The sequence below is a fragment of the Arachis hypogaea genome, chromosome 5 (genome assembly GCF_003086295.3).
Source record: "Arachis hypogaea cultivar Tifrunner chromosome 5, arahy.Tifrunner.gnm2.J5K5, whole genome shotgun sequence".
Classification (NCBI taxonomy): Eukaryota; Viridiplantae; Streptophyta; class Magnoliopsida; order Fabales; family Fabaceae; genus Arachis; species Arachis hypogaea.
The window spans coordinates 34515728-34587816 of record NC_092040.1 but is presented as its reverse complement, the minus strand read 5'-3'; the positions used below and the strand labels follow the sequence as shown (position 1 = coordinate 34587816).

Genomic DNA, 72089 nt, shown 5'->3' with positions numbered 1-72089 from the left:
ACTCCACGCCTAAGTCACGTGACTTTTTATAAAAATCATTTTCGAGCATCGGCGCGTACGCACAAGGTACGCGTGCGCGCCATGGATGCGGTTCTGGAGTGTGCGCGGAGGCGGGACGTACGCGTATGCGTCCATGAGGATCCAGGCTTAGCCGCTACTCAAGCCGGCTCGTGGCTTGGCTCTCAGTCTCGGCTTCGCGTTGCTCTCATCCGCGCGGGCGCGTCAGGTGCGCGCACGCGCCCATGTGGAAATCTCCAAAGCTTCAATTCTCATGCTTCCTTTCCTTGCACCCATCTTCCTTCTCTTTTCCTGTCCATTCCTACTCTATATCCTGAAACCACTTAGCACACGAGTCACGGCATCGAATGGCATCAAAGGAAAAATAGAAATGTATCTATTTTGGTGCAGAATAAGCATGTTTTCATTCATGAAGCAAAACTAGGAAAGGAATGCAAGTTCTTGTATTTTCATGCAGAAAATGTGTGAAATCATTGATAAACCCTTTGAAATTAGCACAAGATAAACCCTCAAAATGGGGTTTGTCAACCTCCCCACACTTAGATTCTAGCATGTCCTCATGCTTAGGAAAATGCAAAGAAACACAGAAGACCGAGGGGTCACAAACGCATAGGACTCACGAAATGCAACCTACTTATATGCATGCAATTATAATTAGTGCTATTATCTACTTGGTTGGGAACAAATCAGCTTTCTTATGACACATGCTAGCTCATGGGACACGATGGTGGTCAATGCATAGGATTTGCCAATTTCTATGTATTGAATGCAATGTGTACAACCTTGCATGAGGAATGCTCGCAAGAGCCGGGAATCAAAGGATTGAGCATCGAACCCTCACCGGAAGTATTTGCGCTCTGATCGCTCAAGTGTTTGGGGTCGATTCTCTCAATTCTCCCCTAATCATGCTTTCTAAGATTTGTTCTTCTTCTAACAATCAACATGTATTTCATGCATGCATACATCTATCATGAGGTCTTCTCCTTAGGTTGTAATGGGGCTAGGGTCAAGGTAGGATCATATATGGCTAGTGGACTTTAGGATTTGCATCTTTGATCAGCTTAAACTTTTCCACTTAACCTATATAATGACCTATTCAATTAAGTACTAATCTAACTACCCATTTCTCACTTTTCCACATACTCATGTATTTCCCATCCATTTCATGATACTTATGCATTGATCTTATTTGAACTTTACTTTGGGGCATTTTGTCCCCCTTTTTTTTTTGCTTTTCTTTTTTTTTTCTCTTTTCTATATATTTCCTTTTTCTCTTTTTTTTTTCTTTTTTTTTCAACCTTCACGCAAGAACATCAATGCATAAGGTCTATTCATTTAATCAAGACATGAGTATGTACCCAATTCCTCAATATTTCCAATAACAATGCAAAACTACCCTTTTATTCACCCAATGTCCCAAGGTTCCCACACTCGAATGATACTCACATACACTAGCCTAAGCCGATCAAAGATCCAAATTGAGGACTTTCATTGTTTTCCGCTTTAAGGCTTGTAATGTGCTAAATTAAAGAACAAGTGGGTCAATCGTAGGCTCAAATTGGTTGACAATGGGAGATAAGAGGTAAGGCTATTTGGGTAAGTGAGCTAATAAAATGATGGCCTCAATCATGTAAATGCATGAATACACAAAATAATGGACATAAAGAATGAAACAAAGCAAAGATTACAATCATAGAAGGAGAATAATGCACACAAGAAGGAAAGTAAGTGGTTATAAGATGTAACCACACCATTAGGCTCAAAACTCACTTGCTTGTGTTCTTAGCTCAAAACTATGTTCCAAAATATAATTCTTCATGCAATTTTGGTATCAAAGCATTTAAAATTTGCAATGCCCCATGGTTGTCCCCAGAGTATTGGTTTTCTAAGAAATAATTTCATTGTTCCAACCAAGTAAACTTATCATGCAAATGATGCTAACTAAAACCTAATCATGCAACCTATCCTAATTTATTCAGATTTTACCTACGGAGATCGGTCGGTCGACCTCCCCATACTTAAAACTTAGCACGGTCCTCCGTGCTGTAGGTAAGGCGCAGTGGTTGATCGAGTTCTGAGTGTCCCATATCTCCAATGTTATCGCTCTCTCCGCTTGAAGTTGCGGTGGATGTTGAGATATCGGGTTCCTCCATAGGTGGGGTGACTATGCTGAGAAGTCTCTTCACATGAGCATAACGGCGTTGGTTACGCCGTTCATAACGGTCCAATTTCTTGTGAAGGTCTTCAAGGCGTTGGGTGGCCGATTTTTGTGATGTGGATGAAGTAGTAGTGTTGCAAGTTGGTGTGGTAAGTCCGCTGTCCTTGGTGGTTTCCGGAGGCCTGAGGCATCTCTTGGTCGGAATTATATCACCATCGACCGGAATTGAGGCTCTCCTATCTTTAGCCTCTCGGTTGACGCCGGCTTTTGCAACCAATTCTGTCACCAAACAGGGGAACGGTAGATTTCCTTTGGCATGAATGCGCCCCATGGATTGGCGGATGGCGTGCGAGACGTTGACCGGTTTCTCGGTTAAGATGCACCATATCAATAAGGCCAACTCGGCGGTGATGGATGACCCATGTGTACTTGGGAGCACATAGTGAGCTAGAATTTGGGCCCATGCCGTGGCTTCTTGAGTTAGGTGGCGGACATCTAAACCCTTGGGTCTTTGCTTGATAGTTCCCCGAATCCAATATGCGTCGGGTAAAGCGATGACGCGGAGGATCGCGCCCCAATCGAATGCACGGGCATCGCATGTAGCCAAGACTTCTTCATAGGCGTCATATTCATCCGTTGATGGTTCAATTCCAAGGACTTCTTGGATGGTTTCCACTGTAACCGACACTTGCTTTCGGCGCACAAAGATTGATGTGAGAAGGGGAGAGTGGAAGTTGGAGTAGAATTCCACTACCCATGAGAGGTTGGCCTCCTTTGGTTTCCTCAAGAGGAACTTCCATTGCCTCTGCTCAATGTGTGGCATCACAACCGGACGGAGGTGAGCTGGTAGGACTAGGAGGGGTTCCGGATGATAATTCCTTTCGATCATCCTCGAGTAAACAAGTTCGCAATAGCGGTTGGGAAACTTGTTCGAATCCTTAGGAGGGTTGTCCTTCTCTAGAACATCAATGGGGCCCTTAGTCTTCCTTAAGAGTGGCTTGGCCGTTGGCTCTTGGTGCGCTTTATTGGAAGTTGGCTTCTTGGGAGCTTTCCCTTTGTTCTTTTTGATGACCATCCTGTGAGAGTGAAGAAAGGGAAAACAACAAACCCAAATAGGTGGAAGTAAATGCGATTATGCAATGAAAAGTTATGCCATAGAATATGGTTATCTTGGTCACATGACAGCTGCAACATGTAACTAAGATAAAATGAGAAGAGTAAGGCAAATCATTTTCATATGGCGAAAGGGTAATTTAAGCATGCAAGTAGGTAGCATGAGAGGCATATACCCTTAAGGACTACAAATGGAAAGCAAGTTAAGAAAATGTGAGTGCATGGATTGGATAAAATGGGGATGCGCCCTAAGTGATAAGTTGAGAGGCAATTTAGTCAAAGTGGGCTCAAACGTCAAGTAGGCCTTTCATCGAACACTTGGTGTGCATCCTGTTGAAGTGTGTGAGTAGAAGGTGGTGAAAGCAATGGGGTCATTCACAATCCAATATTAATGATTACGGTCCACAGTGATTATAAGAAAAACAAGCAACACAACTCATCTAGTAATGCAAGTGAAGTGGGCACCCAAATGCTCATGGAGAGTGAATTTGAGGGAGGAAGAAGGAGAAGAAAACAAAAACAAAAACCTCCAAAGAAGTAACTAAAATAAAAGAAGAAAGAAACTAACTAAAAGAATGTGAAAATAAATGAATAAGAACACAAGAGATGGTAGCTTAGTATGGTACCTTGTGAGATGAAGAAAATGGGAGAGGAGGTTGTGGTGTGGGTTGATGGGGAGTGGTGGAGAAGATAGTAGGTGGTAGAAAGTAGTGTAGAAGAGGGAATGGAGGGATGAGGGTGGAAGGGGGAGTGTGCCCCTTTTTCAAGTTGGATGTGTAGTAGAAGGTATGAGAGGGTGGAAAAATGTGAAGTGAAAGTGAAGGGGTTAGTGTGCCCCTTTTGCATTGGCGCCGATCATCCGCGCATGCGCGCGCAGTGCGCGCTCGCGCAGAGAGGCGAGGTGGAAGGGGACGCGCGCGCGCACATTGCGCGTGCGCGTCCATGTGCTTGGGCTGGGGGCACAAGGGAGGCACAGGGGTGGCACAACTCTCTGGACGCAGTACCAGAGATTGCTGCAGGACCCTTGGCGCGCGCGCGCACGGTGCGCGTACGCGTCAACGCGGTTGTGCCCCAAGCATGAGAAGGGCCTGGAGGGGGCTCAACTCTCTGTGAAATGGCTCAGAGAGGGGTGCAGGATCAAAGGGCGCGTGCGCGGCTATGGCGCGCGCACGCATCTTGTGCTCGTAGTGTATGGACGCGTGCGCGTCCAGTGCGCGCACGCGGCAAAGGTTTTGGGCTTGTGGCTTGGTAGAGGCCTGAGAGCGGCCTAACTCTCTGGAGTATGTACCAGGAGTGCAGCAGGGGAATCGGCGCGGACGCGCACAGTATGCTTGCGCGCCAATTTTCAGATTTTGCCCAGGGGCGCGGACACGCCATGTGCGCGTGCGCGCGAGTTTCTTGTGCTTCAGGCATGGTTTTGGCATGGTGTGGGCGCAACTCTCGGGTAAATGTATGGAGGGCTGTTATTCGTAATTCACGCGTCCGCGCACAGTGCGCGTCCGCGTAGGTGACCTTCGAGTGCCTTATGGACGCGTACGCGCCGGGCGCGCGCACGCGCAGAGGGGGTTGCCTTTCCTACTTGTGCATATATTTATCTTACTTTTGACATTTCAACTTCCCCCTTCCACACAGCTGCCTAAGCACTATAGCAGGGCATTTTACTTGGCAAGCCAGCAATGAATTTAACAATTGACGGAGAATTGACATTAAAATCTATCTAACAAACATGAAGTCAAGTGTCTATGTACAAAGTTCAAAGGAAGATCTTACCATGGTGGGGTGTCTCCCACCTAGCACTTTTGTTTAACGTCCTTAAGTTGGACTTTCAGTAGCTCATTGTGCTTGTTCAAGAGTTGCATCCCTCAAGAGGAACACTTCAAATTCCTTGGAGTTCTTTCTTTGCTCACCATGATACAATTTGAGACGATGCCCGTTTACCTTGAAGATGTCCGGGCTTGTTGGGTGGCGCAAGTGGTAGACCCCAAAAGGTTCTACTTTCTCCACCTGGTAGGGTCCATCCCACCTTGATCTGAGCTTTCCGGGTAGTAGTCTCAACCTTGAATTGTAGAGAAGAACTAGGTCACCGGGTCGAAACTCTCTTCTCCTAATGTTCTTGTCATGGATGGCTTTCAACTTCTCCTTATAGAGCCTAGCGTTGTCGTAAGCTTCTAGTCTCAAACATTCCAATTCCGCCAATTGAAGCTTCCTCTCTATTCCGGCTCCACCCAAGTTCATATTACACTCCTTTACGGCCCAATAGGCTTTGTGTTCAATCTCCACCGGTAAGTGACATGCTTTACCATATACAAGCCGGAAGGGGCTCATGCCGATCGGTGTCTTGTAAGCCGTTCGATAGGCCCACAGTGCATCGGAGAGTTTATTGCTCCAATCTTTCCTATTCGGCTTCACAACCCTTTCTAAGACATGCTTGATTTCTCGGTTCAAGACTTCGGCTTGGCCGTTTGTCTGAGGGTGGTAGGCCGTGGCGACTTTGTGGATGATGCCATATCTCCTCATGAGGCCGTCTATTTTTTTGTTGCAAAAGTGTGATCCTTGGTCACTTATGATTGCTCTTGGGGCACCAAAACGGCAAATGATATTATTCCTCACAAAAGAGTACACAACATTAGCGTCATCCGTTCGGGTGGGGATTGCCTCCACCCATTTTGACACATAATCGACGGCTAACAAGATGTAGAGAAAGCCATTGGAGTTTGGAAATGGTCCCATGAAGTCGATTCCCCATACATCAAAGATTTCACAAAAAAGCATATTTTGTTGGGGGATTTCGTCCTTCTTGGAAATATCTCCAAACCTACTACATTGGGGACAAGATTTGCAATAGAGAGAAGCATCTTTGAGAAGAGTTGGCCACCAAAATCCGCAATCAAGGACCTTTCTTGCTGTTCTTTGGGGCCCATAGTGACCACCTCCTTCGGACGCATGGCAAGCGTCCAAGATTGCTTGGAATTCGGTTTGGGGTATGCACCGTCGCACTATTTGGTCCGCTCCACACCTCCACAAATAGGGATCATCCCAAATATAGTATTTGGATTCGGTTTTCAGCTTATCCTTTTTGTTTTTGTCAAGATTAGGAGGGAAAGTGCGTGAAACCAAATAGTTTGCGATTGGGGCATACCAAGGAACCACTTCCGAGATTGCGTGCAAAGTATCTAAAGGAAAGGAGTCATTGATGGGAGTGGTGTCGCCTTTTGTGTGTTCGAGGCGACTTAAATGGTCCGCCACTAGGTTTTGGGAACCACTCCTATCTTTGATCTCCAAGTCAAATTCTTGTAACAAAAGCACCCAACGAATTAATCTCGGTTTTGATTCCTTTTTAGCCAACAAGTACTTAAGTGCCGCGTGATCCGAGTACACTACAACCTTGGAACCAAAAAGATAGGCCCGAAACTTGTCCAAAGCAAAAACAATAGCTAGTAGTTCCTTTTCGGTAGTAGTGTAGTTGGATTGGGCTCCATCTAATGTTTTGGAAGCATAAGCAATGACATAGGGAATCTTACCCTCGCGTTGTGCTAACGCGGCCCCTACCGCATAGTTTGAAGCGTCACACATGATTTCAAAAGGTTGAGTCCAATTGGGGCCTCGCACTATAGGAGCTTGTGTCAATGCTACTTTGAGTTTGTCATATGCTTCCATACATTCCTTGCTCAGCTCAAATTCGATGTCTTTTTGTAGTAATCGAGAGAGAGGTAAGGCCACCTTGCTAAAGTCTTTGATGAATCTCCGGTAAAATCCTGCATGTCCAAGAAAAGAACGGACTTCCCTCTCGGAGGAGGGGTAGGGTAAACTAGATATGACATTTATCTTTGCCGGATCTACGGAGATGCCTTCTTTTGATACTATATGTCCCAAAACAATGCCTTGTTTGACCATGAAATGACATTTTTCAAAATTTAGAACAAGGTTTGTTTTGGTGCATCTCTCTAAGACTTTTTCAAGGTTATCTAAACAATGCTCAAATGAATCACCATACACACTAAAGTCATCCATGAAAACTTCCATTGATTGCTCTAGAAAGTCCGCAAATAGGCTCATCATGCATCTTTGGAACGTTGCCGGTGCATTGCATAGGCCGAAAGGCATACGCTTGTAAGCATACGTCCCAAAGGGGCAAGTAAATGTGGTTTTTTCTTGGTCTTCTAGAGCAATATGAATTTGGAAGTATCCGGAGTAGCCATCAAGAAAACAATAATATGATTTACCGGCTAATCGATCAAGCATTTGATCAATAAATGGTAGTGGAAAATGATCTTTTCTTGTGGCCGCATTCAATCTCCGGTAGTCTATGCATACTCTCCAAGAATTTTGCACTCTTGTTGCTATAAGTTCACCACTTTCATTTTTGATTGTTGTCACTCCGGACTTTTTGGGCACTACTTGGACCGGGCTTACCCATTCGCTATCCGAGATAGGATAGATGATGTCCGCTTCAAGTAGCTTGGTGACTTCTTTCTTTACTACCTCAAGAATGGTTGGATTAAGTCTCCTTTGAGGTTGTCGGACCGGTCTTGTTCCTTCTTCAAGGAATATGCGGTGCTCGCATACTTTGGGGCTTATTCCCACTAGATCCGCCAAACTCCACCCGATTGCCCTTTTGTTTTTCCTCAATACATTCAGCAATTTCTCTTCTTGTCGAGGGGTTAGCTCTTGTGCAATTATCACGGGTAGCTCTTGGGCTTCATCAAGGTATGAATACCTCAAGTGAGGTGGTAGTGGCTTCAATTCCATCTTTTTGTCATTCTTTGAGGTTTGAATTTCCGGATGAGTTGCATGATGTGTGGTATTTAGTTCGCTTGACTTTTCATTTGCTTCTTCAACTCTATACTTCTCATCTAACTTTGCTAGATGCACTTCGGCCACTATGTTATCAATTGGGTCACACCGAAATAAAGAGTGGTTCTCCGGTGGATGCTTCATTGCTTCCTCTAGGCTAAAGCTTACAATTCTCCCATCTATTTCAAATGAGTAGTTCCCCGAGTAGGCATCAAGTTTAAATCTAGAAGTTCTCAAGAATGGCCTTCCAAGTAAGATGGACGATGCTCTCTCGGTTTCGCTTGATGGCATTTCGAGGACATAGAAGTCAATCGGAAACACCAACCCTTTTATATTCACCAATACATCTTCCGCAACACCCGTCACGGTTATTATGCTTTTATCCGCTAGGACAAATCTTGCCGTCGACCTTTTTAGTGGTGGTAAGTTCAATACCCGGTAGACGGATAGTGGCATGATGCTAACGCATGCTCCAAGGTCACACATACAATCTCTAAATTGAACTCCATTGACTGTGCAAGTGACCATACAAGGGCCCGGATCATCACACTTCTCGGGCAATGTCCCCATTAAAGCGGAAATAGAACTCCCCAATAGAATGGTTTCCAATTCAAGAATTCTGTCCTTATGTATGCATAAGTCTTTGAGAAATTTAGCATATCTAGGAACTTGATGGATAGCATCAAAGAGGGGGATGGTTACCTCAACTTTCTTGAACACTTCCACCATTTTGGGGTCGAGTTCTATGCGCTTTTTAGCTTTCTTCGCAAGTGTTGGGAATGGAAGTGGTTGAGCAACTTCTTCTTCCAAGGTTCTTTTGGCCTTGGTTGTCTCCCTTGTTGGTTGGACTTCATCCTCAACTGTGGCTTGTGGTGTCTCCTCTTCCACTACTTCTTCTATGTCTATTCTCTCCTCTTCTTGGACGGTTGTGATAGGGCTTGAATCCTTCACTTCCTTCCCTTTTAGTTGCGTACCGGATCTAAGGGTGATGGCATTGATGCCCCCCTTTGGATTTGGTTGAGGTTGAGAGGGAATGACACTTTGGATTGGGGGTTGAGGAGTAGAAGTTGATGGTGTATCCATGCGTGCAAGAAGAGCTTGTAGTGTAGAGGTGAGGCCGGTGAGGCCGGAAGCAAGTGTGTTTTGTAGTTCCTTTTGACCTTGGATAATGGTTCGGAGTGTTTCATCTTGATTGGAGGGGTGGTTGCATATGTGAGTTGAGGAGCTTGTGTTGGGTTGGGTGGTGGTCTTTGATGTGGTGGTTGATATGTTTGGTAGTTTCGTTGTGGGTTTTGTTGATTGTATGGTTGATTTTGTGAGTTGTATGGTCGGTTTTGTGAGAAGTTTTGTGAATTGTTACCCCATCTTTGACCTCCTCCATTGTTGTTGTTGTCCCTATTCCCTTGTTGATGGTTGTCTCTCCAACTTTGATTATTGTGTCCACTTCCTTGGTTGTGGCTTCCTCCTCCTTGATAAGAGTACCCTTGGTTAGGATTACCGCCTTGGTAGTATCCTTGATTGGGGCGATCATAGAAATTGTGGGTAGCCGCCAAGGTATTATCTTCTTGAAGGCTTGGGCACTCATCCGTGTAGTGAGAGTAGCAAGAGCAAATACCACATACTCTTTGAGGGACCAATTGTTGGTTGTGTTGTTGAGGTGGTGGAGGGTGTTGTTGTTGGTATGATTGAGGTTGTGGTTGTTGTTGGTTTAATTGGAGTTGTTTCAAGATGGATGTCATCTCATTCAAGGATTGGGTTAGAGCGGTGGTTTCACTACTAGTTGATACCTCATTCACGGTCCTTGGACGGTTGACTCTTCGCCTCATATGTTGATTGGATTCGGCCAAGTCAATAATAAGTTGCCATGCCTCCTCCGCGGTTTTATATTTGGACAAAGAACCATTGCTAGAAGTGTCCAAGAGGGTTCTATCTTGCTCTCGCATCCCTTGACATATGTATCCAAGCAATACTTGAGTGTCAAGCATGTGATTGGGGCATGCATCTAGTAGCTTACGGAACCGTTCCCAATACTCGTAGAGTGGTTCCATCTCACCTTGCACAATACAAGACATTTCCTTCCTTAGCCTATCCATCTTTTCCGGAGGTAGGAATTTATCCAAGAATCCCCTTCTATGTAAGTCCCAATCAGAGGTAACTTCACTAGAGAGGGTGTAGAACCATTCTTTAGCCTTGTCCTCAAGAGAGAAAGGGAAAGCAAACAGCCATATAGCAACTTCATCGGACCCTTCCCGTCTAGTAGTTGAACATATGCGATGGAAGTCCTTGAGATGTCGAATAGGATCTTGTGCGGGAAGCCCATGAAACTTAGGTAGGAGGTTGATCAAGGCGGTCTTCAATTCAAAGTTAGCATTCAAGTTGGGGTGAGTTACGTGAAGGGGTTGAAGGACATAATCCGGTGCACCCGCTTCCTTGATGGTAACTCTCCTCGGAGCATCCATGGTATTAGTACCTAGAACAAAAGAAGATTTGTTAGTGAGATTGATGGAAGTAGGATTAATGCCTTCGTTGAGTGACGGTTCAATGTTCACTTTTAATAAGGTGGTTGAGGTGGTGAAAACCTCTTCCCCTTTTCCAAACTTAAGCCGCCTCTGAGCTTGTCTAATGTGAAACAAGGTTCGTTCTATTTCCGGATCAAAAGGGACTAAGCTCGGATTCGATGAACGCGTCATGCAATGAAGGTGAAATGAAATTCATTGTAACGAATGAGGGGTTAGTCACTTGAATTATTTTCAATGAAATGCAACTATGTACATATATACATGCTTAATCCAAACAATAACATGGCACACTAAGCAAAACTCCCCGGCAACGGCGCCATTTTGACAAATGAATTTTTGTTGGTATAGAATTTATCAAGTGATCAATCGTAGTATAGTCTAAACCAACGCGAAATCCATCATCAAACAAATCTACAATCTATATCCGAGAGTATTAATCTCCCGAGTCGTTCTCCCTTGGAATTGCCAAAGTATGCATCTTATTGATTTAGTAAGCCTTGTTTGAGTTCTTTGAAGGTCTTAGCAAGTAATGAGAAACAAACAATCAATTATCAAAAGGACTTGACTTAGGGTTGGCATTAGAAATCTTTATCATTATAGTTCACTCAATGTTGACAACAATTAGGCCTTGCTCCATTTAGTCATCCCCTAAGTATAGAGGAAAATCAAATGAGAACAATCAACTTGAGTCACAAGTCCTAGCTTCACCTTATGGGAATCTAGCTTTAGTGCACTCCAAGTCAATTAGCAATCCCTAACTCTCAATCAACTATTGAGATAGCTATTCAATTTCTTCCAATGACCAAACCCTATGCCAAGTGCAAAAATTCTACTCCATAGCTAGTATTGACATTTTATCAAACATGTAGTGAGCAAGAAGGAAGGTCATAGTAAAATGAAGAGAAAAGTAGAATTGAAGATATTGCAATACAAGGAGTTAGCAACAAGTATCAAGGAGCAACAATGAGGATCAAAATCTCAAAATATCAATGAAATCCAAAATTCATAGAGTTGAATCCTAGATCCAAGGAACTTTAGCAATTACAACTACAACTTGAAATTGGAAGAGAAAACCTATTACATGAACAAAGTGAAATGAAAGTTGCAATGGATCTCACCAAGGAATGAGTAAAAATCCAGAATTTTGATGAAGAGGAACCCTAGTAAGAACTTGAGAGAAGTTGATGAATCCTAGAGAGAAGTTGGAGTTTCTCTCTCTAACAATGTAACTAACTAAAAATATCTAAAACCAGAAAAATGAACTAAGTCTCCTCAGCCCTTGCCCCCTTGGTCCTCTTAAGCCTTTTCCCGCCAAAGCACCCCTCAAAAGTTAGGATCTCCAACCAACTCCATGCCTAAGTCACGTGACTTTTTATAAAAATCATTTTCGAGCATCGGCGCGTACGCGCAAGGTACGCGTGCGCGCCATGGATGCGGTTCTGGAGTGTGCGCAGAGGCGGGACGTACGCGTATGCGTTCATGAGGATCCTGGCTTAGCCGCTACTCAAGCCGGCTCGTGGCTTGGCTCTCAGTCTCGGCTTCGCGTTGCTCTCATCCGCGCGGGCGCGTCAGGTACACTTCTATACACATTACAAGACATAAATCTGTTTTGAAAACAAGACAAATACACACAATAAATACATAATTTTTCAGTCAACACCATCACAGTGTTCTTATGTTTTCTATCCTATCAAAATCATAAATTTCAATAATCAAAATTTCTAATCAGAAATTTCAATAACAGGAAGAATAATAAATACTTAATCAAAATACTAACAGGGAGAACAAAATCAAAACACAACACTAACAGGAAGAACAAAACACTAACACAACACTGACAGGAACTCAGGAAGAACAAAACAGCAATTCTAAATTTCCAATAATCAAAACCCTAATCATAAATTTCAATAACCAAAATTTTTAATTAGAAATTCCAATAATCAAAACCCTAAATCCCTAATCATAACTTACAATACTCAAATCCCTAATAAAAAATTCTAATAACCAAATCCCTAATCAGACATTCAAAACAAAAATTATTTACCTGAACTGAAATTGAGCAGGGGCTAGAGAAAAGAAGAAGAATACTAGCAGCAGAAGTAGTTGTTGTTATCATCGTCGTTCAGGCCTTCAGGGTCAAAGAAGCTCCGTTGCCATTTGCAGTTGTCGTCGTCGTCGAGAGACGTCATCACTGGAGATTGAGAAGAGAAGCACCACCGTCGTGACTCCAAGGATGGGGATCGTTGATTGGCGCTGTCATGGTGGTTGTTGAGAGACATTGAGAGGGCTGAGAGGGAAAGAGTTCGATGGCTGGTGAGAGGCACAGAGAGGGCTACGACAGAAAGGCTGGCGGCGGCGCCATCAGGGCCTGAGAGGAAGGGCTAAGAGGGGACTGAGATCTGAGGGTGGCACTGTGGTAGGCTCAGAGTGTATGGAAGAGGGCTTGTGAGGCACAGAGGCAGTGAACTGAGTGAAGCTTGCGTGAAGTGAATGCGTGCCCCCTAGCTCAAGTAGAGAAAATTAGAAACTATGATCCCCTACCAGACCGGACCGGGTGACCTGAGCTATGGCCCGGTCCTGATTTCATCCTTCCCTTTGGTTTCATTTTTTTCGGGTCAGCCCAGGGCCACTTCAGGTCCGGGCCAACATGTTCCAAAAATCTTCGAACTCAAGCTGGATCTTCGGGTCGGACCGGACCTTGTACATCCCTAGTTACCAAGAAATATCAATTTTGTACAACATAGTAGTCGCTCGGGTTGGAAATTGTATGTAGTATTGTTGATTTATTAGAATTTTGTGGTTTGTTTCTAAATTATTCTAACTTTTTTTGCTTTTTCTTTTTTGTTAATACCCTTTTTTTAGTAATAAGATAGGGAATCCTATGGTTATAGACCCGGGTCATATAGCCATAATAAATAAGAGATTTGGTGGGTCATTAAGTAAAGGAGTCTCCCAACATCGTTTAAACTCTACATAGTATTTTTTTACTTTGTCTTTCAATCTCTATTCTTATTATTTTGGGTTTTGTTATTAGTAATGATAATATACTTAATTTTATATTGTTCATTCAACATACACATATTGTTATTATTGGATTTGATGTGATTGGGATCAGATATAATATCCCATTAAAAATAGTAATTAAGATATGAATCAAACCATTTTTTTTATTCTAATATGATGTGTGGTTATGAGTCTTATTTTAATGGCTTACATCACGACCATGTGAAAAACTCTGAAACCTAAATAGTTGTAGTCACGAGTTATCCATTTTTATTTATATTGACTTTTTTTCTATTTATTCTTTTAGCATAGAGCTAATGCATTCTGTCTTATCATTTTTTATTGTTTTTTAAAATTTTTGGATGCAATATCTAGTTTAAAGAACGAGTTTGTAAAACATCTTCTAAACATGAGTGCTTCATGCTTTAGTATGGCTCCTGTTAAGGGAGCGTAATGTTAATAATGTCCATATACTGAATAATTATTATTTAGTTTTAGCAAGGTAGTTGTTTCTTTATGTGTAGTGCTCTGGAATTTTTTCTGGTTAAAAGAAAGAACAAAGGACCCTCGTGGCTACAGGTTTCGAACTTTTTAAAGTAAGAGCAAAGACCAACTTCAAAGCTAGAAGAACCGTGTTATTGGTATCAAAGCGAAAAATATTGCCAAGCTATCAATTCCTTGAAGAGTAGCCAAAGGTTTATAGTTTTTTATTCTTTGGTATATTCACTATTCATGATTTTTCTTTCTCGTTTACTTTGCAATTGGTAAAAACAAAAGCTAGGCTACTTTTAAAGGTACATATCATTGCTAATACTTGTATTGCTATCATTGGTATAACATAGTTATAGGCTTGTAGTATTTTTTGTTGTTTAGATTTGTAACCTGATTTATTACTTTTCAAGAGAAATTTGTGCATCAATATTTTGAGTTTAATGAAAGATCTCATTTTATAGTAATTAATTTCAGTATATTTATAGTTTGCATAATAATAATAATTGTTGACAAAAATAATTGAGATTCTAGAAAAAAGATAGTTTGTTGCTTTTAAGAAAATGAGTATAATATAACTAAAAAAAGTATTAATGTTTTAGTAGTAATAGCAATGACAACTAAAAGTGAATAACATTATAAATTTAGAGTTACTTTTAATGCTCATATAAATTTTCGGTAAAATGGGTTTTAATGGCAATAGTAATGGAAACTAAAAATGAATAACATTACCATATTAGAATTACTTTTAGTTGCTATAAAAATTACCAAGAAAATGGCTGCTAAAAGTTAAAATTTTTAGCTGCTATTAAAAATGTCTTTACCAACAATTGTATAATTACTGTCAAAATCTTTTAGTGGCAAAGCATAAGACAGCTAATGTCTAATTGCCAGTAAATGTATTAGCGGCTCTTTTTATTGCTGCTAAAAGCAAAATAAATGGCAACTAAAAGTGATTTTTCTAGTAGTGATTGGCACTGTTACCATACTGAGAACCTCTGGTTTTCATTCTATACGTATTTGTTGTTTTTCAGATACAGGAAGTACCCGCCCCGCTAAAAATCCACCCCAAGCGAGTAGGAGTGGGGTAGGTACCCGCGGGTTCGGATGGTATTGCTATCTCTAGACATGAGGCACCATGTTGAGCGTGCTCTGTGTGTGTGAGGGGGTGTGGGGGGAGGGCTTATACGGAGAATCAGGATTAGATTATTTATCTTTGGTTTATTTTTAGGCTATATATATATATATATATATATATATATATATATATATATATATATATATATATATATATATATTCTCTAGCTAGCCTTTGTTTCGCAGGTCGGAACTCTTTATCTATGTGTATATATATATTGTCCTTTCTGCTTTCTATTATCTATGCTTTCTTTTCTCAACGTTTCGAGTGCGACGAGATTTATGCTTTATTTTGCTTACCTTTTTGTTCAAGACTCCTAATTAAACTATCTTTCATATATAAATCTACGTACATATTTTGTTTTTAGAAGTTGTGGCGCCTACCACCTTTGTTTTACGACCTAGGCGTAAAACTCTGTGTGGTAGGGTGTTACATCAATTATCTCAGTTGTAGGTTGTAGTAATGGAGCATGTCAATATTCGAGAGCTATTCACATATTTTTCATCAGACACATAACATCCAACTTCTTAAGGAGGTTCAAGATGCCGCATATGCAAAAGCTGGTTGTCAACATAGATTATTTTAGAACAATGTGTGTATTCAATATGTGTTACCAGGAAACATTTCTAAAATAAATTAAAAAAATAATTATTTCCTAAAACAATTTTTTCATCTTTATTTTTTGAAATCCATTTTTTTAATTGGAGCAAGTTTGCTTACTGCATCGACAAACTTGCAGATTTTATTGAATTCGCCCACTGTTTCGCCGAACTTCATAGAAACTAACAAGTTTGTTTATTGGTGCGATGAACTCACTCCTATTTCCGTATAATTTGGATCGTATACTTATATAATTAATTATATTTATCCAGTTTAAGAAAAATTAAATGTTTAAAATCAATAATTTTAAATTAAAAATAAATGTACTCGTATTATTTTTTAAAAAAGGAATCTCAGCGGTCATATATAGCTTTAAATTATCTCAACAAAAGAGATACATATATATAATTCTTTAAATATGGCCTTTATCAATAGATATATGATGATGGACATCGTTGGGGCCATATGACCGCTGACCTAGTGGAGTGCATTAACGGAATATTGAAACGGGCACGCGATCTTTCCGTCACAGTCCTTGTTAAGGCAATCTTTTGTAGGCTCAATGTATTGTACACAAGGAAGAGGGCTGAGGTTGAGGCTTGTATAACTGCAGCTCATCTATTCTCTGAATATGCATGCGAGAAAATTCAGTCAAATCAGCGTGCAGTGGGAACATTCAAGTTAACTTATTTAATAGGAGAACAATGTCTTTGAAATGTGCGAGATGCCCATTGGTTTGGAGTTTTCAGTAAATTTGCGTTTTCAACATTGTGATTGTGGTAAGTTTTAGGTGAATTAAATTTCTTGTCGCCATGTCTTTGCATGTTGTGAAAACTAGCGCCTGAATTGAAAGCAGTATATGCATGAGGTATATACAATGGGAGAGATCTGAAAGGTGTACAAAACCCATTTAGGCCACTAGAAAACCAATAACATGGCATGTGAATCAAGGACCAAGACTGCTACCCAATTTCTGCCTAAAGCGAGTGACCAAATGTCGTCCTAAGAAAACTCACTTACTAAATGAGATAGATATACATGATCTACGTGATCCTAGGCATTATTGACTTTGTGGACGTGAGGGTCATAATCGAAGTAGATGTTTGTTGGTGGAGCTAGTGCTAGTGGATTGGCTCCAAATTTGTAGTTCTTATATTAGGGGAGTTTGTGTGTTTAGTAATATTCAGCACTGTATTTAGTCTTATATTCAGTTGTAGTTTGTCTATATTAGATGTATCGAGCCATGTTATGGTTATTTTACAAAAATTAATTTGCATGTTCACTAATTTTGATGTTCACATTACGCATGGAGTAAAGACTAATACACGGTCATTTATAAAACAATACAATGAGTAGAAAATTGCAATGCACATGTTCTTTCTTCATGATTTGCACCACCTTAGAGCATCATTTTTTGACCTTCTTCTTGATTAATGATGGACTCCATCTAGATCGACTCCTATGAGTCGGGTCAACACTAAAGTCATAACCCTTATCGTGAGCACCTACATGGTAACAAAAATAACAAAACATAGTAATAATCAATTCACATCAATATAAATACGAATCCTGATCAATCATAAATTTAATCCTAGTCAACAGACAATAAATACAATCAAATTACCTGAACCAGACTCATCAACCACATTATCACCTGTACTAGACTCATCAACCATATTCTTATCTAAATCAGGCCGATCAACCTCATCCTCACCTGTACGAGTCTCATCAACAACATCTTCACATGCATGAGTCTCATCAACCGCATCGTCATTCTCCTCGTTGTCACCCTCAGGCATAGGAATTCGTGTTGGGATTTGGCGACATCCAATCTTTCAATGGACATTCCTAATAGAATCAACAGAAGTTCTCGACCTATAGTGTTTAGAATACAACTGTGGTGGATGCCTCATATCCAAAGATAATCGTCCGTGAACAACTTGAGGCATTGACACCGGTAGAGATTTTTGGGTAGAGAATAAATTATTCATCCACAAAGATGACTCTGGACCTTAAACATAATCAATAATGTGTCTATATTACAAACTGTTTTTCTTTATACTATTTTAAGGCTTCTAGTTAAAAAAATAGTAATAAATATCAAATAAAACACTTTTTACCTATATGCACTTGGTTTTGTTGAGTATGCAATCTATCATTTTGCTTGTTTTGGTGGGTTAAGAAGTTGAAAATGATGGAAGAAAGTTATGGAGCCTGGGAACGAAAAGAAGAAGAAATGAGGAAGAGAAGATTGTCTCTGGCTAGGGTTAAGACTCTCACAGTGGAAAGAGAGAGACTCGTGCCACCTGTCGAGCATGCACACAAAACGCCACTAACGTTTTGTGAAAAATGGCAGCAATGTTTTGTGAAAACGATAGGGACATGTTGTGCTTAACGGCGTCGACGTTTTTCTCCATCAGTAGTCGCCTCCCATAACGGCGTTAAACATGCCTCTTTGGGCATTTTAGTGAGATATGTAAGGCCCCAGATTTTTGGAAATTAAATAATAAATTATTTATGATATTTTATTTATTTGAGAATATATTTTTAGAAATTTTTATATTAATTGAATACTTTCTTATTATTGATTTAAGGTTTTAATAATTGAAAAATAACTAGAATTTTATATACTTTAATCTGAATATTTAGATTTTTGAGCTTTATTTTATAAATAAAAGAAAATTAGTTTAATTATTTCTAATTATTAAATTAGAGTATTTATTTGAAAATAAATTTTATGGTGATAATGAAATAGTATTTTTATAGATATTATTATTGGATTAAAATTGGTTTTCAATTACTCTATTACTCCTAATTTTATTAAAATTACCTAAACTACCTAAATCTTAACACACAATACTCACTCGCACTCTAACCCTAACTCAGTGCCGCTTCCCTTTCCCTTTCTTCCTCAAAATGCAAACACCAACACCACAACACATGCACAGAGATGAAGAGAAGAGAAAGAAAGGGAAGCCGTCGTCGCACCCAGCTACTGTCCAGTCCACCTCCGCCGTCATTGCATCACCGTCGTTGTCCAAGGATGGAGGAGGCATCGAAAGAGAGCACCACACAACGAGAGAGATCTGCGGCAGAAGACGCGAGCTGGAGAAGTTAGCCGTCGCTGCTGTTCTGCGGTTGAGCCATGCCTCGTCGTCACCCTGGAGCCATCACTGTCGCCGAGATGCACGTCATCACCGCCGTGAATCGCGAACAAAGGAGAGGGAGAGAGACGAGTTCGCGAGGGGGAAGAGGAAGCAGCGCTACCACCTCACCGCTGTGCCTCCTTGCCATTGTCGAGCTGTCCGCTACTGTTGCCGCCGTTTTGAGTGCCAGAAACTGCCGCTGGAACCCCTGTCTACTTGGGTCGAGCTCCGGTTCTTGCATGCTGAGATTCATGGTGGTTGCATGCGACATCAAGTCAATGCGTCATCACCGGAGCTGCCGCTGCTCCATTTTCTCAGTTATTCGTAAGTCCAAGTCTAGTTACTGTGACTGCATGTGGTGTTTGATGGATGTTGCTGCCGTAGGAACAGTTGAAAGTGTTGCCGCCGCTATGAACTAAAAGAAAAAGGGGCTTTGATGCATTTGGTTTTGAGAGTTTCGACGAGCTAAGGTAAGGGAGTTTTTTTAAACTTATTTTACTTTTTTAAAAGTTGTTATAAGTCAATAATAGTATGAAAATTATATTTTTATGATTACGTAAGTCTTATAAATTGAATTGAACTGCTTGGATGGATGTGATTATTTATCTTATTGATTTATTGAATTATTGAGGAAGCTGATTATTCTAATTTATTGTTTTAGTTTGTTGAGTTGGTTATTGTTGGACTGGTTTCTTGAATATGATTTTTGGATTATGATAGGATGATTTGAGAATATTAGAATTGGTTTGTTTGATTTATCGAAAATAATTCTGAGATTTGGATATGATTTGAGATATGAAAATGGTTTTATTTTGGAAACAGTTTGATTTTTAATTGATTTGATTTTATAAATGTTTTGATATTAGAAATGGTTCTGATTTATTGGAGACGATTTGAAAAGATTTTGAGAAATGGTTTGGATGGGACCCGAGAAGGGTGGCAAAGTCCGAATTTTAGGGGAGGTGCTGCCAAAATTTTTATGAAAATTTTGAGAAGTTTTATTTTAGTTAATTTAGATTGAAGAATTGTTTTATTTGATTTTGATTTATTTAAGAAAAGAATGAATTATGTTTGAGTTTAAATGATTTGGTTTTGAAATGGATTCGGAACTTTTGAATTACATAATTTGGGTTTGGTTTAAATAATTGGGTTTTGGTTTAAATTTCATTTTGATTGATCTAAATTGAGAAGCTATGATTTTAAAAATTTTTAATGAATTTAAGGAAATGAGATTTGTTGTCTTTCCCCTAAAGTCTAGAGGCCTTGCCGAGTAGTTTAACTAATAAATGGTTTTTCTTTGTCTTTTGAAAGAAGAATTGGTTTTAAGTGAAATTATTTTGAAGGTTTTGGAGAATGACACAAAGAGGTGGTATTGATTTTAAAAGAAAAAGGAATTTGGGATTTGAAATATCTAGGCAGTATGCAAGGGTTGTGGCTTAATCCCACTTGCTCCAAGTCAAGATTTTAAAAAATTGTGGTTATAAATATGAGTTTTGACCTGGCGAGGATTGTGGTGGTGTACAGCTTATCCAGTGTTGCGATGGACATGGGGATCATGGTTATTTACCGCCCACGAGTTGTAAAGTGTTTGTGGGGATCGTGGTTATTTACTGTCTACGGGTATGTATTTTCCAATTGAAAATTTTGCAAGAATCATGATGGTGTACGCTTATGATGGTGGGATCATGGTGGTATATCGCTCACCAGGTAGGGATTGTGGTGGTGTACCGCCTACCGATCTTCAAGAAGACGATAATCGGGTTAGCTACCAGATATGTCGGGTTCTGGCAAAGTCACCGACACGTGAGCTCACAGCCAGTAGGACAGGCATGCATCACATTGCATTTGTTTGCTTTGTTTGGGTGTGCTTAAGTATTTTGGTTTGTCTAACTGCTTAATTGTCATTAACTGCTATCTGAGCTACTTGTTGTAATTGCTATATATACCTGTGATTTTCTTGTCTGTTTTGTTTGTATTTTTTCTGGTGGTACTTTTGAGGTTGAGTATCGGTGCTGAATTGAAGACAGTATTAATTGATTGCAAGATTGGTTTCTGATTAAGGTTTAGTTAAGTATGAAAAATCAAGCTGGTTCAGCATAGACTTAATGAACCTATGTTTGGAACAGGTTGGTCATTCATACAGTTTATGAAACTTTTAAGATTTTTATTATAAGAAAAGAAAATTTTTTTTATTTTAGATAATTAATTGTTTTCTTTTAAAAAAGTTTTGGATTTTCGAATGTTAAACCGTTAGTTTTCAAAAGATTTATAAGACAATGATGATTACTTTGTTTGAAAAAATAGTTTTCTTTTTAAATATCCTCTTATGATAATTCTGAAAATCCGTGGTGAGACTATATGATTAGGTTCTCACCCCCTATAGCTTTATCTTTTCAGGGCAGACGAAGAAGCTTGCGGAATTTTTGTTAAGTACTTAGATATATTGTTTCTGTTTGTATACACGTTATGAATTTCCCTCGCCTTTATAGTTATATTCTTGTACGAAGGATAGGAATCGTGACTGTAATGACATGTATGTATATAATATTTGTAAGTTGCTTGAGTAAAAAGTTTTGTATATATGTATAAACTTGTTTGTTTTCTTTAAAAAGTATTTCCATGTTTTTTTTAGAAAACAGCGATATAATTTCAAGTCAAAGGCTCTTATTTTATTATTAAGTATATGAAGTCGTCGTAATACTTCGTCCTACTATTAGAGTGGTGCAGTCGAAAGCGTGACATTTTGGTAGTAAAGGTGTTAGATTATTAAGCGTGACATTCGTAATACTTCTAGCTTTTGCATTCATTTCTTTTTCATTAGATTATTAATCAAAAAAATTATTTGATATTTACCAATTTTATGCTTCATTGTTCATCATATATTAAATGTTATTATTTTTTTTATAATTTTTCTCTACTACTCTCTTATGCATGTTATTATCTTTTATGGAGTTCTTATTATTTATTGTTTATATGAGTTTTCTTTTTTTATCACTCTTGTTAATTTTTTATATGGAGCTTTTCTTTTTTGTTTTGTATTGTAATTTTATGGTTTAATTACTCTGTTGATTCTTATAGTTTTGCAAAATTTGTACTTAGGTCTGTATACTTTTTTTTCTTTTAATTGAGTCTTTGCACCAATTTTTTTTTAATTGGGTCCCTACATTTTTTTCCTTTTATTTGGGTCCCTGCGCTAACTTTTTTTTTTAGTTGGGTCCCTATAAAATTAAGTCAATTACTACCAAGAGGGATTTAATTGAAAAACAAATTTGGTGCAGAGACCAACTAAAAGAAAAAAAGTATAGGAACTCAATTAAAAATTGAGCAAAATTATAGGGACCAACAGAATAATTAAATCAATTTTCTTAATCTCATTAGAGAGACCAAACTAAATAATTTTTTTTAAAAGTAATATTAGAATCATAAGTAATGAAAAATTATAAATGAAAGAGTACTAAAAAGTAATGAGTATTAAAATTTATTTAAATATCTAAAATAAATAAGATAATATAAAATCATTATTTAAATTTATGTCAGTTTTAGTAATTTTTTATCTAAAAATAATTTTAAATAATATAATCCAACTAACATTTAATTTATTACAATCTATTTTGTATAAAAATTGTCAAATATAAACACTAACTCACTTTTAATCGAAATCAATTTTATGTAAACTCTCATTTACAAATTTCGATCTAAACACACACTTAATCCTCTAAAATCTTTTAGATTCATCATTTTCAAGTTTTAAAAAATTTGAGATGTTATAAGATTCAAATTTAAATTACTTTTTTATTATAATAATTTACTATATTAGTATTTATTATTTATTTACTTTTATACATAATCTTTAAGGGTTTAAAGGGTTTTTGTTAACCCTCTAAATCCCTCATTTCTATTTATCTTCACTGTAAATTTATCGGATGTTTCAATAATTGTGCAAACATCTAAGGTATACAACTATTATTAATTTTTCTTTTTATTCTCATTAATCTTTTTATTATTAGTAGTAATATTATTTTTTAATGGGCCTATATCGAGGGAAAATTTTGATTTTTGTAAATGAAATTAACACGTGAACTGAAAACAAATTAAACATGTGGTATATGTAAAGTGGTAGTTGGAATTAGGAATGCTTTTATGCTTCTTGATTATCCTCCACAATATGATTCACTTTTGTATCTTTATAACCTCCCCACTTCTTTATCCTATTTTCTGCAAGAGAAGCCTGTCGTTTGAGCAAAAAGAAAATTAGTCAGTCTATCATAAACATCCAAAAAGATATTCTATGATGCTTAAGATATTGGTGTCTAATTTGCCTAAAAAATGAGAAAAATAATAGATTTTACCTTTTATTTTTACATCAAATTAAATAGTTAAAAAATTACGTACCACAGAAGATACCTAAACAAAAACATTGTTACCACATTTATAACCACTTTTCACAAATCACATCATCTCATTAAATAAATTTCCTTGTACTAGCTTCCACATACGATTATATGTATAATATTACTTTCATAGAATTGTTACCTCTTTATTCCAATTCGTTTTGTAGATCATGAAGAATAGCACACAAGTTTGTAGGACTATCCCAGACAACATTCCAGACCAAATTCCCTGAAAAAAGGGCCATCAAACATTAAAAAATATGTATAAGAATAGTATTATTTTTCAATACAATTATAATTAAATTCTATACTGTATACCATGCGTGTTAATTGGAGGACCGTAATCACCCCAAAGAAATTTGGTGGTCTGGATGTTAAAAATTCTGCGTGTGTTAATATATCTTTACTTGATAAATTGCTTTAGCAACTTTTTCATTGTCAAGACAAGTCTTGGGTTGCTCTATTGAGGGCGAAGTATCTGAGAAATGAGGGAGTTTTAGATGGTCCCGTCCCTTACAACGCTTTTCATGTTTGGAAGAGTATTTTAAAGGCTTTTGGTGCTCTTAAAGGATGCCTTCTCTTGATACGTTGGGTCACTTGATCAATTTTTTTGGTTTGACAATTGGAGTATTGAGAGTCCAATTGCTCAAGATGTCCCTTGTATACATGTATCTGACTCTGATTTAACTATTAGAAACGTTTAGAAAGATGGTCAATGGAATCTCCATGATGTTTTCTCTAACATTCCAGAAGATGTCAAACAACGTTTGAATGCTTATAATCCGGATTTGAATGCTGGAGAGAGTTCAGATTGGTCGTGGGGTGTGGCATCTTCTAGACTCTACTCAGCTAGGAGTGAGTACAGTTAGCTAGCCAAAAGAAAGTTTGACTAGAATGAGCATGAAAATTGATTGTGGGTATGACAGACTGCATATTCCTGAGAAGTACAAGTTCTTGATTTGGCTCAGTCTTCATAATGTTATTCCTACGGTAGAGTTTCGTTTGGGTTGTGGCTTAACTTTATCTAGTACCTGTCATCGGTGTCAGAATGGTTCTGAATCTATTTTTCATTGTCTTTGGGAGTGCCCTAGTGCTAAGGAGGTCTGGAATCTTTTAGGCCTTTATTCAGATAACTCGGATTTACGTGATTGGCTCTACAGAGGTGCAAGGAGTGGAGATATTTTTCTTTTCTTTTCGACCATCTGGTGGATTTGGAGAAACAGGAATCATGACTTATTTAATATTAGATGACTCTTGGAGTGCTAGTAAAGTGGTGAGTTTGATTCGTAGTTCAGTAAGGGAGTTTCACACTATTTTTGCTATGCATCAATCTTTGTCTCCTCCTTCGCTTTGTTTGCATTGGGTTCCACCTCCAGTTCATTCTGTTAAATTGAACTGTGATGCTAGTTGTTTTGCTCCTTTTTGCTATGCTGGTTTTGGTTGTATCATTCGCAATTCTGATGGATGTTGGTTGAAAGGTTGCACTGGGAAAGTTGAAGTGTGCAATGTTCTTTTTGCTAAATTGTATGCAATTCGGAAAGGTTTACTTCTTATTTGGGATAGTGGATTTCGTGAAGTTATTTGTAAAATAGACTGTTTAGAAGCTCTTTTCTTGGTAAACCAAAGAATGCTTGGTAAAGATATTCCGAAATGGGATTTGGCAAAGCATATACAGGAGGTTATGAATTGAAATTGGAGTCTCTATTCTTTTAATTCAGAGGAATGCAAATAGTGTTGCAGATTGTATAGTTAAAGCAGCTACTTCTGGCACGGACATTCACTCGAATTGGAGTCAACCATGGAGTGAGTTTCAACATCTAATAAATTTAAATATGAACCTAGTCAATTAATTTAATTTTGTCTCTATTTTTTTTCTTTCTTTTCTGTTTAATCACACAAAAAAAAAAATACTGTATACCCATGCATTTATCCACCACCAACATTATTTTGAGATCTGGTAGCTAGCAAGGTTCTACTTGTCAAGATTCTAGCTCAAGGCAAGCATCTGATTCACACAGCAGAGCAAAGTGCGGAACAATGAACTGAAAGAGAACTGGGAGAGAATTGAAAACAGAGAATGAAAGAAAACTAAAGACTTGCAGAACACGTAATTGCATAAGAATGAAATTGTGCCTTAATCTGTTCACTGTCACCCAAACTATACTTCCTATGTAACAGAATTAACTGTCAAACTGACTAACTTAACTTCCTTTACAATACTAAACTTATATTACACTAAATATAATTACGTTGATGTGCACTATCATCAGATTATGTGATATGTCAAATGAGTAAGATAAAAATTATGTTTAAAAAATATTTCTATTTACTAATCTTGTTTTTAGACACTAATAAATTTGTCTTTTGACAATAACTACTGAATAATGTTATTATAAAATATAATATAAAGAGTGATATATTTATCACTGCTGAATTTGCTAAATGCCACTTCTATATGTGAATTTTTAAAGTTATCTTTCATTCTTTTTTTTTTTTTCGTTGTGGTCATAAATAGCCATAGAATTGAAGGTAATTTGAAAATAATATATCATAGGAAATGAAATTATCGAATTTAGGAATGAGAAAATTCACTCTTAAAATGTATTGTCCAAATTTTATCAAGGTAATATGTTTAAATTTTAAGTCAACTACATTGTTATTGACCTATTTTATAAACATGATTTTCATGAATAAAATATTATTTATTATATCTAGGTTTAGTTCAGTAACGTTATTGTTTAAAAAGGATAAATTAAATTACCAAATGGTAAATGAAATATCATATTTTTTTGACAAAAATAAATCTGAAAAGTAAAACAACAAATAAGTCTTTAAAAACTTAAAAACATAATAAAAATAATCAAATTAAATTTGGATGTGGTATTTTACGAGTATGATTAAAAAAAGAGGCATTTTTATTTTAAAAATTTTGTGATTTTATACTTAGATGATTTTTTTTAAAATAACCAATTTTTTTTAAAGAAATGAAAAAAGAAATTTAGAGATGGAATTTATTCTAATTTTTTACATACACATTCTAAATAATTATTCAAATATTCTCACAAAAATTTAGATCAAATACATAAATTATTTCGTAAATACAAATTCCTTTGCCACTTATAGAAAAACGTGTATATATATATTGTTATTTTTTTTTACTAATATAAATTTTTAAGTACTATTTTAATGGTTTAATTTTTTGAAATTATAAATAAGAGAAAACCAAGAAAAAGTGTTATCCAAGATATATTAAACGACATTTTAAAAAGAAAAAATATTAGGACCTAATATTGCACAACTAATATTGTAGCTAACTATAAGAAAAAAAAAATTAAAGTTATTAAAAATAAAAACATCTGTATCTCAATTAAAAGAAATTTATAAAATCCAAATTTAAAAAAAATAGTGAAGCTTTATATCATACTTGTTTGACAATCTATTATAATATTAACTAAAAATTGAGATTACTCTTCTAAAAATCATCAGAGATATCATATATATATTAATAATTAATTAATAATTAATTAATAATTATAGTAGCTGATTTTAATATAGTAGTAGTATATATGATTGGAAAAATTAGGAGAAAAAGGAAGAGAATGCTCACAAGGACACCCAAGTCAAGCATGAAGCCCAAAAGAAGTCCAAGAGGAATACCAAAAATGTAGTAGCAAGCAATGTTGACATAAGCAAGAATAGCTTGCCAGCCTGCCCCAACAGCCACACCTGAAAGAACTGGTTGCACGTTGTTGATTATAATGCATAACGCCAACATGGGTGTCAGCTCTATCACAAGCTCTTTCACATCTTCGTCCGTTGAAAACAGTGAAGGGTATTGCTTCCTGAATATGACGAGAATCATGGAGAGCACTAAAGCAATCGCAAATGAACTAATCACAGCCACAGTTACAGCGAATTTCGCTGTTCTTGGATGACCTGCCCCCAATTCATTTGACACTCTCACACTGCACGCATATATTAATTAATTAACTTTATTAAATCTTGTCATTTTTATTTATGTTATTAATTAATTAATTAATTGTTGTTTAATTTGCATATATATATATAACCTTACTGCTGCATTCATTCCGAATGCTAACATCACTGTCCATCCCAATATGTTCATGCTGCAAATTAAATTCATCGAATAAGTGAGATAGTAAACAAATCTTTGTAAATGTATATTTTCCTTTAATGCACAATTTCTACATCATCTAAAATAATCAACAGAAAATTCTTAATAAATAATGCCTCGCCGAATGATCGAAATGATATGAGGGTCTTCATCACAACTTACCAAATGGACATTGCATCCACCGCAACTTCTGCGTTCTTGAGATAACCAGCCAGAATTAGGGCCATAAAGTACCAAACTTCCAGGCTACACAAGATTGTAAAGAAAAATAAAAGGATATATAACTGAAATAATTAAAATACATTTTTATAGATTATTTACATAATAAATAAAAATAATCTTCAAAACTAATAACTAAAATGAATATATGTTGTATTTACATCAAATTTTTAATTAAATATGTAAAATCATTTAATTATATTATATGTTTTAAATAGGGATAAGTATTGTTTTGGTCCTTCACGTTGAGGGTCGGAATCGAACCCGTCCCTAGTGTATATTTTGATTTAAAATCATCATTAATATATTTTTTGTATTAAAATCGTCCTTTCTTAAAAAAAATTAATTTTATTCCTAAAATACCCCTACTTTAATAAAAAAATTATAATTTTTTTTTTTAAAAAAGAAAAGAACACGTTCTGGGGGTTTTGGAGGGGGGAGAAAATGCGTTTTTGGGGGGTGGGGGCCGAAAGGAAATAAGAAGGGGGGAGGGGAGGGAGAAGGGACGGCGCCGGCGAAGCTTGAAGCTGCCGTCGCCATCGCCAGAAGAAAGAAGACAGGAGAGGGCTGCGACGGGGGAGAAGAGAAGAGGGGAAAGAGAGGAAGCGCCGGTGGAAGGGAGGACCGTCGCCGGAAAGAGGAGAACGACGCGAGGAGGGCGGCGCGCGAAGAAGAGAGAGAGGGATCCGAGGCTGAGCTGGTCCGCGCATGCTCTGTCGCCGGTCCGCGGGTGATGAGTGGCCGAGGAGAGAGAGGGATCCGACGGTGGAGTGCGTCGCCGGTCTCTGGACGCTCCGTCGCCGCCGCTGGGGATGGGTGGCCAAGCGCCGGTGGTTTTGCATCTGCTTTTTCTGCTTCTTCTTCTGCTACATCTGCTTCTGCAACTTCGGCTTCTGCATCAGCATCTTCCTCTTCTGCATCTGCTTCTGCTTGAGTTTCTATTTCTGATTCTATGACTGCCTCTGTTTCTGCATTTGTGACTATCTCTGCTTCTGATTTTGATTTGGTTGTTGGATTTGTTGAATTTAGGTTAATTTGTTGAATTTTTTATTTCTTAATTTGTTGAATTTGTGTTGATTTGTTGAATTTCTGATTTGTGGATTTGTTGAATTTGTGTTGATTTTATTGATGTTGTTTTTCTTGGTGGTGGAGGTAAAGGTGCTGATGCTGGTGCTGGTGGTGGTGATGGTGGGAGTAAAGGTGTTAGTGGTGGTGGTGGTGGGAGTAAAGGTGCTGGTGGTGATGGAGGGTATTTTTGTCCAAAAAAATTAAAAGGACAATTTTAATACAAAAAATACGTTAAGGATGATTTTAAATCAAAATATACACTAGGGACCGGTTCGATTCCGACCCTCAACGTGAGGGACCAAAATAATACTTATCCCTTTTAAATAATATATTTATATAAAAATTATTATATTTTAAATATTTTTGTGTGAGTAATCCACCAAATTTTTTAACTCTTCTCTTCAATTTTTTAAGGTTAAACTAACAAAAATACATCCAAATTATTTTTATACCGACTAAAATTCTTCAAAAATCTGTTATCGACCAAAAATTTTTAAAATTACTTAAAAATGCAAAAAAAATGCATAATTTTTTATATAAATGATAAATGACTTTTTTATTTGATAAATCGCATATGTATCTTATTCAAAATTTTATAAGAATATTTAGATAAATATTTATAAAATATACACACAAAAAATTGAATAAAAATTTGATTTCTATTTTTTTAATATTAGTGGTTGTTGACAAAAAAATATAAAAAAAATTATATACTTAGTAAAAAATACTAAATTTTAAAAATAAAAATATTTTATTTTTTAATCATACTTATAAAAAATCGTATCCAAAATTTAATTTCTAAATTTTTTGAGCACATTCTTATCCCTAATAATAAAATTTGGAAGATTTTTGTGAGCTCCAAAATAATTTGGATATCTTTTTTCAAGTTTACTTTTTTTTAAGAATCCATAATTATTGTGAAACGAAAGAACCCACCAAAGCATGACAGCAGAGGCAAATGAGAGAGGAACAAAACCCCAAAGATTATGAAATGCTTGCAAGGAGAAGGCACTCCACGCTTCACCGCAACTACCACCAAATATATATGCCAACTGAGCCACAACTATGAACCACCACGTCACATTCAAAACCACGGCCGCACCAACAAGGCCCCACCCCACTTTAAGCATCAAGGCCCAGCTTAGCGCCGCGTGCTCTACGAGCGCCGCGGCGGAAATCCAAGCCATGACCATAATCTTGCTTTGTGCTTGCAAGAACTTCTGAATTGGGAAATTCATGGAGTAGGCGAACAGCTGCGGGACGGCGAAAACGCCGGCCGCCTCGGCGATTGCGGTTGTTTCTCCGAGGCTTTTAGGAGTTGGCGCGCAAAGATGTATAAAAGGCAAAGGAGGAGGGCAGTTGTGTTGAGGATGACCCATGATCTTTGCATGTACACACCCAACATGTCTAGTTTACCCGCTCCAACGGCTTGCCCACACAATGTCTCCAACGCACTTCCCATCCCAAGCTGCGTTCACAAATAAACACTTGTTATCACTCGTGGTAAGTAAGATTTGTCTCGATAGGTTACTCTAATTTCTTATTATTAGACTAATTTTAATGGTTTATAAATACTTTTATTTTCAGTGAATTGTTCTATTTAGAATATTTATGTGGAGTCTTGTTTCTAATTAAAAAAAAAAAACAGATTAACGCTCCATTACTCCATCATGAGAAATACATATAATATTTTTATACTATTAGAATTTAACATTTAGATTATTTTTAGAATTTATTTCAATAAAATTTTACTAGTTTAATTTTTTTAAAAGAGTGTCAGATAATTTTTTTAAAAAAAATTTAATTGATAAAATTATATATATAAATTATTATATCTCTAATATAATTTTTTAAATAAGAAATTTTTTTGAATATTTACATGATTTTTTTATTTATTTTATTTGTCTTATATTATTATTTGTTTTTTTAGGATAATTAGGATTGAATTTTAGAAAATAATATGTCAAGATATTACTACTGGACCTTTTTGAATCACGTGTTCTACACGGATAAAACTAAAAATAAAAGAGAAGATGGAAATAAAAATATTACTAAAAACGTTTAATTTAATAATTGTTACGTTGGGTAACCGGAGGTAGGGCCGTCAAAATGGGCTAAATCCATCGGGCCAGCCCGTTTACCCGTTTAAATGGGCGGGCTTTGTCCCTAAAATTAAGCCCGTTTAAATTTCGGGCTAAACGGGCTGAGCCCGATTAACCCGAAAAAAATGACGGGTTAAACGGGCTAGCCCGTGGGCTAAACGGGTGGCCCGTTTAATTTTTTTTCATTTTTTTATAAAAAAAGTAACACTTTTAGCTAATATTTTTCTCGACTCGACCCGAAAATCCGACCCATCAACTAAAAAAAAATTTTTTTAAATGGTTTTTGACCTAAAAGTAGTATTTTTTGTCAAAATATTTTTCAAAAAATAAAATAAAATGATAAACGGGCTGGCCCGTTTAACCCATCGGGCTGACTATAAATGGTCCGGGCTAAAAAATTTTGGCCCGCGAATAAAGCGGGCTTAAATGGGCCAGCTCGTTTAACCCATGGGCTTAATGGGCTGGGTCTAAATGGGCCGGGCTAGCCCGTTTGACAGCCCTAACCGGAGGTTAATGGGCTGGACTCGTTAGGTAGGCACAATCGTACGAGGAAGGAAGTCTTTGAGCGGGTTTGCGCCTTTGGAGACTCCTTCCGACTTGTGAGCGTGAGTGAATGGGGGGTGATACCTGCAAAGACACTCCGATGCTAAGTTAGCGAGAGTGTGAGCAGGTCTAGAGAGTATTGGGACTTAGAGATACCTGAGGGGTGTCAGTGTATTTATAGTGGTGAACCAATAACCACCGTTGGAGTGGTTCCACCTTTTAGGGTGGATAACCGTCCCTTTATCTTAGGGAGGTTAAGATATGACTCCTAGAAGTGGGTTGAGAGATTTTAGGGGCAATTATTATCTGCCAGCTAAGCTTTGCTCCCGACTTCTTTAGAGCAAGTCGTGGGGAGAACCGACTTCTAAAGAGAAGGTCGGTATTCTGAAGAGCCCAACCTTGTGGTTGGATCTTGTAGTTTGGACTTGGGCCTTAGAGTTGGGTCAGGGTATGAACAGTTCCCCTACTCAAGCCTAATTCCTTTTAAGGATTAGGGTCGAGTATTATAACTCGGGACCGTAGCCGACTTGATGAGGATCCGACGTGATTTTTCAGAACCGACGTGTTTCAAAAATTTTTAACAGTCTCGTCAAATCAAACATCGCATCACTTAGGGGTTTGAGCATTTATACGCGGGGGCGGTTACATTGGTAACGGTGCAACTTTTGAATGGCCTGTGTCGTTTTACTTTTATGCCCCTAACGTGTGTATAAATACTTTCCATTCTTCTTGCTTGTTTCGTTTCTGAAAACTTTTTCATCTGCACCCTTTGATTGAAAGAAGAAAGCTCCTTCCTTTTCGAGTGCTGTTGCTTCCATTTTCTTGCAAGAAAAAAAATGCCAGCTTCTTATCCTTTCTTTGTAGAGTTGCATATTTTTTTTTATTTGAGAGGAGAGTCGGTCGTAGACTTTGTTTTGTCAGGGATCTGACTTTAGGCCCCCTTAGAGACCCTAATTTTTATCCCTTTTTCTTTTTCTTTGTAGGTTTTTTCTAGAAAAACAAAAAATGTCTTCTGTTGAAATTCTCGCTCAGTGGGTGGATGTCACGGTTTTGGGGGAAGAACCCCTTGTTGACACAGACTTCATCACCAACCTCCGCACTCATCATAGGCTTTGTACCTCTGATGAAGACGAGCCAAAATATGAACTGGTTGTCCCGGGTCCCGAAGACCGGGTTTGCTTTGGGAGGGCCTTTGAGGCAGCCCCTCATTTTTTCTATATGTACGAGAGTATGATTACCCGCCTGGGCATTTTTCTCCCTTTTTCTGACTTTGAGATGGATGTTTTAGGCCACTGCCGTGTTGCTCCTACACAGCTCCACCCCAACGCTTGGGATTTTTTGAAAATTTATCAATTCATTAGCCATGCCCTAGATTTTCCGACTTCTTTGAGGATTTTCTTTTTTTCTTTTTCACATGACTAAGCCCTTCAGTAGGCAAAATAACAAACAACAATGGATTTCTTTCCGGGCTATACAAGGCCGGAGAGTCTTTACCCTTTTCGATGAATCCTTTCATGACTTTAAGAACTTCTTTTTCAAAGTGCAAGTTGTAGAGGGTCACCACCCTTTTTTCCTAGATGAAAATTCTTTCCCTCGCTTTCCTCTGTACTGGTTAGAGGCTTCTCCTTGCGAGAAATATAGTTTAAATGATTTGGACGAGGTGGAGGCCGCCATCGTTGGGTTCCTCCGAGAAGTTTGGGGGAGAGCCCCTTATTTGGATACCAAGAAGTTCCTTCAGGGCTCCCCGACCTTTGTGCAGGCCCAATTAGGTAGTGTCGTATTGGTTTGTTGGGTTTTTCGACTTTCCAAGTTGTTTTTCTTGAGTTTTCGATATGCTTTATTGACTTTTTACCTAATGGTTTTTGCAGAGATGGCGAAGAGGAATTCGATGGAGTCTTACCAGAGGGTTCAGGAGGCCAAGGCTAGATCCCGCGCCAGGGTTGGTGGTGCCAGGGCGGCCGGTCCTTCTCCTCCCCCTTCTTCTCACAGCTTGGGGACCCTTGCCTGACCTATCGTTATTTCTTCCTCGGCTTCTTCTCTGCCGCCCCCTTCTTCCCGACCTTCTCCTGAGCCAGAAAAGAAAAAACGCAAGGCTCTAGAGTCTGGCTCTCCTTTTGAAGGTGAGGCCAAGGTGGATGCGCGTCAATTCATCCGAGAGCATATCTATCCTTATACTCGTATAAGTATGGATGATGCTTCTCTTCGAAACCACCTTACTATTCTGGCTCAAGAGAGTATTAGGGCGGCGGGGGTGTGCACCAAGTTTCTTGACATCTTTGAGAATACTCCCCTTAGTTCTTTGGGCTCATCCCAGAGGGTTGAGGAGCTAGAGGGGAGGATTCTTTTGTATCAAGAGTCTGAGAGGAGCCTGAGGGAGGAGGTCACCAAGCTGAGGGAAGAGAGGGATAATCTTCGGAAGGAGGGGGAGAGGTTGATGGGCCGATGCTCTATGGCAGAGGGCCTACGGAAGAAGGCGGAGCAAAAGATCTAATGAAGGCACGGGATGCTTATGCGGAGCTGGAGGATTCTATTGCCGTGGGGTCCGAGGAAGCTTGGAGGGTTTTTAGGGAACAGGTCGGGGTTATTGCTCCCGACTTGGACCTCTCACCCTTGGACCCGGACAAGGTTGTAATTGATGGGGCGATCGTGTCTCCTCCCCGACCTGTTTCTGAATCTGAAATGAAGACTCGGGGACAGAGAATTATAGAGTCTCTTCCCCAACCAGATGATGCTCCGAGTTCCTCCAAGGTTCCTGAAACTTCCCCTCCAACTCCTATGGATGTCTCTCTCCCTGACTCTGGTGGTGCTCTGATTACTCTTCCAGGTGGTGATGGTGATGCTCTTTGAAAAATTATCTTTGGCTATATGGGGCCCGGCCTGTGGGTCCTCAGTTTTTTAAACTATTTATCTTTATGTTGTCGTGCTAGGCGGTTGACATTTTCTTGGCCTTTTATGGCTGTAAAAAAATTAAAAATACCCTTTTTTGGACAAGGGTTTAGGTTATTTTTTGTTAGTTGTGTGCATGCATTTTCTTCTTTAGGTTTTGAAGAAAAAACCCCTTTTTTGATCTTTTGTTTTGAAAACCTTTTCTTGGCCGGCTGTCTCTTTTAAGCTTTTGGATTTTTGAAGGTTTGAGACAGTCTTTTATTGCTTTCCATGAGTTTTCTGACCTCTTTTCGGTATTCCTTGTGCTCAATTTTTGATATATTGAGTTTTCATAACTTAGGTTATTTTTGCGATGCATTTGTTTGTTTCTCGGAATTTCCGATTTGTTAATCGGTTAATTTCCGAGTTTATTCACGATCGACTTTTATAACCTCTTTACACCGACTTGTACCTCATCGTTTTATCCTGACGACCATTTAGGTCGGTTCATGGGATTTTCACGTTTTGTCGAGCTTAAGTCAGCGCGTTTCGTAGAAAGCGAGAAGGAATTTATAAGAGATATTTGAAAAAGATCTTTATTTATTTGCAAAGGTACTTTATCGCTACTAAGGGTTTTGGGGTATCTATGACCTCTTAGTCTCTACTGTGATGCCTCGTCAAAAACCCTTCTTCAGAAAAAATCCTTTTACTTTGGAAAAAATCATGAAGTTGGGAAAAGAGTACATCAGGGAGTAGAGTTCGCTTTTAACTGTAGTACCTTTTCATATTACAAGCATGCCACGACTTGGGTAACTCGGTGCCATTTAAGTTGGTCACCTTATAATAACCTTTTCCTAGGACCTCACTAATCTTGTATGGTCCCTTCCAATTAGTGGCGAGCTTTCCTTCCCCAGACTTGTTGACTCCTATGTCATTTATAATTAAGACCAAGTCATCTGAGGCGAAGCTCCTTCGAATGACTTTCTGGTTGTATCTATTCGTCATCCTTTGCTTCAATGCTGCTTCTCTAATATGGGCTCATTCGCGGACTTCAGGGAGAAGTTCAAGTTCTTCTTTGTGCCCCTTTATTTTTCCAACCTCGTCGTAGAAGTTCACCCTTGGGCTTTGCTCGTTGATTTCAACCGGTATCATGGCTTCTATGCCGTAAGCAAGTTGGAAGGATGTTTCTCCTGTGGAAGACTGAGGTGTGGTCCAATAAGCCCAAAGCACTTGTGGGAGTTCCTCGGCCCATGCTCCTTTTGCGTCCTGCAATCTTTTCTTCAACCCTGCCAATATGACTTTGTTTGCAGCCTCGGCTTGTCCATTTGCTTGTGGATGTTCCACTGATGTGAATTGATATTTGATTTTCATACTGGCTACCAGGTTTTTGAAGGTCGAGTCGGTGAATTGAGTGCCATTATCAGTGGTGATGGAGTGGGGTACCCCGTACCTGGTGATAATGTTCTTGTAGAGGAACTTCTGACTTCTCTGAGCGGTGATGGTGGCCAATGGTTCTACTTCTATCCACTTTGTGAAGTAATCCACTCCCACTATTAGATATTTTACTTGTTCCGGTGCTTGTGGGAATGGTCCTAGCAAGTCCAATCCCCATTTTGCGAAAAGCCATGGGGAAGTTATACTAATGAGTTCCTCGGGAGGGGCTACATGGAAGTTTGCATGCATTTGGCATGGCTGGCACCTTTTCACAAATTTTGTGGAGTCTTTTTGTAAGGTCGGCCAGTAGAATTCAGCTCGGATTACTTTTCTAGCTAACGACCTTGCTCTAAGATGGTTCCCGCAGATTCCATTGTGCACCTCTTCTAGCACCTCAGTTGTTTTTGAGGTCAGGACGCACTTTAGTAGTGGTGTTGATATCCCCCTTTTATAGAGGATATTTTTCACCATCGTGTAGCTTTGTGCTTCCCTCCGAATTTTCTTGGCCTCTTTTTCCTCTTTGGGGAGAATGTCGAATTTCACGTATTCGACAAAGGGCTTCATCCATCCGAGGTCTAACCCGGTGATTTCAAAGACATCTTGAGCAACCTCCGTTTTGTCCACGGAGGGTTAAGGGAGAGTTTCTTGGATCAGACTTCTGTTGTTCCCTCCTGGTTTGGTACTTGCTAGCTTGGAGAGGGCATCTGCCCTGCTGTTGAGGTCCCGAGTTATATGCTTTACCTCGGTCTCTTCAAAGTGCCTAAGGTGCTCCAAGGTTTTGTCCAAGTATTTTTTCATGTTGGGATCTTTGGCCTGATACTCTCCGTTTATTTGGGAGGTCACCACTTGAGAGTTGCTGAATATTATTACTTTGGTCGCATCGACTTCTTCTGCCAGCTTTAACCCTGCAATCAAGGCTTCATATTCTGCCTGGTTGTTGGAAGCTGGGAACTCAAACTTGAGGAAAACTTCAATTTGCGTTTCCCTTTCGCTGACCAATATTATGCCTGCCCTGCTTCCAGCTTTATTGGAGGACCCATCTACATATAACTCCCATGCAGTGGATTTCTCCTCTTGATCTCCCGCGTATTCCGCTAGGAAGTTGGTGAGGCATTGAGCTTTTATTGCCGTTTGGGCTTCGTATTTCAAGTCGAACTCGAAGAGTTCTATTGCCTATTGGACCATTCTTCCCGCAATGTCTGTCTTCTGAAGGACCTGCTTTATGGGCTGGTTCGTTCGGACTTTTATCGTGTGTGCTTAGAAATACGGCCGTAATCGGCGTGAGGCCACTATTAGGGAGTATGCAAACTTTTTAAGTTTTTGATACTTTAGTTCTGGGCCCTGTAGAACTCTGCTAGTGATGTACACAGGATGCTGCCCGACTTCATCTTCCCGTATTAGAGCTGATGCTATAGCTTTGTCTGCTACTGACAGGTATAGGACGAGCTCTTCCCCAACTAGGGGTCGGGTTAGGATTGGAGGCTGGCTTAAGAACTTTTTGAACGCCCGGAAAGCTTCTTCGCACTCTGGAGTCCATTTGAACTGGCATCATTTTCTTAGTAGGGAAAATAGTGGAAGGGATCTTAGTGCCGATCCCGCCAGGAACCTGGAAAGGGCGGCAAGCCTTCCATTTAATTGTTGGACCTCCTTCAGGCAGGTCGGGCTTTTCATTTTCAAGATGGCTTTACACTTATCGGGGTTTGCTTCGATTCCCCTTTGTGTAAGCATAAACCCTAGAAACTTTCCCGCCTCCACCGTGAAGGTGCATTTTGTGGGATTTAGCCTCATCCCATGCGACCTTACGGTGTCTAAAACTTGCGATAGGTCTGTCAGGAGGTCGGTTTCTTCCTTAGTTTTTATCAGCATGTCATCTACATAGACCTCCATTAAGTTCCCAAGGTGGGGGGCAAACACTTTATTCATCAATCTTTGATATATGGCCCCAGCATTTTTTAACCCAAATGGCATCACCACATAGCAGTGATTCGCTCTAGGTGTGATGAATGAAGTTTTTTCCTCATCCGGCTTGTACATTGGGATTTGATTGTATCCCGAGTAAGCATCCATAAACGACAAGTATTGATACCCTGAGCTTGCATCTACTAGGGTGTCAATACTGAGAAGTGGATACGGGTCTTTGGGGCATGCTTTATTCAGGTCGGTATAGTCGACGCACATCCTCCACTTGCCGTTTTGCTTTTTAACTAGCACTACATTTGCTAGCCATGCCGGGTATTTGACCTCTCGGATGAAGTTGGCTTCCAAGAGGGCTTGCATTTGCTCTTCCACCACCTGAGCTCGTTCTGCGCCGAGCTTAGCCTGCGCTGCTGTACGGGTCATGATTCGGGGTGTACCGAAAGCTTGTGGGACATGAGCCGAGGGTCTATCCCTGGCATGTGGGAAGCTTTCCAGGCGAAGAGGTCAGAATTTTGTTGTAGGAGCTTTATTAGCCTTTGTTTCAGATCTTCGCCTAGGCTGGCCCCTATGTTGGTTCTTTTTTCTTCCTCTTTTCCGATTTGAACCTCTTCGGTTCTTCCACCCGATTGTGGTTGCAGCTCTTCCCTTGCTTTTATTCCCCCGAGTTCTATGGTGTGGATTTCCTTGTTCTTTCCTCGGAGGTTTAAGCTTTCATTGTAGCATTTTCTTGCCAATTTTTGGTCTCCTCGTACCGTCACTATTCCCTTAGGTGTTGGGAATTTCATGTAAAGGTGAGGGGTTGACACCACCGCTCTGAGCCAATTTAACGTAGTCCTGCCGATTAAGGCATTATACACCGATCCGACATCAATGACGATGAAGTTAATGCTCAGAGTTTTGGAATTTTCCCCCTTTCCGAAGGTCGTGTGAAGGGGGATGTATCTCAATGGCTTAATTGGCATGTCTCCTAATCCATATAGGGTGTCCAGGTAAGCTTTTAGCTCCCTTTCATCCAACCCTAACTTGTTGAATGCAGATTTAAAAAGTATATCTGTCGAACTCCCTTGATCCACCAAGGTCTTGTGGAGGTTGGCATTTGCCAAGATCATGGTTATTACCACCGGGTCATCATGCCCGGGGACGATCCCCTGTCCGTCCTCTTTGGTGAACGAGATGGTTGGGAGATCGGGAGTTTCGTTTTCAACTTGATAAACTCGCTTTAGGTGTCTTTTGCGAGATGATTTAGTGAGCCCCCTCCTGCGAATCCTCCCGAGATTGTATGTATGTGTCTCTCGGGGGTTTGTGGCGGCGGGTCTCTTCTGTCTTCATCACCTCGCTTTCTTTTTCCATGATTGTCCGACCTATCCGTGAGATATCTATCAAGTCGGCCTTCCCTAGCCAACCTTTCTATCACATTTTTGAGGTCGTAGCAATCATTTGTTGAGTGGCCATATATCTTATGGTATTCGCAGTAGTCACTGCGACTCCCCCCTTTTTTATTTTTGATGGGTCTGAGGGGCGGCAATCTTTCAGTGTTGCAGATTTCTCTGTATACGTCTACTAGGGAGACTTTTAGAGGAGTGTAGGAGTGATATCTCCTAGGCCTGTCAGGGCCGACCTCCTCTTTTTACTTAGGCTCCCTTTCTTTTACTTTTGCTGAGTGAGGGGGCCCCAATCGCTAGCTGAGCTCCCGTAGCTTGGCATTTTCCTCTATGTTGATGTACTTTTCTGCTCTCTCCTGTACATCGCTCAAAGAGGTCGGGTGCCTTTTTTATATGGACTGAGAGAAGGGGCCTTCTCTAAGTCCATTTACTAATCCCATGATGACTGCCTCTGTGGGCAGATCTTGAATTTCCAAACACACTTTGTTGAACCTTTCCATGTAATCGCGCAGAGGTTCCCCGACCTCCTGTTTAACTCCCAGGAGGCTCGACGCATGTTTTACTTTATCCTTCTGGATGGAGAATCGCATTAAAAATTTTCTTGAGAGGTCCTCAAAGCTAGTAACCGACCTTGGAGGGAGGCTATCAAACCACTTCATCGCCGCTTTCGACAGGGTGGTCGAAAAAGCCTTGCAGCAGTTGCATCAGAAGCATCGGCCAGATACATCCGACTTTTGAAATTGCTTAAGTGATGATTCGGGTCTGTGGTTCCATCATAGAGGTTCATATCAGGGCTTTTGAAGTTTTTTGGAACTTTCACCCTCATTATGTCCTCACTGAACGGGTCCTCTCCTCCCAGGGGCGACTCTTCTCGGTCACCGCGGGAGTTCCGGCTATTGAGGGAGGATTCAAGTTTTAAGAGTTTTTCTTCCAACTCTTTTCGTCGTTCTATTTCTTCCCGGAGGTTTCGTTCCACCTCTCGCTGTCGTTCTAATTCCTGTTCCAGTTGCTCCAGACGACCTTGGTGGCCGTGGACCAGCCCCATTAGTTCGGTCGCATGGGGTGGCCCTTCCTTTCCGGATTCTCGTCCTTTTGAGGAGTTTACCTTTGGGTTTTTGAGCCCAGAGGTGCCTTCTCTATGCTGGTCGCTGGTTCCTTGATGAAGGGTCAGGTCTGCGTCATTGTTTCCGATATTTGAATTTTCTTGCTCGAAATCAGACGCTGTATGACCATCTTCTGGTGAGTTGTCCACCCTTATGGGTTGATCCCTCGGCGGGTCCCCGGCAACGGTGCCAATGTTACGTTGGGTAACCGAAGGTTAATGGGTTGGACTCGTTAGGTTAGCCCAATCGTATAAGGGAGGAAGCCTTTGAGCGGGTTTGCGCCTTTGGAGACTCCTTCTGACTTGTGAGCGTGAGTGAATGAGGGGTGGTACCTGCAAAGACACTCCGATGCCTAAGTTAGCGAGAGTGTGAGCAGGTCTAGAGAGTATTGGGACTTAGAGATACCTGAGGGGTGTCAGTGTATTTATAGTGGTGAACCAATAACCACCGTTGGAGTGGTTCCACCTTTTAGGGTGGATAACCGTCCCTTTATCTTAGGGAGGTTACGATATGACTCTTGAAAGTGGGTTGAGAGATTTTAGGGACAGTTATTATCTGCCAGCTAATCTTTGCTCCCGACTTCTTTAGAGCAAGTCGTGGGGAGAACCGACTTCTAAAGAGAAGGTCGGTGTTCTGAGGAGCCCAACCTTATGGTTGGATCTTGTAGTTTGGACCTGAGCCTTAGAGTTGGGCCATGATATCAACAATAATAATCGTCTTTTTTTTATTAATACACATTTAGTCAATTTTATCATTCTCTCTTTTATCTTTATCATATCTTTTGGCATAGTTACGGAAACAAGTTGTGTTTGAATTTTTTATTTACTTATCTTGATAAAAGAAATTAATTCTATCTTTTAGTTGTACCGAAAAAATAATTTGCATCATTGTGTAAAAACTTGTTAAATATTGTATACAACTTCTTTCAAAATGAGTTTAATGATATATTTGGAGTGAATATATTTTTTTTACATAGTTACATTTCAAATGTTTGTGTTAGTATAGTTTTGAAATTAGCAATTAATAATTAAGTCAAACATTTCTATTCATATAATAGTATATGATTAAGTATTGATAAAAATTCATATGATTTTTTTATATAAATTTAACAATTCAAATATTAAATTATTAAATAATAATTTTTATCTATTAATTTTATATAAAAATAATTATATGTGAATTTTCACATTAACTATTAATATAGAATCAAATTTTTTGTAACATATAATTCTTAACTAATTCTAGCCCAAAATTAAATATACACATTATTGACTCATTTAACAATTGCAAATGAAGGAAACAATATAATTTAATTTTCGAGGTGTTTGTTTCAGTACGTTAATTAATTTATACATATAAATATGATATAAAAAAAGTAAACGAATATAAAATTGATAAGTTGATTATATTATCATAATAATAATTTATTTTTTATTTGTATTCTAAACAATTAATAAATTATTATAAATATTAAAATAATCTTATAAATAATTATAAAAAGATTAATATATTTTTATAATTATTTTTTTATTATTTTGATTAAAATTTTTTTAATAATAAAACATTAAGATTAAATAATCTTAATCTATTAACCTTAAAAATGAATAAAAGTTAAAACCAAAGAAACAAAAACAAATCCCTAATTATTCATGAGAAAATAAATCTGTGTTTATATGAGAATTTTTTATTCATTGGAATTTCTTTCTCCTCCTCTTTCTCATTTTTTATTTATTGGAATTTTTTTCTCTCCTTTTTTTTCTCATTATCCTCCATCATCAGTTATCTCGTTGTTGAGGATAATAAATAATTCAAGTTTAGATTGTCAATTGAACCAGAACGAAATTAATTATTGTTTTAAATCCAATCAAGTGGCTGAGGTGTGGTTCAATTCTGTTAATTTTTTCGTTAGTAGTTTATGATTCTATAGGTGAATAATGTTTCAGCAAATTTAGGTGTAACACGAAGATATTTGAATGTATTGTTTAAGAATTTTCTATGTGTATGTGCTGATAAATTCTGCATAATTCAAAACTCTTTTTCTCCCTCCTCATCTTCTTTTTCTTTCTTCTTATTTTATCTTCTCAAGTTTCTTCTTGTTTTACTCTTTTAACAAGAATAAAAACAAAAAAATCAAACAAAAAAAGAAGACATAATGCTGAAAAATTATTTGAAAGGGGATGCACTTACATTCATTCAACTAAAAGAAAGAAAGAAATAAGAAAAAAAAGAAAAAAATGCAGCATTAAAGAAAATATTTTTCTGTATTTGTAGCAAATTTGGGTGTAACACGAGAATATTTGAGTATATTGTTTAAGAATTTTTGGTGTATGTATGCTGATAAGTTCTGCATAATTCAAAATTTTTCCTCTTTCTCCTCCTCATATTCTACTGCTTTTTATTCTTCTTTTCATCACCATCAGCATCTTCTTCTTTTTTTCTCTTATTTATTTTTTTATTTTACCTTCTCAAGTTTTTTCTTGTTTTACTCTTTTAATAAGAATAAAAACAAAAGAATCAAAAGAAGAAACACATAATGCTAGCTGCAAAGAGAAATGCTATGGAGCAAGCACTTTTGTTAAATTCTGACCAGCACTTAACCATTAAAAAGAAAATGAATGATTCTATACCATTAGATGCGATCTCAAACCATTAAAAACATCATTGATGGCTAATTGATGGCTACAAACACAAAATCTGCTGGCCCTCTAGACGTTTTTTGCTGCAAATCACTTGGAAGAGGATAAACTTACATTCATTCAACTAAAAGAAAAAAAGAAATAAGAAAAAAAAAGAAGAACAAAAAAAATACAGCATTAGAAGAAATATTTTTCTGTATTTGCAGCAAATTTGGATGTAACACGAAGATATTTGGGTGTAACACGAAGATAATCGAGTATATTATTTAAGAATTTTTGGTGTATGTGTGCTGATAAATTCTGTATAATTCAAAACTCTTCATATTTTTTCCTTATCTTTTGCTGCTTCTTCTTCATCTTCTTATTTCATATTCTCATAATTCTTTTTTGGGAGGAAAAAATTAAACAAAAAATCATAATATTACAAAATCAATAGAAAGAGGAGGAGAAAAAAAATACAGCAACAACAACAGTAATAAAAAACGACGATGAAAATGAAACACGCAAAGAAAAAGGAGGAGAAAAGCAAAGAATGAGGAGGAGGAGGAGGAGGAGAAGGAGGAGGAACGCGGGATACAAAGTGCAACAACGTGATTTCACGCACGCGTTATGTAAGTGACTTGTATAACTTGTATACCAAAAAGACTTGTATGTGTAGCAGTACTCTTTAAAGTATTATTTTTGTCCCCAACGTTTGGGATAAGTCCCAAAGTTGTCCCTAACGTTTCAATCGTCCTATTTAAGTCCCAACATTTTAAAATTGACTCAATGTTGTCCTGCCGTTAGGGATCCATTAATAAAATTGACGGTGGGACAAAATTGAGACGATTTTGAAACGTTAGGAACTTAAATAGGACGAAAACGTTGGGGACAAAAACGATACATAGAAATAAATTTTAATTTTATTCTTCAATAATATCAATTTTTTACTGTGCATAGTATTCAATTATTTTTAATCACATTTACACTTAATCACATTATTTTCATTCTAAATAAATTTATTTTTTTTAATTTTACACTTTCATTCTAAATAAATAATGTAATGTGATTAGAATAAAAGTGTAAAATTATAAAAAAAAATATAAGTAATGTGATTAAGTAATAAAAGTAAAATTATATTATTTATTTAAAATGAAAGTATAAAATTTATTTATTTATAAAAAAATTATATTACTTTAAGCGTAAAACTATAAAAAATTAATTTATTTAGAATGAAAGTGTAAAATTATAAAAAAAAATATATAAGTAATGTGATTATTAAGTAATGAAAGTAAAATTATATTATTTAGAATAAAAGTGTAAAAATTATTTATTATTTATAAAAAAATTACATTACTTTAAGTGTAAAAGTATAAAAAAATTAATTTATTTTGAATGAAAGTGTAAAATTATAAAAAAAGTAATAAGTAATGTGATTAAATAATGAAAGTAAAATTACATTATTTAAGCGTAAAATTATAAAAAAATTATAAGTAATGTAATTAAGTAATGAAAGTAAATTACATTATTTAGAATGAAAGTGTAAAAGTTATTTATTTATAAAAAAATTACATGACTTTAAATGTAAAATTATAAAAAAATTAATTTATTTAGAATGAAAGTGTAAAATTATAAAAAAAATTATAAATAATGTGATAAAGTAATAAAAGTAAAATTACATTATTTAGAATAAAAGTATAAAATTTATTTATTTATAAAAAATTACATTACTTTTAAGAATAAAATTTTTAAAAAATTAATTTATTTAGAATGAAAGTAATATGATTAACTGTAATTTAAAAAATAATTGAATATTATGTACAGTAAAAAATTAATATTATTAAAGGATCAAATTAAAATTTATTTTTATGTATCATTTTTGTCTCTAACGTTTTCGTCCTATTTAAGTCCCTAATATTTTAAGATCGTCTCAATTTTGTCCCGCCGTCAATTATGTTAACGGATCCCTAACGGCAGGACAACATTGAGTCAATTTTGAAACGTTAGGGACTTATTAAATAGGACGATTGAAATATTAGGGACAACTTTAAAACTTACCCCAAACGTTGGGACAAAAACGATACTTTACTTTTTTATTTTAAAAACTTAAAAGATATTTTGGCCATATCTATAAAAAATATTTACTTTTTTAATAAAAATAATTATAAGGATATATTAATCCTTTTGTAATTATTTATTATAAGAGTATTTTCATATTTATAATAATTTAATATCTATTCTATTATATAAAAATCGGATTTCTGCATTTAATGATGGAGCTAACGTGGCATGCTTCTGAGAGTATTTCCCGATTTATTTCTTTAACTCATTAAATGCAAGTTATTACAATAAACTAACTATATCAACTAATTGATTTGATTAGATATTTAAATATCATATAATTTATTATAATTTATATCAATTTGATTTGGTAATATTTTCTAATTCATTTATGTTAATATTCTGTTAGTATTTTTTAATTTAATTCTTTTAATTTATTAAACCAATTTTATTGTGTGTACTAATTAATTAATTTGATTAATTTATTAATCATTAAAAATAGACAACTGAGATATTTTCAACTAATAATTAAATCAAATCAAATCAAATGATATATATTAAGCTGAACTCAAATCATGTGAATTAAAAACTAAATTAAAATAAGATAATTTCTTACTTATTCAAGTTGAATGCAATAAATACAAATTAATTTTGTTAGATAATCATAGTTGTCTGGTCTACTATATATAGATGGCCACACAAAATTATAAGAATCATAATTTTTATTACTCTTGATATTTCAACTCTTCTTTTCTTCTTTTTTTTCTTTATGTATAATTTTTATATATAAATGTACCCAAAATAAAATAGTATGGATGCGTGTTTTATTGATTATTTGTTTGATGAATATATCTCAATTTAGGCATTCTACTAATGTGGATAGAAGTTGACCTATAGCAATTCAAAGTGGTCAATGTATTTTTTTCTAGTATTAGATAGAAGAATATTTATTAAAATGAATATACCTATTGTAATGAATTTTTTTTTCAATTGTTTTATTTTTAAGTTAGTCGTGTAAATTCTTTCAAGGGACAAGATAATAAAAAAGGTTGACTTTAATATCATTAGAAGCTAAATTTAACGGTTCAAACAAGCACCACTAATTATGTTAAAAAAAAATAATTTAAAATAATAATGTGATTTACATATTAATTTTTTTGAGTAAATTCATTTCAAAATATAGAAATTAGACTTAATTACGCTAAAATTTTAAAGGTAATATAGAATTTGACAACAAATTTAACACCCATTAAGGAAATAAATTTATTTATGGCTATTTCTTAATTATAAATAATAACAAGACTTATGAAAAAATATTAATGTCATCATTCTTATTAACTAAATCATAATATTAGGTAGTTGATAATTTCATAGGCGAAAATTATTAAGTAATTACGTAAAAATTAGCAACAAACAAGCAATAAGAATTTAGAAAAAATCTATTATATAATACAAATTTCATAATTAAAATATGTCTCATATCATATTCTCATGTATTCTATTTATTATTTATTCTATTATATAAAAATCAGGTTTCTACACTTAATGATGAAGTTGACGTGACATGCATGCTTATAAAAGTGTTTAGCGATTTGTTTCTTTTAACTCATTAAATACAATTTATTATGATAAATCAACTATATCAACTAATTGATTTAATTAGATATTTAAATATCACATAATTTATTATAATTTATATCAAATTGATTTGGTAGTATTTTTTAATTTATTTCTTTTAATATTTTGTTAGTATTTTTTAATTTATTTTTTTAATTTATTAAATCAAATTAATTATACTAATTATCTGTATTAATTAATTAGATTAATTAATTAATCATTAAAATAATAAATTTATACATAAAATAGGTTTTCAATATATTTTTCACTAATAATTAAATCAAATTAAATCATTATATTGAGCTAAATTTAAATCATGTGAATTAAGGACTAAAATAAAATAAGATAATTTTTTACTTATTCAATTTAAATGCAACAAATAAAATTAATTTTGTTAGATAATCATAATTTTCTGGTCTTCTATATATAAATATCCACACAAAATTATAAAAATTATCATTTTTATCACTTTTGCTATTTTAACTTTTTTTTATGTATAAATATACTCAAAATGAGAAGATATAGATGAGTGTTTTATTAATTATTTATTTGACAAATATTATAGTCTGAAAATGTCTCAATTTAGGCATTTTACCGCTGTCAATGGAACTTAAACCTATAGTAATTTAGGATGACCATTATTATTTGTGACTGAATAATTATAAAAAGAAACAATTAGTTTAATATCTATTTTATATTCTATTTAAATTATAATAATGAGTATATTTTTTTTCAAAATAAATAATGCGATTTTTCATAAAAACAAGGTTTAAATAATTGTAAAATTAGATTATACCACAGATGATGATAAATATCTCGATATTAGATCTGCTATAAAACAAATTTTTAGAAATATTATGTTGTATTATATAATTTAGTTATATTTTTTATCATCAATTTATATTATTTAGATTGGCATATTTTTAAAAAGGGTTATTCAATTTTTTTTAAATTATTAAATCAAATTAGTTACAATTTATATTATGGTTAAACTCAAAATTTTATTTATTTTGTCATATTATTATATATAATAAATATTAAATTCTTTGATTAAGCACTTATTTGATTACGAAATGATAGTATGTGTTACTTTTATATTGGCAATTAAATTTTAATTATTACACAAATATTATATATTTAATTGTCATTAATTTATATAAATTAAAATGTATAACTTAAAAAAATAGATACGTGTCTAAAAAATGAAAAAAAAATATTTTTTCGTTAGTAAAAAATTTATGTCACTTTTGAATTTTTTTTGGCATCATATCTTATATTTTTATTATAATTAAAAGTTAGAGGTAAATTATTAAATATAAATTAGTAAAAAAAGATATAATAATTAATGAATTATCATAATCATATTCAAAAGTATTAATTTATTTTTATATAATAAAAATGATATATTTCAAAAATATTTGTATATAATTTACTAAAAAATATATAAAATATTTATCATAATTTTTATTTTTAATAAAAATATCATTGTATTAAAGTGATGCATTTTAAAGATGTATAAATAAAATTTTTATTAAAAAAAAAATTCAAGATAGCGAATGCAATTTTATTTTTATTTTATCCTTAACATTTAGTTTTAATTTTACCTTTAGAGTTTTAATATGTTTCAATTAAACCATTAGGGTGAATAACATTAATTATAACTAATTAATTATATTATCTGATTTGACAAAAATTAAATAAACATTAAATTATTTAATAGATAATAAACAAATAAATAAAATAAATGAATTTAATTTGAATTATTTTCTTATTAATTTTTATATCTAGAAATTATAATGTACTTTTATGTATTTTGATTAATAATTTTAAAGGAGTTACTATTTTATTTACTAATATTTTAATTTTTTTATAATATTTTCGTAAAACTTGATTAATAGGTTCTTCTTCACAATGTTTTTCTTGAATTTTTTAACAAAAATATATCTTAATTTTTGTCTTTTATCTTTTATATTTATTGATTATACTAATTGTTTTTTACAGTGTATTTTTATCAACCACATATATTATTTTTCTACTTTTTTTTACTTCTTTTAATTATTTTATTACCTTATTTTTAATTATTTATTTTAATTTTACTCCTCATATGTTTATTGTATTTCACTTCATCTTAGCTTCAATTTTATAGTTAACTTTTAATTATATAAAATGCAATAGTTTTTTTCAAAATATGCTTAAATATATTATCTATTATATACAATCATTAGAATAAACAAATAAATATAAATTGAATATATAATTTAATTTTAATTTAAACTAAAAACTTAATGAATTGTCAAAAAAATAGCAACCAATTTTGTTTTTAATTTCTCTATAATTTATTTAAAGATAAAAATCTCTCTATAACCACTAATATCGCCGATAACAAAATTATAAGTCTCTATAAAATAAAAATAAAAAATATATATAATTTTAAAGTTATTAATCATAGACTATGGACAAATTTTTTTTAAAAAAAATTATGGATCAACATGAAATTTTTTTATATTTTTATTTTTTTTCAAAAATTTTTTAGACTTATCAACATTTAAGTTGTCTACATCACTTCTCAAAATATTATGATTTCACAAGTTATAACATATGGAGTAAATCACCTTTATAAACCATTTGCAAACTAATTTTACGTATATCTGCCAAAGTAAAAAAAAATTTACGCGCATGTCTCAATTTACATATCTATGTAAATCAAATTTATGGAGTTCGAATTATGTGTTTTCGTAGTAAATCGAATATATATGATTCGAATTACTTGGATGCTATTTATGCTACTGAATCGAGTGAAGGAGATTCGATTTACAATGAGTTAGATTGCTATTAAGTGAGTATAAATCGAACCTTATATCTTCGATTTAGTATGGACCATATAAATCAAAATTTATAGATTCGATTTAGTAGAGGATGACATAATTTGAATTCATTGAATTCAATTTGCTTTCAAATCACAATGTCAAGTAATTTGAATCCTATAAATTCGATTTATTACTTATTACCCTAATTCGAATTCATTAAATTCGATTTATATAGAAATATAAATGGAGATAACTAGGTAATGTTTTTGGGTTTGGGAGATTTAGGTAATTTTGGGGTGGTTTTAGTTTATCGACATAAATTAACCTAATATGTAATATTAGTTATTGTTATATATATATGAAAAATGTGACTTATTTATGTATTGTTTGGAAATAAAATATTGGGAGAAGAAAATAGATGAAAAAATCAATTTTTTATTGTTTGGATCAACAAAAAAATTGAAGGAAAAACATAAAAATGTATGTGGAGCTCATATAAATTTTTTCTCTTCAAAGTTGCGAAGAAAACTTATGCAGAAGTACAAACATGGGTTAAAATACAGAGTTACCATTTGAATTATAATTTATATATAATATATAAAAACATTAATATAATTTTACTCTATTATAATTTTTTCTCTTCTTACTTTTCCTTCCATCCAAGCAAAAGAAATTTTTTCCTCTATTTTCTTTCCATTCATTTTTTCTTCATCTAAACACACACACAAAAATATACTTTTCTTTACATTTTATTTCCTCTCATTTTCTTTTTTTCTATTTTCTTTCCTCTTATTTTTTATCTTATATTCAAACAATAGCTTAGTGTTTATCTATTTATCTTCTATTAATATTGTTATAACAAGGATACATGTGACTGTATAAAAATGATATAACCTAAACTTTGATTACCTGAGAATTTATTGAGTGACTAGAATAGCTCCACGTCACAAACCAATGAATGCTAACAATAGGAATGATCACAAAAACAGGCAAAAAAGGTATTTGCAGGGATTACTCGCATTTTGGGGCTAGATGGGGACTCGTGAAATCCTCACGACCTGCCATCCGAAAATGGATGGGGACTTGGGGTGGCAAACGGGCCAAAATCTGTCGGGCTGACCCGCATAACCCGACAAAAAAGGAGGGTTGGACTGGAAATTTGAGACCCGCTGGGCCAAGCTTTTATTTTGTCAAGACTATTTTTTTTTTACAAATTTCTATGATGTTATTAATATACAAAAAAATGAAGATGATAATTGAAGATATTCTAAGTTATATTTTGGATTATGTTTTTATGTTTGATTGATTATAAACTTGAAGATGTTTAATTATATATTTTGGATAATATTTGTTTTGCTTTGGATAATATTGATTTTATTTTTTTGTTTCAAAAAATTTGGTTTATAATTATATTTAATATATATTTATAATTATAATTTTTTATATTTTTGGAAATTATAAATTTATTGAAATTATTGTGAAATTATATATATTGTTTAATATTTAATGATTTATATATAAAAAAAGGGAGAGCTCGACAACCCGCCAGCCTACCATTAGGCGGGGCAGGGGGAAATTTAAGACCGCCTTACTAGGCGGGGCGGGGTAGGCTAGTCCACTAGATTGCGGACTTTGGCGAGACAGAGCGGACTTTCCTGTTTACCACCCCTAATAGGGACACAGACATAAGTACCTGCCCCATAAAATAAAATTATTAATTTATCCTAATTTATATATACATAAATTCATTTCTTGAATTTAGTAACCCTAATATCTGCCTCCAAAATTCTTCCTTTTTCTTTCAAATTCATTCTAAGTCTCGATCCTCTTTCTCTCTAACTCACTTTCTCTACCTCTTAAGTCCGTCACTACGTCGCTCAGTATCGTCCCAAAAGATTATGTTATGTTATTATGTTGGAATATGTTTTTATGTTTTCCCATTTTGAAATGTTATTTTTCATAACGAATATGTTACAAAATTGTGTTGAATTATATTGAACTGATTATTTTGTGATTATTATATTATATCTTTTTGTGTTAATTTTTTTCAAAAGTTTATCGAGGAGATCTGCATTTCCTAAGGGATAATTAAACAAGAACTTGCAATGATGGAGAAGGAATGGGGCATTTTTTTTAAATAGGAGTGGGGAATGGGAATGGAGCTTCTCACGCTCCTCTAAGTACTCATTACCATATATAACTAGCAACGAAGATCCAATTTGAGTCGATTTAAGAGGAGACGCGTGGACTTCATCTGCATTGAGCCTTCAAGGTAATGAACCTAAATCGGATATGGGACCCTAACAATGAGTTTTAGTTGATCTTGCTTGCATTGAGGTCTCACTAGGCTCAAATATATCTTGAATTAATATTTTGAGTTATTATTATAGCAAATACTATATTATTTAATATTATAATACTTAGTATATGTAAAAGTTGAATATATTTACAAGATATTTTTTTAATTCAAATTAAACAAATTAATTATCTCTTTTTTAGTTTTAAATATTATTTTTTTAATGTAACAAAAAAGTAAAAATAACAATAATAACTCATATAATTAAAATAGATAATTTTAATATATACATGATACTATATATATCAATGATTATTATATATGTTATATAATTTTTTTTTTCTGTAATGACTATTTATATAATTTATTGAACAATTTTTTTATCTTAATATTTAATAAATTAACATACAAAATAAGTAACTTAAATCATCATCTAGGACAATAAATATAATAGTATAAATATTATTTATTTATTTATTTATTTATTAGTAATGAAAAATATGTACTGCTATTATTTTAGTATAAAAGCAATAATAAAGGTTATCAATTAAGTTAATTACTTAATTAAAAAATTATAAAAAAAATTTTAAATAATAATAACAAATAAGATCACTATTTTTATATATTACAAAGTTTATGAAAAAAATTTTAGATGATAAATTAATCTTCAATATATTATACATTAATTCTGTCAAAAAATAAATAATTAATATATTGGATATTATTATTTACGTACTAATATAATATATATTATCGATTATTAAGTTTATAATTAATTTTTAATCTAATTTTTGGTAATTAAAATTTAAATGATTGAAATTATTAAATGCTAAATATTTTACATCTAACTAATTTATTTTTTTATTGAAATTAAAAAAATGAGTTAGTAATCAATTCTGAATTTAAATTTAAATTTGAGTAAGAAAATAAAAAATATTTTAAATTTTATCTCATTAACCAGAATTAATTCTAAGACAAAAAATTATTTTGCACATCATATATATATTGTGGGATAGTATGGTAAATATTGTCAAATAAAATGGTGTAAGAAATTAGAAGAAAATGTATTTATAAATTTAGGAAATATTAATTTATTTTTCAATAGAACAAATTATATATTGAATAATAAAAGTTATTATTGATTTCTTTTCACACTAACTAATACTCAACGATGGTGCTTTGGTACACCATGTTATCAAGAAATATTAATCAATCTAATAAATTTTGTAATGACATAAGTTTATGAATTTGAAAATTTAAAAATTATTTCATAAAATGTGAAGTTTTAACAAGTAACAATGTTGATCATGTTGTTTTGACTTTAAAAATGAATGCGATACCAACAAATAAAATTGTCCTAAGTAAATTTCAACAAAGACAAAAGTCCATAAGTATTACTATTAGTGAAAAATTAATCTATTTTAAAGACAAATACAATTTTTTTTCTACAGATCTCCTAACTCGGCAAGTCAAGAATTAATCCACTACATATTGATACTCTATTTATTAAGGGTGAGATTCGAACACTAAATACTTACTTAAGTAAACAAATGAGATAACTATTCAACCAATCCAAATTGATTAAAATAAATATTAATTATTTTTAATATTTTTAAATTATAAAATATTTATAATAATAATTACTAAACATATTTTTCATTTAAATTTTAATAAAAAAATTTATATAATTTTATGTATTACCCGTGTAAGACACGGAACATACACTAGTTCTTTTAAAAATACAAATAAAAAATAAATGTTTACTATGATATATAATATATGGGTCATTATATGGTACAGATTAAAAGTGATACAGATTTATAGATTTTCTGTCTGAATACATGGAAGCTTGACACGTTGTTATAGTGTGGCAGGACTTGTCTCCCAGTACATGATAGGGGCTGGCTGAGAGCCATAAGCCATTTCTTTTTTAGTTTGGTATCTGCTGGTGGGTTGTTCGATTTGGGCTTTGACAAAAAAAGTAAATAGGGTATGTAAGGATGGATATTTTTTTTTGTTCCCTTTTTTAATGGGAGGAGAAAAACAGAAACGCATGTGCTGAGACAACTATGGAGGCCGAAGCAAAAACGAAGATGGTATCCCCAAATATGACTAGTTAGGTTCGACAGGCAGGGATACAGTCCCCGAAGTCCTTCGGCGGTGGAGGTATAGGGCTGACGACCGATTGAAAAAGACGTTGCGGGTTCCCCTCCTAATCGGCGTTTTCTCCGTCTGGCCGTGGACGGTACCGCTGCCGAATTGTTCGGACGTAATTGTTGTGCTTTGTCGGTTGGCGTGGAAGGTAGGAATGGGTTATTTTTCTGATGTTGGATTATATTGTATTTTAAATAGATTCTCTTCTTGGACGCACGCTGAATGGACTGTTACCATCAAGCCGCCGCACAGAGCATCCTCCTTGCATAGCTGCCGCCACTCAACCATGGCATCTCTTACCTCCGACTCGTGATGCGGTCCAGCGTCATGATTTGATTCCTTAACAATAAACCCTAACACGTGTCTCCTCCAGCGACATCCGGGCACGCGAGATCCTCTGGAGATGTTGCCGCCACACATTCAAGTTGAGCCCCCTTCAAGATCCGGGCGACGTTGCCGGTACCCGATACCGGTGACCCTCCACTAATCCGACGCATCGGCGAAATACAAGGACCCGTGGACCCAATGTTGGTTTCTGTTTGTGTTTCTGGTCGTAGACAAAACCTAAACCGAACGAGCAGTAATGAGGTTGAAGATGATATGCCCATTTGTAGAATCCTCGGTTGGTGTTGAATAGGGTGATGTTGGATGTGGATAGAATTTTATCTCAATAGGATAGGTATTTTGTGCTTCTCGTTCTTTTCTTCCAGATCCTCCTCTTGTTTTCTATGCTCTGGACCTGCAAAATGAAACAACATTACTCCCATTGCAAAATGAATAAGCCCACACCAGCTATTGGCCCAACTACCTTAAACAAGTCCACCACTGAAGACCAAGACCAAAAAAAGAAATCAAAGCCCCAGTCCACCTACCAGACATTGGCACCGCATAACTTTACTCCATGAGTCAGCTACCCCATCAACACAACTGGCAGGCAAGCTTGCAGAGCTCTGACAAGCATATCCCCTACATCCACCATCCTCGCCACTTATCAACATTCCATTCAATCTGTATCCCTTAATCTATACCATATAATTGCCCATAATATAAATATATAATCCACTTGCTAATTTTATATTTGGCTACTTTTTATATTGTACCGATAGCTATAAATTAGTCATCGTGTCAAAACAAGTAATAATTTTCAATCACCTACAAAAGGAATTTATTATTAATGTTCTATTCAACCTAACTATACATACACACATATATTGGACGAGGGAACTAGCTGGTGAGCTGCTAATAGTTACTACGTTACTACGTACCATGACGCCAAAGCAGAAGCCTGCAATGACGGAGTTCTCGACGGAGACAGCAGCAAGGGCAATGGTGCTGATGTGTCCGGCGAGGAGTAGAGTGATGGCGCCAAGCGAATACTGGCTAAGGGAAGTGAAGATGGCTGGGCCAGCCAGGTACCACAGCTTCTTGATCTCAATGGAGAACTCTCTCAAGAAATCTCTGATTCCGTTTATTGGAGGGATGTCATCGGATTTTGTTGTGAAAACGGCCGCCGTGTCATGGATTCCGGTCTGGTTTCCCGATCCAAGCAGCGGCTCGCTCCGTACATTTTCAAAATTCTCCATCACCAATAATAATGAGTATCGTATATAGCCGCTGCTATTACACATTTACACTTACATGCATATATACAACGTAGTATGCGTATGTATGTGCTGGAGTATGTATGTGATATTTTTTATTTTTCATGGCTCTAATTGTTTTCTAATTATTTTTCTTTTTTTAATAATTTATTTGGACAAGACCATTGTCGTAGATGATCTGATTCGGACAGGTGAAAGAAGGTAGCAACAATGATGAAAAGTAGTGATGATTTATTTTCGGAGAGAAAATTAAGAATAAAATGAAAAATAGAGTAAATTCTATTTTTTGTCTCTGAAGTTTGACAAAATTTTTAAAAATATCTCTAAGTTTTATTTTGTTTCAATTTTATCACAGAAGTTTTTGATTTGCATCAAATATACCCTCGACAACTAAATTTTCAAAAAATTTAAGACCAATCTAACAATAATGCATGGAAATTATGCTTGATTTGCTTGTGTTGAAGGGTTATTCTTATGAAATTATTATTGAATCGGTCTTAAATTATTTAAAAAATTAGCCGTCAGAGGTATATTTGATGTAAATCAAAAATTTTTGGGACAAAATTAAAACAAAATAAAACTTAAGAGTATTTTTGAAATTTTTGTCAAACTTTAAGGATAAAAAATATATTTTATCCTAAAAAATATCAGTCAATTTTTTAAAATTATTTTTTATTAAAAATTATAAATTTTTTATTTTAAAATTTAAATTATAATCTTAAATATTTAACTTGATTCGTATTGGTTAACTAAAATTCATTTTTTTATATTTTTTAATTAGAATATTTTTTTAAATAATTTTAATAAAACCAACCAAACTATCTAATACAAATTAATTTCGTTTTAGTTAGTAGTTAATTCAATTCTTGAGAGATCATATATACCTAACGTAGTTCTCGAAATATCAAACAATTCAAATTAATTCCTGAATGGTACAAGCATGAGGAGTCTAATTTAGCCTCCTTATGAATATTTTATGACACATAATCAAATTAACAAAAATACCATTTTTTTCATTATTATATTTTTTAGGGACCAATAATTTAAAGTGTGTAACTAATCTTTTGAAAATTAAATTGATGCACATGTGATCTTTTACCAATAATTTGTATACTTACTTATTACATCTAAAGTTTATACCAACTATAAAAAATTGATAATTATATATAAAATTAATAAAGAAAGATACTACTGTAAAAAAATAAGTGATAAAGAAAATAAAAGCCAAAGATAAAGGCTCTGAGAGATAGAGACGAAAAGACTGAGAAATAAAAATTGAAAGACAAAGATTAAAATAAATTTTAGTATCATGTTTGATATAAAGTGAGAAACAGAGACTAAAATAAGAATAAATATCTAATTTAATTTGTACAAAAAATAAAATTAAAATTAATTAATTAAAATTAGAGTATTTTAGGTATAAAATATTATTAAAATTTTAGTCTATGTCTCTAAAAATTTTAATCTTATGTGACTCCACTTTTTAAAGGTATTAAAATATTGAAATTTTAGAGATAAAGATTAAAATTTTAGTACCAATAATTTCTAGACGACTAATAAATATGATATTAATAAGACCAGTTTTTAAATCTCCGTCTCAGTACCTCAAAACAAATGTTACCTTAATAATGATTATTGGAAGATAGCCAGATAGATACACAACTTCATTTTTATACACAAACTCATGGCTTTTAGATGCTCAAGGATATCTTGAAAATAAATGTTCAAACAATATTCCTGTTATTATTTATCGATTAAGCTTTGTTCCTCATATAGTGCGATGATAATAACATATCAAAGGCAAGATTCATAACAACTGTTCAAACACTGAACTGCCAGTTTGAGCAAAAGCAAGAGAGAACACACCAGTCGCTCAAATCGAATGGTAGGTATGTATACATAAACAAGAACTCATACTCAATAATTAAACACAAACTCAGTTATTATGAGACCATATTTAATACCATTAGTGATTTTAAAATGTGTATATTTACATCTAATACACAGATACCTAATTTTTCTCTAAATTATCATTCATTGTTTTATAAGTATTTTTTAATTTGTTAAGATCATAAACGATGATATTAAAACTCATATTTATGTGCAACTCAATCATACACTTTACATTTGTCAAAAAAAAAAAAATAGTTTTTAATTTTTATTGTGTCGTACTTCATTTTTTAAAAAATTTTGCAAGAATTTTTCCTATAAATAAAAAACTCCAAATTTTTTAAATTCATCTCAACATATATTTCAAATTTTTTGCATTACATTAAATAATATAAACAAGTAACAAAATTTGCAATTATATTTATTATTATCCTTGACCAATTTAATCATCTTATTCTTCGTATAAAAATAGAGTTAATAGTCAAAATCGTTCCTAAAAGATATTTCGATTTTCATGTTCGTCCCTAAAAGATAAAATTAATCAAATTCGTCCCCAAAAGATAACTAACTTGGTCGCATTAGTCATTCCGTCATCTCCTGCACTGAGGTGGCTAACGCTAGCTGACATGGCCTATTAACTACCAACATTGGCACTCGTTTAGTGTACCCTCTTATTGCTAATAAGATAAATTTATTAGATCAATTCAAATCAGTTCCTAAGTTCATGAACCTTAATCCCAAATCCAAAGGAATTGAACCTCACCTCGATAGCAGATTCTATATTCCCAGGTTGTCCTTGTTGCCGTCTGCGTCACTGCCTACGCCTTCAACACCGCCATCGCCTTTGCATCGATGTCGTCTGCATCATAGCCATCGACCAAAGTAGAACAAAGTCTATCATCAACACCGCTCCTTGCTACAGATTCTATCATAGTACTCACGCTTCTGATCCAGTCCCGTTTTACCACCACGTACGGCAATCCACTCGATTGTGGCAGTGCTTCCTTTTTCCTCCTCGACGCTACTGCCTCATCTCGTTGCATCATCTCCGACTTGATATCCCTTCATGTCTCCGTTGCTCCAGTTATTCCCCCAATGCAGATTTATCTCTGAATTCATGGACTCCACGATGCTACTCCTATTTGTTTTCTGTCATGAAGTGGAAAATGCTTGAGGCTAGAACTTCCAAAATCGATACTGCTATGGCGTCTCTTCGCCCCTTGCACAGATGAAAAGCAAGTTCCTTTATGGAGCTTTGGGTCAAAATCACCTTATTAGAAGATTAATTTTCCTTCTATTTTATCCTAGAGCTTCCATCTCAATGATTTTCTGGTAACATTGTCTTTAACTTTCATAACAAACTACCCAGATGAGAGATTCACTAAAGTCTTGAGGAAGCTTTTGAGTTGCTTCAATGGCCTGAGAAGAGGATTTAATATAGCTATAATTTGAATTAATTGCTCCAAAAGTAGCAATGGAAGTGAGAGGAAGAGGAGAGATGAAAGTGAGAGGAAGAGGGACGAGAGTACCAAGACAACCATTGACTTTGGGATTAGGGTTCATGGACTTAGGGACTGATTTGAATTGATCTAATAAACTTATCTTATCAGCAATAAGAGGATACACTAAGCGAGTACCACGCTGGCAGTTAACAGGCCATGTTAGCGAGCGTTAGCCACCTCAGCGAGATGACGAAAGGACTAACGCGACCAAATTGGTTATTTTTTGGGGACGAATTTGATTAATTTTATCTTTTGGAGATGAAACTGGAGATCGAGTTATCTTTTAGGGACGATTTTGATTATTAACTCTATAAAAATGCAACAAACACACAATCTGTCACTACAAGAAACGCCGTTAAAATCGATGGCCAAATTGACGGCTTGCTGTCGATAATATTAAAAATTGATGGCAAAATCAGTGGCATAAGTTGTCGCTTTTTAATGTCTCGATTTTCAAAATTCTAATAAAATCGATGGCTTGCCGGACCGTCGATAAGTTTTCAATAAAATTGACACCATTTCTGTCTATAATATGAGTTTAAGATTCTTATTTATTTAATAAAATTGACAAAGTAGCCGTCAATTTAATTATTAAGATACCGACAAGCATGTCGTCGATTAATAGCCATATTTTTTATTTTTTTTCATTTGAAAAATAGTAGACAATTAATGCAAATAAACTTTTAAATATAGAAATAAAATTTATACTAAATATTAGATAACGAGGCAACAAAACTTTTAAATATAAAAATAAAATATATACTAAATATTAGAAATGAGTTTAAAAATTTATCAAAATAATAAATAATCCTCTAACATAAAGATTCAAGACAACATAAATACCTAAACTAAGACTTATATTCTTCTAAATTGCAATCCACTAACGATACACAATATTCAAAGAAAAGTAATAACCATACTCGTACTCGTCCAAATAGTCATCATATGAGTCATCGAGATCATTTGAATTATCCTCCATCTGAGAACCTTGTGGCTGTCCTGGTAGCTACAGGATAGGTGGGAGTTTCTACCTGGAGCTGTGCTTTTCTGAGAGCTTGGAAAAGTAAAAAAAAAAGGAGGTAGGAGGACACGTGATTCAGAATTGGTAGGACTCATGACCCTTACATACTCAGTCAAGTTGCTGAGTTAATGACTAAATTGATCCATCTATGAGTTACTTTTAGGCCCTTGTAATATGCCTCTACTGCAGGCAGCATAGGAGTAACATTACGAGCTCGCATCAAGTCCCATATGAAATTAGCAGTAGTGTATCCACCAGTCTACCATTTGAGAAATAAACACCAGAATATACATTTTAAACCCAGGGCAAGAAATATAATTTATCTTATATGAAACATATACATAGAGGATATAAATAGAAAAGTTTGCATACCTTTTCACCATCAGCTAGAAGCAGATCATGTCCCATTTTAGGACTTAACAAAAAGTTTCTTTGGTTCATCACTACCTGCATTTATAGACGTATATTCTAAAGTTATTGAACAAATCAGAAAATTTATTATGTAACCAAATTGATAAAGTAGCTATGACAATTACCAGTGCATCTTGAGCAATTTGCATCCCTTTCTCAGTGTACCTAACCATTGCCCCTTTTGCAAGTGTCTGCAGCCATATTAGTTTGTATTGTAACCAAATTGGTATTCAATAAATGTCAGATGCTGAATAAGGAAAATACCATGACTACAACACCAAACATTGAAACTACTATATGGCAATTAGACAACAAATTGTCGGCCACATGAGTTATTATTAATAGATGTTAAAAGTTTTTCCTTCTGGTATCCATTATGTATGCACTATCGGAATTCGAATCATTGTAAAACCAATGTATCTAGAGACAAAATTAATAAAGTGGACAATTAATTGATACCAGACAGATAGAGGAAGATCAACAGAAATTAAGGAAAACAATCTCCATGTTTAAAATTCAGACATGCCCACTACACTGTAATAAAGGTCATTTATCCATATTCATAAGGTCCTTGAAATTGTGCAAAGAAACACTAGCATTCTTTGAATTATAATATTAGGTATTGAAAATCACAGAAATTGCACATAACCAAACTCACCACAAAAAGATCTCCAGCTAAAGGCTTTCCTGAATTTCTGTAATCTTCTAAAGTTTGACGAGCACGCTCAATATCTCTTGCATTGCAATAACACCTGCATAGTAATGTTAATCACAAGTACTAAACTATCTTATAATAGAATCAACAAAAATATATATCTATTGAATAAAACAGGAACAAGAAAACTGTCCACTCTAAAGACAAAACATATTTAACTTCTAACAGTATTTGCTAACTTCATCAAGCATAACAAAACCAAGTTGACCAAATTTGATGGTTACAAGTATTTACAAGCAATTCATAGCCTATTTTCAACAAGAGACTCTAATTGGTATCATCTAATGGCTTTATATTAAGTGAAATTGCAACGAAACTGAGGAATGAAAGTAGTTTCAATTGATAATAACGAATGATGTAATGTTCGATTTTATATTATCAATATGAGTCAATTACTAATGTTACACTTAATATTAGTAATATAAGTCAATAACTAATGTAGTACATCTAGTTGCAGTCTAGTACAGGTCCAGCCAAATGTGATCATTGACATACTAGGACACTTAAAGCAAAATGACTCTTACCAGCTTCCGTATACGCTTATGCAATTTTGTTGATTAACAAAATCTAACAGAAATAACAATAAGAAATAAAGCATAATGAGTACTCGGTGCCTTGCTTATTGGAATATTTTGAGGTAGGCTATAAAATCACAAAAAAGAAGAGCTTTCTTATAGCAAAATGGCATCAACATGGCTTGGTTTAACTTAGTCTTGTATCACTAAAAAGAAAACAAATTATAGAGTAACTATAGAGTTAAGATTCAATCTAAAAACATATTAAAGTCGCTTAATACAAATAGAATAATTAAGAAAAGTAGTGAATCAAAAAATTTGAGTTTATGCTACAGAATAATTGAAGTGAATCTGAAAAATTTAGGATTGAAGAAATTAGATACTAGGTTCTTCTGTGCTTTTTAAGGTGCTTCAGGATCCAAATTAGATTAATGATTAGTACCAAATCAATCTTTGAAGACCTATTCTTTAATAGTGCTGAGCAAATTTTTTATCCAAATAATTGATGAAAAAATCAATGAAGAACAAAAGAGAGAGATAGATAGATAGAGAGAGAGAGAGAGAGAGAGAGAGAGAGAGAGAGAGAGAGAGAGAGAGAGAGAGAGAGTGTGTGTGTAAGTGAGTAACTGATTTTGATTGAGTAGCAACAACAACAGCACAGAGAGATGGAGCAACGGAAGCAGTGGAACGACAACGGCGTTAGCGTGAGGAGCGACAATGGTGCGAGCATAAGGAGCGACAGCGGCACGAAAGTAGCGGAGCGACGACAGCACGAGCAAGAGGAGCGATGGCGGCGTGACGCCAATGGAGAAGGAGGGCTGAAGTGTGCAAGGTGAATACAGTGGTAAAATAAGGCTTGGTAAAAATTGAAATGGTGAATTTGGAAAAATGAGGGAAACGCGGGAATTGAGTAGAAAAAAATTATTTTATTGATAAAAATCGACGGCATATTTGTCATTTTAATTTGAAAAAAAAATAACACCCTAAGTGTCTATTTTACACATTAAATATACACTTTTTATTTGATTTTAGAAAGTGATTTAGACCGTTCAAATTTATTGAGACAAAATATTGTCGATATTTTAAATAGTAAAATAGATGTCATGTTCGTTGATTTTAAAATAAAAGTATTTTTCACCCATGATTCATCGACAATGTAACGATAATAAGAGAAGGGTTAATACATCATCAAAAAAATCGACGACCTAATTATCGATTTTAATATTTTATTTTCAATTATCTTTTTTAACAATATTGACAGCAAGCTGTCAAAAAATATGAAGGAAAAAGAGAACTGTCGATTTTTAGCGTCGAAAGATACACTTTTTTTGTAGTGTGCAATGTGTTTACATTTGTAAAATTAAAGGTGTAGTAAACTAATTATCTAAGTTACAATCTATTGTGGTATTATCTACTGCAAAAGCTGAATATATGCCAGCTAGTGTTAAGTCAATAATTGCATATTAATTCTTATGATAACAAACATATTCAAAATTTTCTATTATAACTAACTTTCTATTGTGAGCATTATAGGTTTTAATTAAAAAGAAATAAAGGACAACCAAACCAGAAATCTAAGATTGTGCAAAACAACAATAAGTTAATAAACAAATAGAACTAGAATATACGAAATCCATACTTGATTTTGTTTGAGTATTTTTTGAACGTATATACTAGGATAGAGTTCACATTGTTCCCCTTTCTCTAAGTTGGGTTAGTTGGATAAGCACTTAAAGGTGTTCTAAGTTAGGTGTAGCTTAGGTGTGAGAAGATTGTTTTGATTTTTGTATTGGTGATTGTAATCAAAGTTGATTATAGTAAAAATTCTATCATGATTTGTGGAAAAGACTAGATGTAAGTCACATTATGCTTAATGGCTGAACCAAGATATATTGTAGTGTCATTATTCTTATCATTTTTCTCTTCTGCATATCTATTCTTAATATATAAAAGTAGATACATAAGTGTACCCACATTACTTTTAAGCTATTTCTCTTCTTCTACTCATGCCATGTCAGCAATATCGCTTAATTAGCAAAATTTTAGAATCAACCACTCAATTTTTGCTAAATCATCTATTATTTCCAAATCAGCAAAAAAAATAAAAAATACAAAAAACAATACAATAATTACCAACGACAATAATTAGAAATTAATAGTGTCTAACCAAATTTGTAACTTACAAAGATATTAAATTCATATTCCTATATTTGTTATATTTTACCATTGTAAATAGTACAAGAAATTTATAACTCCAATAATTAATATATTAATTTCTATAAATAACTCATTCAATGTAATAAACATCCATATTACAAATGGCATAATAATATTATTAATCATAATAAATTTTACGTTACAAATATTCAAATTTCATACTATTTGAACTACTTATATGAGTCTCTTATCACTATTCCTTCAAATTACATCAAATTTAGCACAAAAAATTTATTTTTGAATTACACAACATCTCAAACTTGCTCAACACAACATCTCAAACTTACTCAATAGAGATAACTATGTTGAATGTGAAAAGTGTATGAAAAAAGCATATAAAAATGGAGATAACTACATTTGTGGCATATGTAATCAAACACCACAATATCCAACAATAAGGTAACTCTATATACTTTTCATAATCTCATCTATCAAATTATTAGTTACTAACCCAATACTTATTTTAGGTTCAAAATTCAATTAAAGGTTTCTGATCAAAGTGGCACAATAACTTTTGTACTATTTAATGGCGAAACAAAAAAATTGTTGGGTACAACTGCTTCAAATCTAATGGCACTCCAGAAAAGTAATGACATTAAAGCACCACCCCAATTGAAAAATTTGTGCACCTCACATATACTTGAAGTAAAGGTAAATGATTTTAATCTTAAAGAAAGTTCTCAACAATATAATGTTACCAAGACATTTATTCTAACAAAAAACACTAAATTTTAACACCCATTTGTTACCAAGATATTTGTTCCAACCAAAAACACTAAATTTCAACACCCATTATAATAAATAAAACAGGTAATACTAAAAAAAATCACTTATTTTAGTTATTTTAGACATAATTTTTATTTCTAATTTAAATTATTCATTGATTATAGGAACCAACTTCACCAACACTAATATCATCAGACGAAGATCACATACCCATCAAGAGATTAAGGAGAAAGAAAATTATACAAATTTAAGACAATTTCAGAAGAATAATATACTTGCAAATATGGAACAAACAACACAATAAAAAATGCATATAACTCAATAATTCATGAAGAACATGCCTTCACAAGAACTTACACAGAAAGAAGAAAGTAACAACTCTAACAACAACTAATAAAAAAAAGGAAGACGAGCGCCACATAAGAAGACATGCAAAAATCAAACCACCAAATAAAAATGTCATTTTGTACATACAACTCTAATATCCAAATCTTTTGTACTACACATTATTTTAAATAAAATACCTTTTAAATTTAACTTTAGTTTACACATTTAATTTAATTCTACAAAACATAACAATTTTTAATATTTATTATATAACATCATTAATTTTTAATATTTATTATATAATATCATTAATTTTTAATATCATTATAGTTAGTGATAAAATAAGGTGGAAATAATCTCATGTTTTATTGTGTTTTGCATAATCAACAAAAAGTACTTAATTAACTTGTGTTTTTTTTATTCAACCCCTTTCTTAAGTCATTAGAAAATTTTTTACTAACAATGTTGTAAGAAAATAATTTGATTGTAAAAAGTAATGGAAGAATTCGAACACAAATAAAAAAAAATCCTGATATTTTGGGATAGTTAGATCGCTTTATATATCATAAGAAATTTAAATTTTTATCTGAGGATGAAATATATAGGTATTTAATATATTTTGTTGGTGAAATATGGTGGGAAAAAAGTGGATATGGAAAAAATTTATACTTGCAATAACTTTGTAAATACTATGAAAAAGGTAATCAATACAGACAAATTTAGTTAATGTAAAATTGTAGATCCTTTCTTACCTATTATAAATGTAAGTAGTGAGAATATATCAAACGAATAATTTTGAGAAATTGTAAAGATAAGATGGCAAAATAATTCTTTTGGACAGAAGATTGCAATAAAAATATTATTTTTTAATAATTTTATCCATAATAAAAATAACAGTTACACGTTTTTTTTTTAATTTTTGTCTCTCACCATTTCCACATCAACCATCCTTGACTTGAGTATTTAGCCACCATTATTTTTCCTCCCATGGATGATCATCCACAGTTTCTTTCACCACCAACAACAATAATCTTTTTCTTTTAAAAACAAAACCAAAGAAAAAGAAAAAGAAGAAAAGAAGAGAGGAATAGGAACAAAAAAAATACTAATCCAAATCACTCTGTAAAAGACGAAGCACGAGAATGTTGAATTCAACCTCCAGCAACCCTGTTACTACGAGCATCCATTTTGGCTTGTCAATCCACAACATAGTTTGCATCCCTCTAAATTAGAACAAATCTCACTAGCCAATTTCCATTTTTCTTCAGGTTGAAAGTCCACTGAAGTAAAATTTTTTTCACATGACCTTCTGAAATGCACCAATGATCAACTAAGAAAAAGGCATCTATAGAATCTATCTCGTAGACCACTTGTCAATCCCCAACCTCTTTTTATCGTTAACAATAACAATCTATTTCATTGTCAATAACAATAACAACAACAACAACAAAAGCATTCAAATTTTTTGAAGGTAAAAAATAGAGGCATGGAGGAAAAGAGAGAAAAGAGGAGGCAAATGGGGGGCTTGAGACGTCACCGAAGCTGTTGCGGTTTTAAGGGGAGTTGTTAAAGGTGGTAGCATGATAGTGATGGCTAGTAGTGAGATGTGGGAGAAGGAGGGAGATGTTGCAATGACAAAGGATGATATAAGAGGGGAAGAGGGAAGAAGAAAGAATTTTGTGGTGATGAGAGAAGAAGGGTGATGAGAAGTAGAAGATTGATAAGAAGGAGAAAGTATTTTTTTTATTAATTTTATTTTGAGGTAATGCCCAAAATGGTAACTAAAATTTCCAATTCGCTTTAGATTAGTCTCCTACTTTTTAAAATGACCAAATAAATCCCTTACTTTTCAAAATCATGAACCTCCGTTAGTCCAAAAGTTACTAGACGTTTTAACAGCGCTGATGTGTACAGTTAAGTGGCAAGTTGGCTCTTAATTAAACAATGTCAGTTAGTGGTGAATCTCCAATTGCAGCAAAACGACGCCATTTGCACCCTATAATCTATCTTTCCCAATTAAAAAACTCCCAAATGGTCTTCTATTAACGAAAGTTACTTTCCCACCAAAAATTCCAAAGACGTTCTCGTCACCTTCATCGCTTCATCGTCTTTCTTAAGTCAGTGTCGTCGTGGCTCGCCAGCACTCGTCCACTGTCCCCTCATTTGATCGACGAAGCTCTTCGTCTCTTTCAACATCATCAAACTCAACCATTTGCCATGGTGAAATTTAAGGATTTAGATTTTTTATTTTTATTTTTTGCACCGTGTTGGTGTTAGTTGGGTGATCACCATGGTAGACTGTGATTCTGATACTTGCATTTAACTTTTTTGAATATTTTTTGTCATTTATTTTTTTTGGGGTTGTGTTTTTAGGGTTTAAGATTCCATTTTTTTATCATAGTACTAATTTTTGTGATGTTATTCTGGTTTGCAAAGTTAAATGCATGTGTTAGTGTAGTTAACAATTTGTTAGTATGGCTGTAAATATGCATTTTTTTTATATGTGATTGTTTAACATTTTCTAAAAATTAGGGATTTCCGTAATAGTGAACTCTGGTATATTTTGTTGTATTTTTCAGAAGAGTGATCAATTGAGACCCATTTTTTGCCATGGAGGGATGTTCAAGACCTAAGTTTCTGATGGCAGAGTTGTGTACACATCAAGTGCACCGATGAATGGCTTAGAGTTGATGCAGATTACTTGGATGTTTTTGTCACAACTAGTTACTACAAGGAGTTAGGTTATGATAAAGCTAATGTTTGCTGGTACTTGGACCCTAAAAAAAGTTTAGAGTACAGTTTGAGGAGATTGAAGTTGGACCAGGATCTAAAGCTGTGTTTGTTTCTGTGGACAGGACATAGAGACATGGACAATACATATGTAAAATGTGTTTGAACAGAGAGACATGGACACTAGACTCAATATCTCTGGGATACTTTTTTTTCATATTTGTGTCCACTTCTAAACGAAGGACACTAATGGACACGAAAATAGGAAGGTGGACACGAGATTTTTAATGAAAATTTTTTTCCTTTTTGTCCATAGATATTTTTCATTATTTCACTATTACCCATTTTTATTATCTTGTGAAAAACCCTAACCTAAGTTTTTTTGCATTGTCGTTTCCAGGTACTCTCTCTTCTTCTTGCTCTCTCTTTCTATTCTTCACCTTCTTCTTGCTCTTTCTGTCGTCTTCTTCTACTTCGTTCTGTTCTTCCTCTTTTTTCATTTCCTTCGCAGTAATATCTTTTTCTTACTCTCTATTTCTATCTCTCTTTCTTCTTCTTTTTTTTTGATTTTGTATCTTCTTTTCTCTTTATAATTTTTTTCTTGGTTTTTTTATCTTCTTCTCTCTTCTGATTTTGTATATCTTTCACTTTTTTAGATTTTTCATTTGTTTCAAAAGAATTTTGTTCTGCTTTGTCTTCATTTTTTTCATTTTTAGTTTTTTATGATTTTTCAATCTGAAAATCATATAAGAAGAAGAGCTACATTCTTTTCTTTGACAGAATCTTAAATGTTTACAATAATAGTGTGAATAAATGAATGAAAAAATTGTTTTGAATTTTAATATGTTGATGTATTTTGTTTATAATGAAAGAATGAATGAAAAAATTGTATTGATTTTGTCTCTTATTATTAGTTTGAACTAAAAATTAAAATAATTAGTGAGTTATGTTGTTGTTGCTCTTGTGGCTGCTGTTCTTATTGTTGCTGATAATTTTTAGTATGTGTTAATTATATAAGTTATTTTTTATGTGTTGATTAGGGAAGAATGGAACCATTAGACCGCTCTGAGCAATTTAGATGATTTCTTTTTTTTTTTATGATTCAGGCTGAGCTTGAAGCAGTTATGATATTGGTTTTGATGCTTACATTTTTGTATTTGAGAAATAGGAGAAGAGGACATTTGTTGATTAGGAATAGAAAAATTAATACTAATCCCTTAAGACGGAATGTATTAAACTGCATAATAGGAGGAGGCAATAGAAATTGTATTTGGGAATTAAGGATGAACGTAGATGGATTAGGAAGATTGTGTGAGTTACTAAAAGTTCAAGGTGGATTAAGAGATGAATGTCGTGTAAGTATACCTGAACAAAACATTTTTAATAATGTTAGCTTATCATAAAAAGAATTGCACGCTTTAAGTTAGATTTTATAAGTCAGGAGAAACAATAAGTAACTATTTCAACAATGTGTTATCCTCGGTCATACGTATCCAAAGTCTATTGTTTGCAAAAGTTGTTCCTATTCCAGATGACTACATAGATCCGAGATGAAAATAGTTCAAGGTAAATGTAGTGAATAATTGAGGTAGTGGTTTTATATAATCTAAAATTTTGTATAGAATTAGTCTTGACACTTCAAATTTTTTTGGTTTAGGGATATCTAGGAGTATTATATTAGATGGAACATATATAGATGTGACTATCCCTGAAAAAGATAAATCAAGATATCAAATAAGAAAAAGTAAGTTATCAACTAATGTCCTAGGCGTATATAATCGAGATATGAATTTTGTGTACGTACTTACTGGATAGAAAGGATCTGCTTTGGATTTAAGAATACTTAGAGATGCCATTTCACGTTGTAATAACCTCAAGATACCAGTTGGTATGTAATTCTTAATTTTTAGGTAACAAAAATATTTCAATATTTTTAGTTCATTCGAATTCCTTAGTCCTCATAATGCATCTCTTTCGATTTATAGGGAATTATTATTTAGTGGATGCGGGTTATACTAATTGCAAGGGATTTCTAGCACCATATAGGCATACTGGATACCACATACATGAATGGGCTCATGGTAGAAATGCTCCTAGAAATTTTTGAGAATATTTTAACAAGAAGCACTCTTCGGCTAGGAACATTATTGAATGCCATTTTGGTTTATTAAAGATGAGGTGCGCGATTTTAAGGAGTCCTTATTTCTACAAAATTAAGACACAAATAGAATAATTATTGCTTGTTGTCTACTACAAAACTTTATTCGGATTAATATGGAATTCGATCATGAAGAGAACACACTACTTGAAAAGGAGCAAGTACTTATTAGAGAGGAGCATGGTGGTAACGAAGATGGCGATGATGACATGATTGAAAGTGTAAAGGGCAACAATGAGTGGACTACTTGGCAAGACAATTTAGCAATCGAAATGTACGAGTGGATGAATTGGCGAATCAATTAGTTAATTTATTTGTTTTATGTGTGTTTTATTAGAATCTTTTAATTTGTTTTGTTGGACATTTGTTGAAAGAGCTAATTGTGAAACTTTAATTATGTGAACTACATGTATTGCTTTATTAAATGTATTATATTTTATAAGTTATTACAATGATGACATCATGTATATGCAATGTTTATTTGAATTTTGATTTAGTTAATCTAGATTATAGGGACAAATGGATAGACATGTCTGGATTGACGAAGAGACAGAGGCATTTGTCAGTTTTATGGAGGAGCTTGTCATTAAAGGAAGAAGAGCTAATGCGGGTCAGTTTATACCTGGATCTTTTGAGAAGCTTGCTACAAAAATGAATGAGAAATTTTCAGGTGGTAGCTTTCAAATAATTCATTGCAAGGATAAGGTTAAAAGGCTAAAAGAGAAGTATCAATTTGCAAGTGACATTGCAGCCTGTAGCGATTTTGGATGGGATGATGTAAAGCAATGTGTGGTTATGGACAACAAAGAGATCCTAGCTGCATATTTGAAAGTTGGTTTACTAGTTTGAATTTACTGAATTATTTATATTTTGTTCAAACATCTATTTTTGTCCTTCTATGATATTTTTGTAATTCCTTTCCCTAGAAACAAGGACAAAGGTTGTATACTCCAGGGAAGCCCTTTCCCCCTGTAACTACGTTTAGAGAAAATATTTTGTAAAGAAAAAGCAAGTGGAGTGGATGCTGTAAGTGGCAATGACACTGAAAAAAAAGTACAAAAAGATGGAGATGAAGAAATGGATGACAAAGAATTTATGTTTAACTCAAATCATGATTTCAGTGAATCTCTTCTCCAACAATCTAATTTTGTGGCTTCATTTTCTGAGAGTAAACAAGGAAAGAAGCCACACTCATCTAAGGCGATGAAGGACACAAACATGATGAAAGAGCTAACTGAGACCTTAAAATATGTGTTTGATCAACAGGAATAGCTTTTGGATGCATTTGCTCAGGCTGTGATAAACACTCATGAAGAAAAAAAGGTTAGTGACATGCTTAGCGAACTTGGCTTCACAGATGACGAAATTATTTCTATTGTACTCAAGTTCTTCACAAATTCTCAGCTGGAGAGAACCTTTTGGTCACTGGAACGTAATCAGAAAGTTGGATTTGCCAAAACTATATTGCATAGTTAGAGTTAGAGTTAATCTCTTTTCAAGAAACAAATTACTAAAATTAGTATTATGTTTTATGTGTAATTTGTGTGTTAGGATGTGACATGTGATATATTTTGTTATGTGATTCTAATTTAAATTTTGCATTGAGTTTTTATTAGTCCATATTTTTTATGCAGAATTTGAGTTTATGTTAGTGCAGAATTTGGGATTTTGTTTCAATTTTGCATTGACTTTATAGTGCAGAATTTTGATGCAGAGATTGGTTTGTTAGTGTAGAAATCTAATTTTATGCTAAGGCAAAATTTGGAATCAGAAATTCGTTTAGTTAGAGCATAAATCTAATTCTATGTTAGTGCAAATTTTTTACATAAATTAGTGCATACTTGATGCAGAATTTGGTTTAAGCACAAGTTGTTCATATTCTCTCCAGGCAACCATTGGCAGCTACTGCATAGTTCTCTAGCAAGTAGATAGTTTCCTGTAACACCCTTTAATGACCAGCTTTGGTTGGTGGTTAGTTTTGGCTTCATCTATCTTTGCAGTGTATGGTTTGGTATTGACCAACTGGTATTGATTTTTCTACTTTCATTGATATCTAAATTTTATGATATCAACTTAATTTTATTTTGATCAAGTTTTTAATTGTGTATTCAGTTTGATCCTTGAAAAACATGATTCCTTTCCTCAATTCTCTCTCAACATCATAGTTAACCATCGATCAATTAACATACCTTGATCCTACATTTTTTTCCTTAATTTTTACTAGTTAAATTTGTTACTAATTGCACCAATTCGGTATTAATTTCCTAAACCATGAAAATTTTCTTGTTATCTCTTCTCTAAAAAAGTGAAGTTATTTTTTTTAATATATATATATATATATATATATATATATATATTCCTCCAACAATTTAATATTTTCATATATACTCCTCCAACTATTTAATATTTCTTATGAGAAGATTCCATGTATTTGATTGCATGTGGTTATCATTCTTTACAAGCCTGAATAAAATGAACCTTTTGTTACCATGCTAAAATAAAGTACAAATAATTTATTAGCTAGAATCCAGATTTTAAGTAGTATTTTCTAATTGCTTCTGAACCCAAGAATCATAATCTTAAAGCATC

The 72089-nt window shown here is 34.3% G+C and overlaps 1 long non-coding RNA gene and 1 pseudogene across 1 annotated transcript; both read right to left on the bottom strand.

Moving 5' to 3' along the window:
- Positions 1–23116: 23116 nt before the first annotated feature.
- Positions 23117–55638, bottom strand: LOC112803428 (protein DETOXIFICATION 29-like; annotated as a pseudogene).
- Positions 53282–54933, bottom strand: LOC112801174 (uncharacterized). Its single transcript, XR_003201775.2, has 2 exons — positions 54560–54933; positions 53282–54426 (listed from the first exon to the last, which is right to left on the bottom strand). It is a non-coding gene; the product is annotated as an uncharacterized lncRNA (long non-coding RNA).
- Positions 55639–72089: the final 16451 nt, after the last annotated feature.